General features: G+C 39.5%; 1 pseudogene; it reads left to right on the forward strand.

The window, feature by feature from the left end:
• Positions 1-19,828: 19,828 nt before the first annotated feature.
• LOC118909040 (60S ribosomal protein L34-like) lies at positions 19,829-20,194 on the forward strand (annotated as a pseudogene).
• The last annotated feature ends 51,895 nt before the right edge of the window (positions 20,195-72,089 follow it).

Consider the following 72,089-nt stretch of genomic DNA (forward strand, 5'->3'; position numbering starts at 1 on the left):
ATTTTAGAATAATTAGGACATTCATATTTTGTACACAAACAGAGTTCTGGTAACAGAGAGAGTGAGAGGTCAAATGAAATTTAGAGAACATATCTGGGTTGAAACTATGTGCACTGTGCTAGAGAAAAGAACCAGTGACACAGTGATGCTAATAATAACAATGGTCGTTATAATTTCTACTATTTATTGGACGACTGCTATGTTCTAACCACTTTACCAGCAGTTTTCCCTGTTTTACCTCCAATCTGTGAAATAGATTTGATTGTTCCTTTGGCAGATGGGGAACTAAGGCTCTGAGAGGTAAGGGACTTGCCTGAGGTCACACACTTAAGGACCAGGAACTGATTTCAAGTGTGCTGACACCCAGGGAAGTCTCTTTCCACAACCAGTTCCTTTCACTCGTGCAGTGGTTCAGTCTTCTTGTCACAAACACTTGAGGTGCAAATATGAAAATATGGATATCGTGGCGATACCTTTGGAGTAACTTAAAACAAGACTAAGAGAAATCAAGGTATGAACACTGGCTAGCCCCAACAGAGGCACAGGTCTGGTACAGAAATTTGCAAGGTCCTCCTTATGAGGATGAAAAATCAGTAAAGGAATAATTCTCCCATTTGTTCTAAACCTGACACAGCACAAAGATAAAAGTTAGAGACATAATTCGGTTTTGAGACACTTAATTACCTCCCCCACTGATGCAAAGGGAAGGAAGAAATCCAGACAGCTTTAGAGAGAAGCAGTTCCAGTAGGGAGTTGATCAGAGAGAACTGAGATGCTTTATAGCTTCATTAGTAAGTTCCCAGAACACCATACACATCCACATTTAGTTATAAGTCCGCTTTCTTCCCTTTGGCCCCATACATTCCCAAACTGAATGTAAGCACTTTTTATTCTATTTTCCTAGTATTGTCTATAATAATTATATGTAAGTTTTGAAGTCAAATGATAAGATCCTAAACTTAATGCCACTTAACAAGAACTTACTAATTAGTTAATGTGCTAGTCTCTGGAAGACACTAGGATACAGAGATGAAGTAGACATTTCTTGCCTTCCACAAACTTACCATCTTTCCATAGGCCACCTAAATCATACTGTGTGATGAAGGCTATAGGAGAAGTATGAACGGAGTATTCTGGGCACGAAGAAAAGAATGAAAATCCTAACCCCCGTAAGGCCAGTTAGAGTCTGATCGGGAGATAATGTTTGTTCTGGGCTTTGAAAGGGGAGTAAAACTTCAGAGGGGCTCGAGGACACATAGGAAAGATGGAGTATTAGAATGGGGACAGAAATGGTGGCTGGAGGAATTGACCAGACTGTAGCCAGCCCCAAAGGAGCATGCCCCACAAGCTCCTGGACCATGTATGAATGAGTCTGAAGGATGTGCACGCTCCCGTCCTGATCCTGAGCATGGTGCTATCCGCTGAGGGCGGGGACAGCAGACGCTCAGACGGCAGAGAGCGCCTGAGGTCCCAGGCTCAGCACAGTCATGGCTCTGGGCCAACTCTCTGGCCACGAGAGCCCTCTCCTGGAGAGACTTTAGCAAAGGGTCAGCCACGGACTCAAGACAGAATACAATCTCCAGAGTCAGAATGCTTAAAGATGCCGAGGTCCACGGAGAATACTATTCTGGCTGCCAATGCCTAGAATGCAGCCAGGACCACCACATACCAGGTCTGGGACAATAAGATTAATCTGAGACCCCCACCTAGCCAGCAGGAGCTAGTTCTGATATTTTTAATTATTTCCCCAAATTACTAGTATGATGATTTATAGCAGATGAGTATATAAGTATATAACATATGAGAAAACATATATTTTATGAACAGCTACCTGGATATAATTTTATGTTGCATTAAACTTGTTTTACTTCCATTTCCTGTAGGACTACAAGCTACATTACCATCACTGTAAGTCATCATCATAACCCATCTTACTAGCTACCAATTATGGTGGGTTTACATGTGCCACATCCAATGGTCTCAGAATAATCCTACAAGGAAAGTATTATTATTAGCCACCTTTTACAGATGAAGAAGGCCATTTTTACAGAGGGATTGCAGATCTTGTCCAAATTCACATGTAACTAATAAATGGCAAAAGAGTGCGACCTCAAAGCCATGTTCTATCCATATCAAAATAGCTCACCTCAGTGGTAAATAAGTCATTTTAATAAAAAGTCTGGTCAACTAAAAGAGAGAAAAAGTCACTCTGTTCAGTTGGTACTGTGAGAATGTAAAAGTTAAGTGGCTTTCTTAGATTATATATACAGGAAAGTATACAATTTGATGAATTTTCACTAGCTGACAAGACTGATTTTTCACATTTTGTTTGGATGCATTAAAGATCCATGGATATAGCACAATAATCACATTTTCTTTGTTTATCACAGCCTTCTAACAAATAAGAGGGGAAATGTAAGTTTGGTCCAGTCTACAGACTTGTATGGTCTTATTTGAAAATTTACAAACAGCCTTCTGGAACCATAGTGCAGGTGGCTTGTCTACTTTTCTACCCTTCACACGTTAAAAATTCTGATTGGTTAATACATGAAGTCAACTACATCACCAAGAACTTTTACTAACTGGAAGGCATTTTTATTCCACTATATTTAGGCTACCTTTCCCAAAGACATATCTCAATTCTCCCCACTTATCCTATGAAAACTCAACTCCCCTGAACTCAACTGTGCATACTTCAGAAGTTAGAGATCTGGTGGAACCTGAGTAGCCCCACTTATTCTTACCACACAAAATTGCAAAATGTAGCAAGGAATTTATATCTGACTAGCAAAGAACCTTGCAACATCCCATTTTGGAAGTGTTCCTGTCTATCAGGGCATATGAATTCTTATATACACCCCCGATCGCTAGGTCTGCCCCCTCTCATGGAGGTGCCAGCCGCTGCCTGTTCACTAGCAACAACTCTGTCACTTTTACTTTGCATCCTAATTAAGAAGACATCGAGAGACACGGGGAAGTGAAAGTACCAGGAGGATCGTGCTGTCTGTCACACTGTCCTCCAGATGTTCTAATGATGCCTCTGAATTTGGATGGAGGAGACACACAGAAAGAACTCTGGTGCCAAGAAACCTTTCCATGACTCCTTGTTAAAGAAGACCATTAACAACTGTACAGCGGCTAATGGGAACCTCTGGCTGGGGAACTTGTTAGGAGGAGCAGTTACCACCTCTCAAAGAAATTAGTACTGATAAACAACTTAGTTATGCTCCTTATTTCTGTTCTAAAATGCACAATTCATCCTTCTAAATCAGTTTCCTTCAATTACTAAGAGAGCTTATTAAGATTAAGATTTATCACCGCTTTTAAAGAATCATATTGTGAGCTCATGAAAACCTACAAGAGGAATAATTTCCCTGAAATGTTTTAAAAACCTCCCAAATATTTGCTAGACCTTGGTATTATATTATTATAGAAGAATCCCTAACATATAATTTTGAATAATGCAGCTAAATACTGGTACTTCTCTGTTGGACATATCACTGCATTACTTTTAAAAAGATACTGTGCTTAGAGTGCTATGACACACCTCCACACCCCTCACCAGAGATAATTAATACCACTTCTTGCTTTGGATACATGTGCCTTATGGGAGGGGCGGGGGGGAGGATACAGTCAGTAATTCATAAATATCATCTTGGCAGTGGACCTTGTCTTTGGGGTGGCAAGACTATTATAACTATGTTGTACTTATATTGTTTTTATTTGCTCTAAAGTGTAGGATGGAATTGAAAGTTCAGCTTCTTGTAAGGAAAGTGATCTTGAGCAAATTTCAATTTTGATCTCATCCCTTGAAGGGAGAGAAAGACTAATTAATAAAATGATCTTTTAAATAGAACCTCTCACAATTCTGTCCAATTTCATTATTCTAACAACCTCTTTCTTCACCCCCAAAGAGAAATGAACAATTTTTACTGATTTTCATAAATACTGTACTATGCACTCAGGAAATAATTGATTTAGAGCTCTTCATTAGTTATAGGGATGAAGTTCCTTAATGAACAGCCTCCGTTTAATTCAGTGATGAGACAATTATTACTGAAGATTTTGTTGATATGAAATTACCTCAGGGAAAGAAGAAAGAAATGATTTTCTTAAACCGTATCAAATCTTGAATAAGGTACAGCTGATTGCTTGTCCTTTTTTGGCACTGAAGTTATGAGACTCTAAAGAGTACTGGAACTTTTAAAAAATATAACTAAATAGTATTTTTGTTAAAACTAAGTCAGTCAGGTTTCTACTCATCTTCTCTGTTACAGCACTATATTAAATGATAGGGTGTGATACAAGTAAAATAAAATACTCTTCCCTTTGGAAAATTACAGCTAATTCAGATTTTCTCAACAGCTACCCTTTTGACATTTTGGTCTGGCTCGTTCTTTGCTGTGAGGGCTGTCCTGTGCACTGCAGAATGTCTAACAGTACCCCTGGTCACTGTCCAGAACACTACCACTTGCCCCAGTTATAACAACTAAAAATGTTTCAGACTTACCAATGTCCCCCGGAAAGCAAAATCACCTCCAGTTGAGAACCCACTAATTGAAGGTTCTAAAGCTCCAAAACTTTCAAGCACATAGTTTTCATAAGAGGGATACAGCGATAGATAGAATAGCTCAGCCTCAGGAGAGGTATTTAAATAGCTAGGTAACTGAGTGATTGAGTGATTCTGGGCTTTGACTGTGGAGTCAGTTGGCTTAGGTTTAAATTTTGGCTCTGTCTTTTACGTACATAGGCAAACTACATGTCCCTTCTGAGCTTTGGTCTTTTCCTCCACAAAACAGGATAATAACAGAATTTACAAATTGGGTGTTTTGCAGATGAGATTAAATAAAGCATAGAAGCACCTGGAATGATTCATATCAACTATTATTATCATGGGTGGAATTCAGATTTTTGTTGAATTGAATAAAACAGACCTATGAACATTTATCCATGATTCACATAAACATTAACAAGTGTGAGGTAGAATGAATATTTTAGTGCTAATGGAAATGTAATCTTTTGTTATGAATGGTAGAATGCTATTTACATTTTAAATAATGTTATTTAACAAATGTGATGTGTTTAATTTCATGAGTTGTTCCTTTAGAGTAAAAGGGAAAATGCTGAGCCAGGAATAATTAATCCAGAATGATCAAATTGAGACATATCCTAGACAAGTTATTGAAGTTCAAAAACAAACCCCAAATTTGGGGGACAGCCAGGCAAAAATATCAAAGAGACAGAAAAAATAAATATGAAGAGGAAAAATAAGGCTGATCTCAGATTTCTCCACAGAATTCCATGCTGAAAACCAGTAAATCAATACCTATAAGACTTTCAAAGAAAGAATTTTGAGCTGAGGAATCTATTTCCAGTCAAGTTATCCTTCCAGTTTTATTTTTTTTTAAAAAAAAAGCTCAATCAAACCACTTAAAATATGCAAAAATTCAGGAATACTGCCATGATTCTTTAATGAAATTATTGGATGACAGGTTTCATCTAACCAAATACATCTGGGAAAAGTATAGCAAGAGAATGATGGTAAATGTTGAGTGTATTTCATTATAAATCAAAGAAAGAATATTTCCACATGATACAACTAACAAAAATTAGAAGACAATTGTGAAAGAAGATGATAATAAAATTTTCTGGTTGCCTTATCTTTACTACCTGGAAATCAAAGGATCTCAAAGGTAATGAAGTCAAATGATATAAATTTAAACGTGCTTAGCAGTGCAAAGGGAAACGCTAAGAAAGCTGATAGTATTGACTGAAATAAGTTGATAAAGTAAAAGAAGAGAAGGAGAAGGAAGTGGGACGATACTGACTGCATACAACAGGAAACTAATACATACGGTAGGAAAACAGAGAAGAATAAAAGATACTATATAAAAATATATTTAAAAGGTAACCAGATCACAAATGCAACCTTCTTGATATCAGAAAAACTACAGGGGCAAACTGAATGAAAAGAGACCATAAAGTGAAAGACTCTAAAATAGAAAATATAACATAAGCCAATATGGCAGAATCCAGACCAAATATACCCATCATATCAATAAATATAAACAACCTACGCTAAAGACAAAAACCGAATGACAAATCAAACCCAATTCTACAGCTACAAAAACTGAAACAAAGTAATTCAGAAAGAGGAAAAAAAAGAGATGGGCAGCATTATAAAAATCAAAGCAAATAAAAGGAGCAGGGCTTACAATTGTTAACAGCTGGCACAATGGAATCCAGAGCAAAAAACGTTAGACAAGACAAACCTGTTTACAGTGACACAATCTAAAATTTACTATTCAGGTACAACTGTTACAAATATTGCTCCACCAAATAAAATGTCAACAGTATAGAGCAGAAATTATAGGGGATTCAAAGAAAAATTCCTAGAAACACATTAGCAGTAAGAGAATTGAAGTCACCTCTCCCAGTTTATTAACAAACTGTGTAGAGAAAAAATAAGTAATGTTATAGAAGAAAAAAATGACAATTAGTAACAGAGCTCTGACTGATAAATATAAACTGCACCCTGAAAATTGAGACTATACCTTCATTTTAAATAAATGTAAAAATTCACAAAAATTAATGTTAGACCCCAGATAACCTTATAAATTCAAAAAGCAGAAATCACAATGCCATTAAAATAGAAATTCCATCTAGAAATAATAAAACTCTCCCTTAAACAATACTTGTGTAAAATAGGAAATAAAAAGCAAAATCCCCAAATTTCTCGAAAACAGTGGTTATGATAATGCAGCATATCAAGATGGAGGATATATATATAGTTAAAACATGCTTAGAGAAAAATTCATAACCTTGAATGCCTATTTGAATAAAGAATAGAGACAAATGACACAAGCATCCAACTTTAAAAGTTATGTACAGATCAGAAATAACAGAAGGAAAACATGAAGGGAATTAATATGTACAACATAATAGCAATTAATAAGTTAGGAAAAGAAATACAGTAGGACTTACAAATAAATCCAAAACCTGTTTCTATCAAGAAAAGGGGAAGGGTGAATAATGAGCTAAGTTTATAAAAATAAAACAAACAAATAATAACATGCACAAACAAAAGATGATAAAGAGGAAATAAAACCAGGAGAAATTTTAAAATCCCAAGAGAGTAATTTGCATGGAATTTGGTGAATTCCATGAAAATAAAATTTTAAACCTGTATGAAATATATAACTTTCTAGTAAAGGTCATTTACCAAAACTGACCACAAAAGAAAGAGAAAACCTAAAATAAACAAACCCCAGTAAAAAAAAAAACAGAGAAACACATCAAAGAGCTCCAAACAACAAGCCCAGTTTATTCACAAGATAATTCCAATGAATCTGGCAAAGCACTGAACTCCAATGCTATTTAAACTGCTCAGATTATAAGTATTAGTGGAAATTTTAAAATTATTTTTATGAAGCAAGCCTAACATTCATAGCTGCACCTGACAAAACAGCATAAAAAAAGAGAATACTATAGTCAAATCTCATTGGTAAATATTAGCACAAAACTCCTAAATAAAATATTTGCAATCAAAATCTGGTAGTACAGTAGAAGAATAATACAACATAACTACATGAAATATACCATGGAGATTCATATGAAAAAAATTCAACAACCATTCTTGAAAGAATAACATCAGTAAAATCAAAAAACATGGATACCATCTTAACATGGCCCCAAACCTAACAACATGCTTAATAAGGAAACACCAGTGGCATTTTCACAAAAGTCAGGAACAAGAAATGATGCCTGCTATTAGTTTTATTATTTCACAATTTACTAGCCAACAGAATTTGTCAAGAATAAAAAGCTAGCATCATAAATGTTGGAAATGAGGTAACTTCTTTTTTTTCAGATGATATGATTTCATATCTAGAACATCCAAGCTAATCAACTGCAAACTATGAAAGAATTCAGTAAGGGAGTAGGGTTAAAAAAATTAATATAATAGTAATCAATAGTTTCATATATTTTAAAATAACAGAAGATATAATAGAATAAATGACCTCATATATCATATCACCAATGAATAAAATGAACAAGAAATGTACAAGAACATTATGAAGAGAAGTTTAACATGCTACTGAATTTAAAAAAGAAGGCATGAACAACGGAAAGATATATCATATTCTTAGATAGGATAGCTCAATATTACAAGGAGGTCAATACTCCCTAAATTAATGAGGTATTTAATAATATCTCAATAAGAATACCAATTAGATCTTAACTGAGAAAATGAATTTTAAATCTTAGCTAAACAAGTGAATTCCATATAAAAAAATTATAGTATACAAAAAACTCTGAAAGTGGAGAGCAATAAGAGGGAACTAATATCACTAGATTTTTATAAAGTTATGAAGGCTTAATAATTAAAACAGTGCTGTAGTATATGAACAGATAACAGAGCAATAAGTTCAGAAATAGACCCAAGTTTATTAGGTAATTTAGGATATTACAAAGATGACATTTTAATAGGTGAGGAGAAAGGGAAATGGTGCTAGAAAAAAATGGGTGGCCATATGGTAAAAACATGCACACCTAATCCACTAAAATCTTAAAAGTAAGAAATTAAACATAAAAATACCTGATGAAGTGCCATGGAGGAAGTATTTTTATATAACTCATGATTTTCTAATGTTGACACTAAATCCAGAAATCATAAAAGACTGATAATCTAAAATACACAAACCACAAATTTCCACATGGCAAAAGCAAAATACAAAAAAAAAAATATTTGCACACATATCCCACATGGCTAGTATTGCTAAATTAAAGGAGCCCCTACAATTCAATACATAATGACCAGCAATTCATTTTAAAAGGCTATGAAAAGTTTGCAAAAGAGAAAGTAAAAATGCCTCTTGAACATATGAAAAGATACTAAATCTCACTCTTAATATAAAAAATGTTAAACACTGAGGTTACATTTTTCACTTATATCTGCAAAGATCAAAGAGTTGGAGATCACCCTGGGCTGGCTAGGATAAAGGAGCAGGCATTCTCATACATTGTTATTTGGAGACTAAATTCACACTATCATCACACAGGAGTATTTACAATATCATAATTACAAATGCCCTTACCCTCTACCCAGCATCTCCACTTCCAAAAATGCATCCTACAGACGGACATATACTCACATATCCTACGAGGCATTTGTGCAAAGGTACTCATAGCCACAAAAACTGCGAACATTTGCAGACAACCAAAATGGACATTAACAGGGAAATTGTTAAATAAATTTTGGTACATCCATACAATAGAACCAAAAAAATAATAATGTAATGAAATGAATGTAGTTAAATGGAATGAACTCTAAGGTATATGTTAAGGGAGGAAAGAGGAAGAAAGGGAGGGAGGAAGGAAAAGTGGTACAGTATTATATACAGTGTGTATAAGGTTGAGGTTGGGTAATGTACACATGTTTGCTTGTATACACTACCTACCTCTGGAAGGATACATAAACTGGTTATAGTTTCTCAGCAGGGGGACAATGATGGAAGAGAGACTTGCCTTTCACTATATAACCAAAGGGCACCTTGAATTTTTTTTAATCTATTTTTGAGTCTATAGGTTGGGTTTGACCTGTGGTTTGCTGGTTTGAAATGCCTTCAATAATCATTAAGCCAAAGTGATCATTTTTATCATAAATTCCTTTCTGCCTAAATAGATACAACATATAATATTTATATTATGCAATCACCTTTATCCCAATATGACTATTATTATAAGTATTGTAACTCTAAATGCCCCAAATTCCAAGTCCATTAGAAAAATAATGTATTTCACTATGTCAGAGATGGGGTTATTCTACTGGAGATTAAATGGTACAGGGTTTTGCTTGACAACCCTTCTACCTCTGATAGATAACCCTATAGTGCAGGTTGATATATTCATACAGAAAAAAAAACTTCAATCTGTCCTTTCAGAAATTCAAGAAGGAGAAAAAGAAAGAGAATAGGGGTTATTTTGCTCTATTCATTTCTCAAGAGAAACATATGCTACATTTGCTCATATTTGGAGAAGTTTAAAAGCATAAAGTCTGGTAAATAGTAAGTAATCATATAAAAAGAGAGAGAAAGAAGCTAATCACATTTGACATAATCACAGGAAATAATTTTTCTTTTTTTTATCAGGTTTATAAGAAAAAAATATAACTCCATGTTGATTTGCAAATTGCACTATAGATTCAAATCTCTTTGGTCAATCCTTGAATGGTCTGAATTTCTCAGATTTGAAGGCTTCTTGATCCTCCTATAATGTTTTTATTGCCAACCCACACAATTTCCTGTATCATCCCACTCCCAATTAAATCTCTAATGGGTTCTGACCAAACTGATACCTCCTATTTCAAGTCATATTTAGAGCCACATCTAAAGAACCTAGTGCAAATGTCATCTACACAATGATTTCTCTTTGGAGTTTTTCTTCCCAAAAGGCTACTTCAACTTCTCACCATATAAACTGAAATCACCCACAGTCTTTATTGGACTGTTTGTGTATAGACTCGGGCTATTATTTCATATAAAAGGTTTTTGGTGAAGAAGCAGTACATTCTCTTTTCCTTTGCCCTTTAATTAGTATAAGCCCCTTGGAGACAGATGGTCCGACTTCATAGCCGGTAACAGAACGAATCTAGGAAATAGTGCTAAAATTAAACATTCCTTCCAAATGTTTCAGGCAATCCTAAACCATGAAATGCCTGCCAAGCCCTGAGAAGATCAATAGAGCAACTACTGGGCATATAAAGCAGAACCACCCACTGGAAAGTCCAGTTAATGAAAATCCACAATGGGCAGTCACTCTGCAATATAAGCGCATTCTTACAGAATAGATTCCCTTTATCTGTGCTGCTGACCCCAGAGGATTGGTCAGGTAAGCAATTAGGCCCACAAAAACTAACACCCGCCAGCTCCAAACTGATTAGATGGCTTCACATAAATACGATTAGATTACTATAGAGGTTTTGCCTTTAGGAATCAGAGCATTGATATTAAAAACAAGCATCCTGAGGTTATCTTGCATAATAAGGCTTTTTCTTCAAATCAGGAAACATTTAGATTGGCTTTTGCAGGAAAACAGTTTGTCTTTATCTGACCAGCACATTTATCCATGTCTTTTGGTTTGCTGCATTAAATTTAATGCACATATATTGTACATTATTTCTAAAAGGAAAAACAAATTCAAGTGTTCCAGTCTCTTCCTAATACATCAATACAGTCAATACAGTGGGGTATGCTGTATCTATTTTGCAATTCCATACTAGGTTAGAATCTCTCTTTCAACAGCAGGTTATTTGTCTCACTAACAATCTTTCAAAATAAATATCTCCTAAGGTACAATGTTATTAAATATTTTTCATAGCTGAAATTCCCAACCCCCTTAGGCAGAGTTTATAGGTCTTTGCTCAGACATATATTATGATGCTTCTCACATTTTAAACAGGTGCCATTGTTGATGGATCCTTAATTCCTACAGGACTGGGACCCCCTTGCAGGTGGAAAACAGGTCTTGTTCACCTCTGAATAAGTTTCAGTGTCTTTCCCAGAACCTCCCACATTTTAGATGAATAGATAATACAAATGTGTGGCTAGAGCTGTGCAGTCCCCTCCCTTCTGCCTGACTCCAGAGCAGCACTGGGACAGACGGGCGGGGCGGAGAGGGGCGGAGCATCGGAACACTTGGGACCGCTGCTCTCGAGGTCCTCCCGGTCCCTACCCTAGTTCTCCCGTCAGTCCTCCTGCCGTGATGGCTCCCAGATTCACAGCGTCCCTCTCTCTGAACGTGGCGGCTGCTCCACAGAACGATGATTGGGAGGATGACAGTCAGGTGCAGGAGGAGGCAGTCTGCGGCACCAAGGTCATCGAGGGGCCCCTGAGGTTCCTGCTGGTGACACACTCTCACCCTGCCCCCTGCACAGCCCTCTTCCATCCCCTTCGGCACAGCCTCTCCTCTCCCCCTGCCTCTGCTGCCCTCTTTTCTTCCCCCACCCTACTATTTCCATTTCCCTGCTTGTGCTCAGTATAGGCCCTGGACTGAAAATACTGCCGGGTAGGGGTGGAAAAGGCCCAGCAGAGTGTCATCACTCGTCCTTCACTTGCTCAGGACTAAAACCATCAATTGACTTTTAAAACTCTTACTTGCATCCTCAAAATCCTGAAACAGGGTTAGAGATAGCCACTACCAATTAATTAATAAAAGTGGGCATGGAAGATGAAATCTGCAGTCTCTAGGGAATTTTTATGCTTTTGTCAATAGAAAAGTATTAATGTTCTTAAGCCTTTGTACTAAACTGGCAAAAAAAAAATTTTTCCTTTTTTTCCTTAGCATCCTTCCCACCCCCATTCTGATTAACTGGTAGTGTTTCTTCAGGAAAACTGTGTTTAAAATCACCAAGCAGAAGCACCCTGGCCCAGCAAGGGAAGGTTCTGTAATGCATTAGCAACACCTTGCTGAGCAATCAGGAGTAGGGAGCAGTAACATACATGCTAGGTATTTGCCCCAGTTGCCTTACTGTCTCATCTGGTAAATTACTATGTCAATATTCTCCATGTAACCATGAGGGCTTGCAAAGTTTATCTGATACATTCAACAATTTACTGAGCATGAGTATGAGTTAATTAATTAGAATTGAGTATGAGCAGGCATTATGCTACATACTGGACATATAAAGATAATTAAACACAGTTCTTAATCTCAGGCAACAAGTAGAGTTTCGTTTCTACCAAGCACAATATTCCATTTGTGCTTCAGTAAAACCAACCAGTAGGCTATGCCCATGCCCTCGCAGTTTAATTAAACGGCTTGCATAGAACCATTCTTTTAATGAAATCAAAGAATCTTAACATTGGATTTTCAAAAGCCTAAACCAGTCACAAGTTTTTGAAAAGGTATCTGCAAATTTTCTGGTTACATCTGAAAGGGGCTTAGGGCCCATGATGTAAATTCAAATAATTAAATATTAATAAAGTGTTGCCACTACAAAGAGTTTGAGAATTTATACATTACACTTTTGCAGTGCATGATATTGATGACAATAGCTGATATCAGAACAACCCTATAGAAAATAATAGACCAAAGCACTGTAGTTCTGCACAGATATGAGTACATGCTATGCAAGCACTGACTCCATAATATTCAGTTCAGGGTGAGGTCTGACACAATGTAGAAACTGTGACACAGACACATCCCTGATGGGATTAACAACTAGCCATCTGTGCTAAAAAGAGTGGTTTCCTTGCAAAATGACGGACACTAGGACCTGAGAACAGAGGGGCGGGGGGTGGGGGTGAAGCAGGGTGCAGACGGCAGCTCAGTGTGGATTCGTACACGTCAGCTCTCTAAAGAGTCAAGTCACTGTCTGTCACAAGAATTTCTCCCTATCAATCACTATGGTGGTTTGAAATTCAGAATCTTCTGACCATTAGGATGCTGCTGTTTTCTAGATCTCAAAACCTTGTTTGTGACAGGACAGCTTCTGACATCTATTGTATCAGCAGATTTGGGGTTTTTGCTTTACTTGCTTGGGTTAAGTTCATACACAGGCTTCAGAAAAGTCTGCTGGCTTTTAATTAGATAAATGCAATATATTAAATATTTTTAATTAGATATATCCCAATATGAATAGGGAGATATGAAGTAGCCAAAATAGCCAAGCAGCCAAGTAAATCCAAGAATTGGTCTATTTTTAGCTGCTACTCTCTACTCAAAGGTGAGAGGGATTCTCCCTCTCCATCCTCCTCCCTTTCTTAAAATGAGAGATCCACAATATAGGTGTTTCTCAAGGGGTGGTCCATAGATGGCCCACCTCAAAAATCTACCTAAGGAACATTAAAATGCACATTCCTGGGCTCTACCCAGGAACTACCGAGGGCTCAAGAATCTGCATTTTAACAAATTCACTAGATGATTCATAAAGGGATTGAGGTGGGAGGAGTCCTAACATTCCAGGGTAAGTACTCCGCAGGAAAGGGCTTTTCCCATCTAATCTTTAAGGGCATTTAAAATGTATTAGCAAAACTGGTCACATCTGTGCAGTAGCATTAGGATAATTCAAGGTTCAGATCACTGGACATTTTTCGAACGTTGGCAAGACGCCCCCCCCACCAACAGCCCGAAGGGCCCAGAATAGTCCTATTCCCTGAGTGCACAAGGCACATGGAGCCGTGGACGTCTGTTGTGTGGGACTCTAGGGCTGTTTACAGACTGGGCACAGATCTTCAGCCCTCAGAAGGCCGAGGCAGCCAGATCCACGCCCTGCAGGAGCTGCTGTAGCTGCCCCCCAGTGCCACTGGTCGTGCGTCTTGCTCTTCGTTGACAGATATTCCTGTCTCCAGAAGGCAGTTCCCAAAGTGAATCACAGAGGGACTTGTGCCTGCATCTCTGGCTGGTGATGCTTAAAGCTGAGCACCCATAAATCCTCCTGCCCCCATCAATCAATAGCAGACACAACAAAACATGGACCATGCAAGTTTGAAGTTCACCCTGATGGCTAAAGGAAAGCACATGGCTCTCTGATTCCCCAGTTCTTTTTAAGAAAGAAGAGCTCAGAGATACAGAAAATCATTCTCTTGTTATTTTCAAATATCTAACCTTTAACTTTGTTTAACTTCAATAATTGTCTGAGCTGAGACTGCTTTCAAAACCAGGGTCAAGTTTAATAAATACTAGGTTCTGTACATGATTTCATTCAATATAGATTTCCTTCTCCAACACCTTAAAAAAGCAGTTATTTTGATTCAGGCACATCTCACATCACACTTAACACACCCAAAAAGCCCCATGCTAATTCTGGTATGGTATGACAATACTTGAATTTGTGCATTTCAAAAGGATTTGTAAACAAACCTCTGGGTACATGTGCTATGCTTCCAGCAAATAGACTTCTACCAAGTCCATTCAGAATATGATTTTTACAGATTTCTTATTTTTGTACAGGACTATACATATGTGTAAGCTCTACAGCCAATGAAAGAATTAAAAAGTTGGAGATGAAGTGACTAGAAAGTAGTCTACAACCTTCATTTTGCAATTAAAGAACTGGATGCTCTAGGGTGAACCCTGTTTCCTTCCAGCACTGAAATGGTGATTTGCCTAATATGGCAGAGGCTGCTGGGCCTAGCCTTGTCCCTTCACTAGTCAGGGTTCCTACACATGCCCACAGCTCTCTATGGCAGGCACCTGTGCCTCTCTGCCTGCCTGCGGGCGTTCTCTTGTAGGAGGGAGGTGCTGGGAGTTCGTACATCCAGACCAGCTCTCAGCCAGTGGTGCAAGGAAGTTAGATTATTGACCAGCTTCTTGCCCTCAAGTCAGACAGCTGTGGGGGAGGTGTTACCCCACCTCCCACAGCAGGACCTCTGCCTGCTGACCACGCCTTGTGTTGTCTTCCCTGCATCACTCTCTACTCCCTGCCAGTGTCCCCTGAATACTTAGTCCCACCTGCACTCACTCCTTGTCTCAAGGTGCACTTCTGGGGGAGCCCACCCTGGCACCGAAGTCCAGCAACTATGGTGGAGAGGGAAACCAAAGTGTTTTGGTTTTGTATTTTTTAAAGACAAATACATTGGATCGTGTATTGGTGACCTGGAGGAAGCAGATGTTTCTGTCTCAGTATGAGAGGCATTCATCTCATTCTTAACAAGTGCCAAGTTTTTAGAATGTTTGCCTCAATTCACACTAGGGAGTTACTAAGAACAAAATAAGAATACATATCAAGCAAGCTCAAGCTGATCTAATGAGCAATTTTGAGGTAAAACTGAAAAAGCAGGCATATTTCCTCAAAAGCTAAAAGCAGCATTTGGGACACCTGTCTTTCGAGAGCAAAGCCCAATGCCCTGCAGGTGCTTTCAGAAGGACTCTGTGGTCTGACTATGCTTGGTGTCTCTATTTGGTTTGCCATGTTTCAGATTTGCTTTAACCAAGACACTTTATCCCTGTATGTCATTAAATTTGTATTGGAATAGCCCTAGAAAATGCTTTAAACTTTATTTTTTTAATCTTTTGTTCTTATTAAACCGGTATTTGATAATACTTTAGCCTTTAAAACAGTATACAATTTTTATTAGCTAGGTTTTGCCAAAAAGTTACAGGTTTTTAAAATAAAGGCTTTTCTCTCTTTGACTGTTATACTGATGACTAAAGACATAAAAAGAGGGCACTAAATTCAAGCCACTGCTTCACTCACTCAAAGATTAACTATGGATGAAAAATACAGTAGCATGGTGCATTGGTACAACTTTCTTCCTAAGGAAAAGTATTACACATGTATTACATATCTTTAAAATAGTCATTGCTACAGCCACACTGACAGAACAAACCATCTATGTTTTCCAGAACAAACCAAAATACTAGATTGCAAGTGAGCAAGTGAACTGCCTGAGTCCACTCCATGAGCTGAAGGTCTCAGTGAAACAGGCCACAGGCCCCTAATTCCAGACCATGCTGTCTAGATCAAAATTTGGTTATTTAATCTCACTACCAGGCTGAGGTGGATTTACCCCAAATCTAGCAGAGCTCAAATGTCAGGGCCCTACACATTCATACATCATTCCCAGAGCCCTGGGTGATCTTCTCATAGAATCTCACATGGTAACATAATTTTGTAAAATTTGCAAAAAGTGGAGTTAATTTAACTGCAATTTGTTAATATCTGTCTCCTAAAGAGGACCTCACTGAATTTTGTAAGTTTCAGATCCTACAAAATTGGAATCCTTTCTTTTGCTGTGTCCATTCAGCTGAACACTTACCCTACAACTCACAAACCCATCAAGCAGTTTCTCTTCCCAAAGAGACTTTTTATTACATTAGTTCAGGCCTCACAGCACCTCCCCAAGTAACAACTTCACTAATCCATGGACTTCCAGAAAATATTTTACAAGTATTCTGAACCTTTATGAGAAACTTAGGAAGATTTAGTGCATCAGTGAGCATTTACCATCTGTGGGTTCCTACTGAGATCTGAGGTTTAAGTCAACTAGTGGTAACTCAGGCTTTTTGCAATGGGCTTTCAATAGAGAACAAGCAGATGCTGATGTTTTAAATTAAAAATGTACTCTCCTGTGGAGAATGTCCACACGGCATTTGCCTTCTTCAGCCTGTGTGATTCTGGTTATGTTTTGCATTCCAAGAGTGATTATGAGACTCATAAAAACACTGAATCCCCCCAAAATAGTTCTTTATAAGAAACTAGAAGTCTTTGAATCCCATTATTTTGTGGACTTCTAATCATGCAGCTCTTTTTGTCTTTGGTTTTTATGAGCCCCTGCAGTTCATTCTTCATTCTCCACTCCAAAACCCTAGCCAAAAAACTAGATGAAAAGAAATGAGCCCTAACATAATGGCAGGACACTCTGGGATTACCACCTTTCTAGACTTAAGCCTCTAAGTTTGTGGTAGTTTGGTATGCAGCCATAGAAAACCAATGCGATGCCTGAACGCATCCCAGAGAGGAGCTGGCAACTCACCCTTTTCTCCAACTCCTGATGTTGTAACTATCACTGCCAAGTTTGCCTGAAGTGGTTTCATTAACATTAATAATGGCTAACAATTACTGAGCTCAGACTAGATGCAGAGCTAAGCGCCTGACCTGCATTATCTCATGTAAGCCCAATAACTCAGAAAGTAGGTGTTCTTTAAAAGATGTCCCCTTATACAGATAAAGTGACTGATGCACAAGAAGGTTAAGTGATTTGCCCAGGATTACTTTTTGTTTGGCCACTTTCTTTCTTACCTAGGGCCTCTCTGCCCCAGCCTCTCCAAACACAGAGTCAGACATGTGACCCAGGCTGGCCAGTTGGACAGTCACATCCCCCTGGTCATGATGGCTTCTTCAGGGACGTTCGGGCATCGCATTGGTTTTCTATGGCTGCATACCAAACTACCACAAACTTAGAGGCTTAAAGTAACATTCATTGGTTAGCTCATGGTTCTGAAGGTCAGACATCCAGACAGCATGGCTGCCTTCTCTGCCAAGAGTATTACAAGGCTAAAAACAAGGGGTTGGCCAGGCTGAGTTCTTATCTTGAGGATCCATGGGGGAAATCCACTTATGGAATCATTCTTGTTGGCAAAATTAAATTCCTTGCCCTTGTCAGACTAAGTCCCTGGTCCCTGTTGGCTGTGAGCATGGCCACTGGAAGGTCCTAGAGTCCACACATGTTCCCTGCTGCATGACCCCTTGTATCTTCAGGTGAGCAGTGGTGTGCTGAGTATTTCTCATGCTTCAAATCTCTCACTTCACCATCTCTGAGCTCAAGACCCAGATTTAAAGGTTTATGTGATTAGATCAGGCCAACCCAGACAGTCTCCTTATCTTAAGATTGCCTGATTTGGGGACTTAGTTATATCTGTAAAATCCCTTCATAGCAGCACATAGATAAATGCTTGGTAGAATTACCTGGAAAGGGTGTTATATGCCGAGGCTGGGAATGTTCGAACCACTCTGAAACCTCTGCTTTCCACAGGTATATAAGCCAAGCTGGGCCACTTGGGATCCTATAACCAAACATTCTCTCTTCTCTGGGCTCTCTAACTATATATACAGCACATTCTAAATGCTGTGAAATGAGGAGATTGTGCCTAACAATTAAGCCAAATTAGATGAAAGAAAAGTCTAGAGAGAGAGGTTGCTGATAACAGTCTGTGAACATCTGGATACAGGTATCTGTTAGCTTGAGTTGCCAGCTGTTACTGTACAACCAAAGAGTTCAGACCAATACAACTAAATCCTTCTCAATGCAAAACCCAAACTCTTAACTATGAAATTTTGCAGAAGGAAGTAAATAATAAAGACTAGAGCAAAGTTAGCAGAAGGAAGTAAATAAAGATTAGAGCAGAAATAAGCAAAACAGAAACTAGAAAAACAATCGAAAAGTCAATAAAACTAAGAGCTGGTTATTTCAAAAGATAAACAAAATTGGCAAACTCTCAGGCAGACTTAAGAAACAGAAGACTAAAATAAATATAATCAGAAATGAATAAGGACACATTATAACTGATGCCAGAGAAATACAAAGAATCATTAAAAAAACATTATGATTTATTATGCCAACAAAGTGGATAATCTAGAAGAACTGGATAAACTCCCAGAAACATGCAACCTACCAAGACTGAATCACGAGGAAATAGAAAATTTGAACAAACCAGTTACTAGTAAGAAGATTGAATCAATAATCAAACCCACTCAACAAAGAAAACCCAAGACCACATGGTTTTGCAGATGAATTCGACCAAATATTTAAAGAATTAACACCAATCATTCTCAAACTCTTCCAAAAAATTGAAGAGGAACACTTTCAAACTCATTTTACAAAGCCAGTACTATCCAGATGTCAAAACCAGACAAGGACACTACAGGAAAATAAAAAATTACAGGCTAATATCCCTTGTGAAAATATATGCAAAAATCCTCATAAAATACGAGTAAACCAAATTCAATAGCATATTAAAAGGATCATACACCATGATCAAGTGGGATTTATGCCTGCGATGCAAGGATGGTTCAACATGCACAAATCAATAAATGTGATACATTACATTAACAGAATGAAGGATAAAAATCTATGATCATCTCAGATGCAGAAAGAGCATCTGACAAAATTCATCTTTTTATGATCAAAACTCTCAAGAAATTAGGTACAGGAGTGTACCTCAACAAAATAAAGGTCAGATGTGACCAAGCCTACAGGTAACATCATATTCAACAGTAAAAACCTGAAGCCCCTTCATCTAAGGTAAGAACAAGACAAGGATTCCCACTCTTGCCATTTCCATTCAACATAGGACTTGAACTCACTTATTTTTTCCTCTCCAAGGACAGTGTCTGGGGGCACTCAGAATGGTCCAGCATTTGACATACCATCATAAGTTGTCCTATAATACAGACTTTAACAAAACTGGACTGTCCCAAATCTCTGGTAATAGATTTGTTTATACCAAGAAGGTTGGGAAAGCACCAAAATCTGCTTGTGGCATGTGCCCAGGTCAACTTTGAGAAGTTCAAGCTGTATGACCTAAAGTTCGTACAAGGTCGTCTAAGATGGAAAAAACGTTAGTAGGACCTAGGGTGATTTCATGTGTGCTAAATGTGTGTGACAGGATTAAGCATGCTCTCCTTATTGAGGAACAGAAAATAATTGTGAAAATATTGGTGGCATAAGCACAGAGTCAGAAAGCTAAATAAGAAGATGAAGATTTTTGAGTAATAAAAAATATTTAAAGACTTTTTTTGTTAAAAAACAAAAAACATAGTACTCATAACTAATGGAAGCCCTAACCAGTGCAATTAGGAAGAAAAAGAAAAGAAGTCATCCAAAATGGAAAGTAAGAAGTAAAATTATCTCTCTTTGCAAGTGACATGATCATGTATGCAGACAACCTTAAAGTTCCCACCCTCACACACACATATGCACACATACACACACAAACACACAAATTGTTAGAATGAATAAATAAAATCAGTAGAGTTTCAGGACCCAAAATCAACATACAAAAATCAGCTGTCTTTCTGTGCACTAACAAACTTTCTGAAAAGGAAACTAACAAAACAACCCCATTAAAATTGCATCAAAAAGAATAAAATCCTTAGGAATTATCATCCAAATATGTGAAAGACTTGCACACTGAAAACTACAAAACATTGATGAAAGAAATTAAAGAAGGCACAAATGAATGGAAAGACATTTGTGTTCATGGATTGGAAGACTTATTATTATTAAAATGTTCATATTACCCAAAGTAATCTAGAGATCCAGTGCTATCCCCATCAAAATCCCAAATTCACTTTTTACAGAAAAAATATTCTAAAATTCATATGGACTCACAAAAGTCCCAGAATAGGCAAAGTGATCTTGTGAAAGAACAATACTAGAGGTATCACACAAGCATCACAATTTCAGGTTTTAATATATATCTCAAAGTTACAGTACTTAAAGCAGTATAGTATAAAGACAGACATAGAGGCAATGGAACAGAACAGAGCCCAGAAACAAAGCCATGCAAAAACAGTCAACTGATTTTTGATGAGTATTGAGAATATACAAAGGGAAAAGACAGTCTCTTCAACAGATGGTGCTGGGAAAACTGGATGTCCACATGCAGAAGAATGAAATTGGATCCTTATTTTGTACCATACACAAAATCAATTCAAAATGGATTAAAGACTTGAACATTAGACCTAAAACTGTGAAACTCCTAGAAGAAAACATAGGAAAAAAGTTCTTGGCATTGGTCTTGACAAAGTTTTCTAGAATGTGACACCAAGAACACAGGCTACAAAAACAAGCTGGTGGAATCAATCAAACCCAAAAGCTTCTGCACAGATAAGGAAACAATAGAGTGAAAATTCTGTGTACAGAATAGGAGAAAATATTTGCAAACCATATATTTAATAAGGGATTAATATACACAATACATAAGAAACTTCTGCAACTCAATGGCAGACAAAAAAAAAGAGACCTGATTTAAAAATGGACAGTGGATCTGAATAAACATTTCTCCAAAAAGACGTGCACATGGCCAATAGGAAAATGAAAATAGGAAGTACAAATCAAAACCACAGTGAGATAACACCTCACACCTGTTAGAAGGGTTGTATCAAAAAAAATGAGACAGTAAATATTAGAGAGGACATGGAGAAACTGGAACGCTCATGGGCTGTTTTGAGGAATGTAAACTAGTGCAGCTACTGTGGAAAACAGTATGGCAGTACCTCAAAAAGTTACTAATAGAACTACCACATGATCCAGCAATCCCACTTATGGGTATAAATCCAAAAGATTCTAAATAAGGATCTTGAAGAAATACCTGCCTTCCCATGTTCACTGTACCATTATTCACAGGAGTGAAGATATGAAAACAATCCAAACGCCCATTAACAGATGAATGGATAAGGAAAATGTGTATACATACAATGAGATATTACCCAACGTTTAAAAAGAAGGAAACTCCTGCCATATGCGTTGTCATGGATGAACTCAGAGGACTTGTTAAAATTAAATACAAAATGGAGATCAGATATGAAAATTCCCCAAGCGTACAAACCACAAAAATGAAACTTAATTTATTCTGTGAAACTTGAGTTGCTGTTTGTAAATGCTTCTGATAAGCATAAAAGAAATAACTTATCATCCTAAGAATGGTGAAGATAATCACTTTTAACCCATCCTCTGCCTCTGGAAATCCCCATTGTAATAAATATTCATCATAAAAGTTAAACAACTTCCTCATTTTCATTTTATAAACCTTCTTATAATGTCATGTCCCTGGGCTTCACATCAGTCTTTGAATCTGAAAGCGTCCTGTTCATGAACTGTTCTTACATGCTCAATGAACTCTCAAAAAGTACTATTTATTGATTTGATTGTTGTAATTTTGCTATTTCTGGATTTTTGACAATATTATGCTAAGTGGAATAAGCCAGTCACAGAAGGACAAATATTGCATGATTCCACTTATATAAGGTATCTAAAATAGTCAAAATAATAGACTATAATAATAGATACCACTTATATAAGGTATCTAAAATAGTCAAAATAAAAGCAGAGAATAGACTGGTTGCCAGGGTCTGGGGGGAGGGGGGAGAAAATGAGAAGTTGTTCAATGGGAATAAAGTTTCAGTTATGCCAGCTGCATAAGTTCTAGAGATCTTCTATAAAACAATGTGGATAGTTAACAATACTGTATTATGCATTTAAACGTTTGTTAAGAGGGTCAATCTTATTTTCCCACCATAAAAAAAAAACAAATAAACTGTTCCTACCACAAAAAAACAAACAAAGGGACACAAGGGACCTTTGGGAGGTGATGGATATATCTCTTACCTTGAGTGTGTAATGGTTTTGTGAGGATATGCATATTTCCAAATTCATCAAATTGTACTCATTAAATATGTGGAGTTTTTCAATATCAATTATACTTCAATGAAAGTGTTTTTTTTAATTTGCTTATGAAGAGAGTATTTTTCTTAGTGATTTCCATGATAAATCCAAAGGCACATGTATGAAAATAGATGCAGTAGAGAAGAGAGACCCTGGCAGAGCTTGAGGAGCGCTGACTCTTCTTGGGCAGCACCCTGTCCTCAGGGATTCTGACTTGATAGCTCTGTTGTATGTCCCAAGCATCAGGACTTTTTGAAGCTCCCTAGGTGACTTTGAAGCGCAGTCATGGTTGAAATCATTTGATGTATAACAGTGCTTCTCCAATATGAATAAGTATACACATCACTTGGGGATGTTGTTAAAATGCAAATTTTGATTCAGGAGGTTTAAGGTGGGGCTCAAGAGTCGGCATTTCTAAAAAGCTTCAGTAGATGCAGTACTGCTGATCCATGTATCACTTCTTGGATCAGCCAGGCTCTAGTAGATAGTAATATGTCAGGGTGGCATTTTTTGAATCGAAAGAACCAGAAGGGCAATTCTGATACAATTGGAACCTGTAGGACACATAAACAGCGCTTCTTCAGCACTGGCTGGTGTGAGATCAGCGCAGGGGAAATCCGTGAGCGGGGTTCCAGCTTCCTTGTTCCGTTTCCATAAACTCCTTAAGCAACCACATCACTGACCTGTTGTAATGATCTAAGCCAATCATTGTTGGGAAAGGGAGAGAACAGTTTCTCTTTATGAGCAGAGACAATCTGGAGTGGGAAAGATACATTCATTTATTTTTTGTATTGCAGCAGCTTAACAGACGCTGTAAACACCGGGAGGACTCATCTAGTACACTTGCCCTACAGCCATTTTTCAGGTGTCATAATTCTATTAAGAAAAGAAAGCCCTTGGGAAAGTATAATGAATGTGTCCTTTATTATTGAATTTCTAACTATACTGATATGTTCTCAGACTCTTAGCTTTTTTCTATATGGCAACATCAGTTGGTAATACCAATATCACTAAGCTTGTTGGACGCTTCTTACTTGATACACCAACACAAGGCATTTTTGTTAAAATAAAACAAGTAGAACATTTCAGGATTTCTGTTCCCCATAAATGTTTCTACCTAAAATAATGAAAAAAAAGACATACTTTTCACAGTTACAACACTATTGTGTTTTGTTTTATCATTATGGCCAGTGCATGCACCTCCAGTCACACTATATACAGACCCTTCAGTAACCCCCACGGGGAAAGAAGTAAATGTATTCTATACTAGACCGGGAAGGAACCCCCTTCCTGCTACAGTCCTATCGCAGGACCACTCTCTTGCATGCATCCTACCTGACGGACAAGATTTGCTTATGTTGGTGGCATTAAAACATGTGTCTTATCGCCCCTAAAGCCTTTGTGGATTGGGAACTTCCTCTGCCTTGAGGATTACTATAATTTTTGTTACCTGTATCAATATCTTGCTGTATCTTAATTTTTATTATCTCTAAGTTGTTTTTATCTACTCTTGCTATTGTGGAATATGGTTCCAGTGCTCCAGCTTTCTTGCACAGGGACCATTGCAGATGATTGAAAGCATGTAGGTTATAAGGCAAGAATCCTGGAGGGATGGAGTGTGGGGAAGTTGGGGTTCTTATGGCCAGGATCCTCACTGGACTTAAACCACTTTATGATGTAACTGGCCAGATGATAGGCTATGGCTTCAACAGAGAGACTGTGAAAGGAAGCTCTGAGCCCTATAGACATGTTTACACATATGGCTGCCTCCCCTATACAACTGCAAGTACAAAACAAGAAAGAATCACTGAAGCCAAAATTCAGCCACCAGAGTAACATCTTGCTGCCAGCACTAACTGCACTGAATCCCAGAGACTCCATTGAGTGCACGTGACCTTGGACCATTTGACATATGGGCCAATGATGGCTGGCTCTCCTGGCACCTTGGGGTCAAAGCCTGGAAGCTGGCCTCCTGTGTCTTCCTGGAATAACAGCAGGGTGACCGCCAAAGGTCACAGTACTCTATCCTGAAGAGTCAGAAGGTAGGAGCATCTTACTGCGGAGTTTTGTTTTATCATTATGGCCAGTGCATGCACCTCCAGTAGCACTATATATAGACCCTTCAGTAACCCCCACGGGGAAAGAAGTAAAAATATGGTATACTAGACCTGGAAGGGACCTTCTTCCTGCTACAGTCCTATCACAGGACCACTCTCTTGCATGCATCCTACCTGATGGACAAGATATGCCAATGTTGGTGATATTAAGACATGTGTCTTATCACCCCTAAAGTCATTGTTGATTGGGAACTTACTCTGCCCTGGGGATTATTACAATTTTTGTTATTAGGAACCTCCTTTGGCTCTAGGATTATTATAACTTTTGTTATCTTTATCAAAATCTTGCTGTATTTTAATTTTTATCATCTCTAAGTTGTTGTTATCTTCTGTTGCTATTGTGGAATCTGGTTACAGTGCTCCAACTTTCTCGCACAGGGACCATTGTGGAAGGTGGAAAGCATGCAGATTGGGAGGAGAGAATTCTGGAGGAGTTGGAGTATGGGGAAGTTGGGGTTCCTTGTCCAGGATCCTCACTGAACTTAAACCACTTTATGATGTAACTGGCCTGTTAGTAGGCTACAGCTTCAACATAGAGACCCCTGAGCCATATAGGCATGTTAACACATATAGCAGGCTCCCCTATACAACTGCAAGTACAAACCAAGGAAGAATCACTGAAGCCCAGGTATGTCCACCAGAATAACATCTTGCTGCGAGCACCAACTGCACTGAACCCTGGAGACTCCATTGAGTGGATGTGGCCTTGGACCTTTCGACACATGGACCAATAATGGCTGGCACCAGACAGAAAATAAGTAAGGTCACAGAGGCACTGAACAACACACTAGAGCAGATGGACCTAATAGACATCTATAGAACTCTACACCCAAAAGCAACAGGTTACACATTCTTCTCAAGTGCACATGGAACATTCTCCAGAATAGACCACATACTAGGCCACAAAAAGAGCCTCAGTAAATTCAAAAACATTGAAATCCTACCAACCAACTTTTCAGACCACAAAGGTATAAAACTAGAAATAAATTGTACCAAGAAAGCAAAATGGCTCACAAACACATGGAGGCTTAACAACACGTTTCTAAATAGTCAATGGATCAACGACCAAATTAAAATGGAGATCCAGCAATATATGGAAATAAATGACAACAATAACACAAAGCCCCAACTTCTGTGGGACACAGCAAAAGCAGTCTTAAGAGGAAAGTATATAGTAATCCAGGCATATTTAAAGAAGGAAGAACAAACTCAAATGAGTAGTCTAATGTCACAATTATCAAAATTGGAAAAAGAAGAACAAATGAGGCCTAAAGTCAGCAGAAGGAGGGACATAATAAAGATCAGAGAAGAAATAAACAAAATTGAGAAGAATAAAACAATAGAAAAAAATCAATGAAACCAAGAGCCGGTTCTTTGAGAAAATAAACAAAATAGATAAGTCTCTAGCCAGACTTATTAAGAGATAAAGAGAATCAACACACATCAACAGAATCAGAAATGAGAAAGGAAACATCACAACGGACCCCACAGAAATACAAAGAATTATTAGAGAGTACTATGAAAACCTATATGCTAAGAAGCTGGAAAACCTAGAAGAAATGGACAACTTCCTAGCAAAATAAAACCTTCCAAGACTGATCAAGGAAGAAAGAGAAAATCTAAACAGACCAAATACCAGCAACGAAATTGAAGCGGTAATCAAAAAACTACCCAAGAACAAAACCCCTGGGCCAGATGGAATTACCGCAGAATTTTATCAGACATACAGAGAAGACATAGTACCCATTCTCCTTAAAGTTTTCCAAAAAATAGAAGAGGAGGGAATACTCCCAAACTCATTCTATGAAGCCAGCATCACCCTAATACCAAAACCAGGCAAAGACACCACCAGAAAAGAAAATTACAGACCAATATACCTGATGAACATAGATGTAAAAATACTCAACAAAATATTAGCAAACCAAATTCAAAAATACATCAAGAGGATCATATGCCATGATCAAGTGGGATTCATCTCAGGGGCGCAAGGACAGTACGCCCCTTGAAAATCCATCAGCATCATCCACCACATCAACAAAAAGAAGGACAAAAACCACATGATCATCTCCATAGACGCTGAAAAAGCATTTGACAAAATTCAACATCCATTCATGATAAAAACTCTCAGCAAAATGGGTATACAGGGCAAGTACCTCAACATAATAAAGGCCATATATGAAAAACTGGCAGCCAACATCATACTGAACAGCGAGAAGCTGAAAGCATTTGCTCTAAGATTGGGAACAAGACAGGGATGCCCACTCTCCCCATTGTTATTCAACATAGTACTGGAGGTCCTAGCCACAGCAATTAGACAAAACAAAGAAATACAAGGAATTCAGGTTGGTAAAGCAGAAGTCAAACTGTCACTATTTGCAGATGACGTGATATTGTACATAAAAAACCCTAAAGACTCCACTCCAAAACTACTAGAACTGATATCAGAATACAGCAAAGTTGCAGGATACAAAATTAATACAAAGAAATCTGAGGCTTTCCTATACATTAACAATGAACTAATAGAAGGAGAAACCAGGAAAACAATTACACTCACAACTGCATCAAAAAGAATAAAATACCTAGGAATAAACCTAACCAAGGAAGTGAAAGACCTATACCCCGAAAACTACAAGACATTCTTAAGAGAAATTAAAGAGGACACTAACAAATGGAAACTCATCCCATGCTCTTGCTTAGGAAGAATTAAATTGTCAAAATGGCCATCGTGCCCAAAGCAATCTACATATTTAATGCAATCCCTATCAAATTACCAACAGCATTCTTCAACGAACTGGAACAAATAGTTCTAAAATTCATATGGAAACACCTAAGATCCCGAATAGCCAAAGCAATCCTGAGAAGGAAGAATAAAGTGGGAGGGATCTCGCTTCCCAACTTCAAGCTCTAGTACAAAGCCACAATAATCAAGACAGTTTGGTAATGGCACAAGAACAGAGCCACAGACCAGTGGAACAGAATAGAGTCTCCAGACATTAACCCAACCATATATGGTCAATTAAGCCATGGACATACAATGGGGAAATGACAGCCTCTTCAACAGATGGTGCTGGCAAAACTGGACAGCTACACGTAAGAGAATGAAACTGGATCACTGCCTAACCCCATACACAAAAGTAAATTTGAAATGGATCAAAGAACTGAACATAAGCCGTGAAACTATAAAACTCTTAGAAAAAAACATAGGCAAAAATCTCTTGGACATAAACATGAGCGACTTCTTCATGAACATATCTCCCCGGGAAAGGGAAACAAAGCAAAAATGAACAAGTGGGACTATATCAAGCTGAAAAGCTTCTGTACAGCAAAAGACACCATAAGTAGAACAAAAAGGCATCCTACAGTATGGGAGAATATATTCATAAATGACAGATCCGATAAAGGGTTGACATCCAAAATACATAAAGAGCTCACACACCTCAACAAACAAAAAGTGAACAATCCAATTAAAAAATGGGCAGAGGAGCTGAACAGACAGTTCTCCAAAGAAGAAATTCAGATGGCCAACAGACATATGAAAAGATGCTCCACATCGCTAGTTACCAGAGAAATGCAAATTAAAACCACAATGAGATATCACCTCACACCAGTAAGGATCACCACCATCCAAAAGACAAACAACAACAAATGTTGGTGAGGTTTTGGAGAAAGGGGAACCCTCCTACACTGCTGGTGGGAATGTAAATTAGTTCAACCATTGTGGAAAACAGTATGGAGGTTCCTCAAAAAGCTCAAAATAGAAATGCCATTTGACCCAGGAATCCCACTTCTAGGAATTTACCCTAAGTATGCAGCAGCCCAATTTGAAAAACACAGATGTACCCCTATGTTTATTGCAGCACTATTTACAATAGCTAAGAAATGGAAGCAACCTAAGTGTGGATCAGTAGATGAATGGATAAAGAAGATGTGGTACATATGCACAATGGAATATTATTCAACCATAAGAAGAAAACACATCCTACCATTTGCAACAACATGGATGGAGCTAGAGGGTATTATTATTATGCTCAGTGAAATAAGCCAGGCAGGGAAAGACAAGTACCAAATGGTTTCACTCATATGTGGAATATAAGAACAAAGGAAAAACTGAAGGAATAAAATAGCAGCAGCATCACAGAACCCAAGGATGGACTAACAGTTACCAAAGGGAAAGGGACTGGGGAGGATGGGTGGGAAGGGAGGGAGAAGGTGGGGGAAGAAGAAAGGGGGCCTTACGATTATTAGCATGTATAATGTGGGGCGGGGTGGGGGGGGCGCGCATAGGGAGGACTGTGCGACACAGAGCAGACGAGTAGTGATTCTACAGCATCTTACTACACTGATGGACAGTGACTAATGAGGTATGTGGGGCAGACTTGGTGAAGGGGGTAGTCTAGTAAACATAATGTTCCTCACATAATTGTAGATTAATGATACCGAAATAAATAAATATTAAAAAAAGGAAATTTTGGTAGTCCAGACAGGATAGTAGATAAGAGTGTATAGTGGGTTATACAAGAGTGATGCTGGTGGAAAGGGTGAGAACAGGAACATTTTGAGAGATATTCAGTATGGTCATCTTGACAGGATTTGGCAATATTTGATATAGATAGTGAGGTAAAAATCAGCATTAAGGATAACTCATGGGTCTTTAGTTCATACACATGGACTGATGAGAGCACCATGATATAAGAAGTACTGAAAGAAGCCAGATTTGGAGGCAGTGTATGGCAAGACTCTAAGTTCAGGGCTGGACATGTTGAATTTAAGGTATATTTGAGATACTCAAGAGCCCAGTGAGCAGTTGGACATTCGGGACTGACTTGAATAAAGAGATAAATTGTCAGTCATCAGGGCATCCCCAGTAATTGAACCATAGTTCTAGAAGAGTTTCCTTAGGAAAGGAATACAGCATGAGAGAAAATGGGGGGATGGGATTATGGAGAACAAGCCCAGGACAATGCTTTGAGGGAAATGAGTATATATAAAAAATATAAGAGGAAAACAGAAATATATAAGAGGCTGATACCAGGAGAGATGAGGGAATAAATTATTTTAAAATGAGGGTGCAGTCATCATAGGTAATGAGTTCCAAGATTATCCATTGAATTCAACTACATGGGGAACATTGGTTACCTTCACAAAAAGTATTTTTGTGGATTCTTGATGGCATAAATTAGATTGTAATGGTTTTCAAAGGAGTAAGGAATGGAGCAATGATTATAGTCAACTCAAGAAATTTGGTTTTGAATAGGAAGAGAAGAAAAAAGATAGAAATTTATGGAAACAAAACTTATTTTACCCAGGAAAGACTTCAACAAGTATAAACATGCATAGGAATGGTCAATATTCATGATGGAGGTGAAGACCGTGATCCAGGTGCCCAAATCATCAACACCCGAAAGAGACCCAGAGGCTGCCATATGACATAAACCAGAAGAAAGAGAGGGTGATGGAGGGAATGGCATGGACTTCACAGGAAAGGGCTTTTATAAGAGAGTAAGGTAGCACCAACTCAGAAGAAGCAACATGAACACCAATTACATGTCCAACCACAAAGTATGGAAAGTGAGCAGTGAAAGAATGAATGGCACCACTTTGGGAAGGCTACAAGGAATGCTCTGTCCTTGGGGTAGAGTCTTGTTTCTACTAAGGCAAGAGTGTCTTGGGAAAATTTAGAAGAGGGTAGGATGTAAGGGCATCTGTCTATTAGATTGTGATATCCTTGAGATCGAGGATTATGTCTGTATTGACAAGATAGTTTAAACTAATGCTTCTCAGAAATTAGTGTTCATCAGAATCACCTGGAGGGTCTTAAAATCCAGAGAGCTATGTCCCATTTTCAGAGTTTCTGATTTAAACAATCTCAGGTAAGCTCAAGGATGTGCATTTCTAATAAGTTCCCAGGTGACACTCATGCTGCTGGTCTATAACCACACTTTAAAAACCACTGAGATAGTCTATGTGATGATAATAAACAAATCCTAAAACCTCAACAGATTGATAAGTTTATTTTCACTTACACAAAGTCTAACGGGGTGGGGTAACTGTCTAGGGCATTCTCTTCTAAGCAGGAGCCCAGGAAGAATCCAGGTTGTTTATCCCTTACTGTGATGCCACCTCAAACTCGGGCCTCCAGTGTCACATGGGAAGGGGAGAGAGACTTGGAGAATCACATACTGTGTTTTCAGGGGTCAGGTCCGGAGGTGGTTTACATCATCTCTGCTCAGATATCACTGGGAAGATCTTAGTCACATGGCCTAAACATAACAGCAAGGGAATCTGGGACATATAAAGGAGGACCTGGATGTTGGGCATCATTAACAGTCTCTGTCACAGCATCTTCTGTCTCTAACCTCAGCAGAGGGACTAATGCCAGTCAAGAGCAGGAGCTCAGTATACACTGACTCATTTATGAATTGAATAGAACTTAAATTATTTGACTAAAACCCGGGTTTAAGTTCTTCTTTAGGCAGACAAAGCACCCTTTACAACTAACCATTGTTATCCATGTACATCATCCAACACACACACACACAACATGGCCTTCTCCGAGTGACCTTTTCTGAACTTGTCAGGTTCAACTCCACCTTGCTACACCTGGGACATTCATAGATTTAAGAGATATGAGCATGCTTAGAGGGAAAAAATAATTATACTGATTATACTGATGAAAAAAGCAAGGCTGTATCATGTTCACTCCCCTTCTCTATAAAGTCAGACGTTTGAAGTAGAGTATTTAGTTCAACAAGCAGACTCATTTTTAGGAAGGTTATGCCCTTGGGATGTTCCACTTCCTGTACTGCCTTCAAGGCCTTTATTATATTCCAGGGCTGGCGATGGCCAAGTGACAGGAATGTTGACAGCTCTATTAGCTGTAGAAGCAGGACAGGTCGATCAAGGCTTCTCACATCTCTCGGTAATGAGCTGAGTTTCCAAAGGCAGTCCAGATTCCAGCAGGATGAGCTGTGGGATCTTGTTACAAGATGAAATGGCCTCACAAGGGCTGCTTTTACCTCTAGGATCCTTGGTCACCACTTGAAATAGAAAGTGCTAGTCCTGTTGCAAACTAGCTTCCTGCCAGCCTTTAGTAGCACCCAGTGCAGAGTACAGAAATACAAACTGAGAGGCAGAGAACAAATTCTGGGCTCTAATGTGTCAGAAGAGCAAGTTTCTTCCTTGACCATTTGTGCTCTTCCAGGAAGGAAAAGATCCTGGTGATGGGTGCTTGAGGTAAGCAGACTTTTCGGTTCCAATCTCTGAAGAAACAAGACATCATCTTTTAACAATTTGCGTCTCATTTTTATCTCCAGTTGAAGCACAAGTCTCACAATGATGAAGAAATACTTTGTTTAACAAGCATGTCTATTCAGGGGAAAATGAGAAAACTTTATAAAAATAAAATGAAAAAAGTTCCAGTGAGGAGTAAAGAATGCATTATTCGATATCTCAATACACTTGGTGTAACATAGGGGTTTCCAATTAAAAAGTAGATTGGTGTTTTACTAGATTTATAATTTTCACAGCATTTCATAGTTAGAAAACATATTAGAACAGGTAATATCTAGCTGCTCCTTTGACCTTTTGCACAACACAAATCTTATTTATCTTCAAGTTCTCATAACACTGACCGCAGGGACAAAAATCAGTTTCTTAATTCTTGACCCTGGTGGGTTGCCTTTCAAAAGAAAGCAGAGACATTGTACTGATTTTCATTGAGTTCACTTTTCACAAACATGATCTGCATTCAGATCTCTACATGTGCCAGGAAGTGAATTGGCTGAGTGATATTGTATTTGTAAAATGCCAGTATGACCTAACAGCTACTTCACAGGAAGGACTTGTTCAGGAATAAATCTTATTTTCTGATATGCTGCTATAGACATCTGGGAACCAGAGCTATCCAAAGTCTCTACCAACACAGCACTCCACAAGGCAGTCTTTATTAAGGTACTGTTGATCTAAAAAACACAGAAATGGTATTGCTCTGGAATCAATTCTCAATTATCTGCATTCAATCAATGAACATTTAATGGGGGCCCATTATATTTTTACTGAGTATAAACAAAAGGGAAAGCATGAGCTAAGAATCAGGGTTCATGTTTCAATATGTGTCTGGTGAGAGCAATTATGAGAGATATGTATGTCAAATTGCATTATAACCTGTTCAGTAGCAGTGTGGTATAATGACAAGGGTTTTTAATTGATTTTTTAATTATTGAGAACTTGGCTTACCCCATTGCCCCATCATTTTCTATCCGTGAAATCATGTGAAAGTTACATAAGGCTCAACAAGGCTCAATTTCCTCATCTGTAAAAGAGACGTAATATTAGTTGCAGTATGGAGTAGCAATGAGAATTAAATGAGAGATAGATGAAGAAGTCAAGTATGTAGTTGCAGTGAACCTGGGGTTCCTATGGCCAGGATCCTCACTGAACTTAAACCACTTTATGATGTAACTGGCCTGTTGCTAGGCCACTGCTTCCACACCTTTATGCAACAAGCTATTATTGCACTATATAGAGAGCTCAGCCCAGTTCTCTGGGCAGAGGTAGAGATGCTAGTGCTCGACCTACAACCAGGTGAACAAGCTGGGTAATAAACCCTTTCACCCCAAAGAAATGTTCTACTGTCATTTCTCTGGTCACACTGAATCCACAGCAAACTTGTTGGGGCTGAAACCCATTGGCAAGATAATTGGCAAAGTCTGCAGGGTTCATTGTTGACCAAGGAAAAAGACAGGTGGCCCTTATGGGAGGGGTGCTTCAGTTAGCTGCCCCTGTGAATGGGGAGACAGTGGACTGTCCCCCAGTGGGTATGTGTCTGAGGTGGCTTGCCTCCTAGAGGACTGGGCCCCACCCCAGGACTGGAGGCAAGTGGAGGTGACACCTGAGGCAGTAGGGGTGGCCCTTGGTATAGTAAGTAGGTCTTTTGAGAAGCAGAGAGCCCATGAAACAGTGGGGACTGTGGGTTGGCTGCTTCTTGCAGTATTAAAAAAGTCTACAGAAGAGAAGGACATGCTCCTGAAAAAGACCCAAGAAATGGTGGCACAAGAATGCAAGCTGCAAACTTCGGTGGATTCACTGAAGAAGGATATGGCATTGATGTGAGAGGAGGCAGCACAAGAACGCCAGCAGCAAGGTGCCATTGAAGAGGTAAAAAATTACTTACAGAACAAGATGGCAATGCTGCCAGGTGCTCTGAAGGAGGAAGAGGCCATAAAGGAAAAAGACAAACTCCTGAGGGAAGCACAGGTGGAGGTGGCACGAGAATGTCAGCTGTGAAGCATTGAGGTGAAGGTCAGAGAGCTGCTGAAGACTGAGCTGGCATTGCTGCGAGGCACTGTAGAAAAGGTAAAGGTTGTAGCAGAGGAGGCACTTGGGAGAGGGGAGATAAAGAGCCATCAACTCCAGAAATGGAGTAGCTGGGGAAGGATGAAGGGGTGGTGCTGGGGGCACTGACCCCTCCTCTATTGAAAGCACACCCAGTAGTTGTAAAGAAAATAAAGACACAGAGCTGAGGGTATCCCCTTTGGGAATAGCAGCCCCCTCCCAGGTCGTGGAGCACTCTATGGTCCACCACTATACTCAGGCTGAGCTGGTGGATTTGGGCTCCCGGTTTAGGCAGAAGCCCCAGAGTCAGTATCAGCTTGGCTTCTGCATCTGTGGAACTTAGGAGTGGATGGAATTGTTCTGTCTGGGTCAGAGATGGGAAAGCTGGTTTCCCTGATGGTTCAGCCTGCCTTGAGGCAGTGATTACAAAGTGCACATCAGACCCCAGGGAGTCACTCCCTTCTCCACTGGCTTATGGCTGCACTTTGTGCTGTGTGGCCCAATCAGGGTGATCTACCATCATCCCTTGCTAGATGGCAGACGTATGCTGAGCTCCAACAGGTGTTATGAGAGCTAGGCATAAGAAATGCCACCTATAGTCCAGAGAATCATGGCCCAGAGGAAGAGCCTTTCACTACTGGGATGAGAAATACTGTGCTTCAAACAGTTCCCACATCACTGTTTGGGTCTCTAGTGGCCATTCTTGCCCCTCACTTAGGGCAGAACATAAGTGAGGTGACACGTACAGTAGCAGACTTAGGAGAGGGTGAAGCAATGACAACACAGAAAGAAATAAGGTCTGCTGCTCTCAAGAAGAATTTAAAAGGCCCCATGATGGTTATGAGGATGCAGATGTGGATTGATTTAATAGGGGCAGGAGCAGACACAAGGAAATTAGATGGGAAGTCAAATAGGATCTTACTAGAGCTATGGCAACAACTGAAACCAGAGCAGCAGTTCCAGCCATTAACCAAAGAGGCAGAGGCCAGAGACAGAGCCATGAGTCTGGCCTGTGTGTTTGCAAGACTTCCTGCTGGAGAGTGAGCCAACCTCAGTTGAACCCACACAGGAAGATCATTGGGGAACATGGTTCGAATGAGGGGAAGGTTGAGGTACCTGTCCTGAGGGACCAGAGGCCACATGTTGAAACAGCTATCCTTTGGTCCCCAGTGAACATGCAAGGTGTCCTGGCTCTGGTGGACACATGGGCTGAGTTTTCACTGATTCATGGTAACCCTGAGTGGTTCCCCGGGACCCCCAATATCATAGATGGGTACAGGGGAAGGACTATCAGAGTGAAACAAGCCCAAATCCCTTTGGGAATAGTGCTCTACCCCCCAAAAAATATACTTTGTATATCACTCCCATCCTGGAGTATATTTTGGGGATTGATATACTGCAGGGCCTATGGTTGCAGACCTCTGCAGGTGAGTTCAGACTGAGAGTACGTGTGGTGAAGGCACTTCTGAGGGGCCATGCTAGGCACCCGCCCATAGCTTTGCCTGTGCCTCGGCAGGTGACTAATACCAAACAATACAAACTGCCTGGAGGGCACAAAGAGATTGAAGAAACTCTCCAGGAGCTGGAAAAGGTGGGTATTATAAAGCCCACCCATAGTCCTTTCAGTTCCCCAGTGTGGCCAGTAAAAAAGTCAGATGGCTCTCGGCATATGATTGTGAATTACAGAGATTTGAATAAAGTCATACCCCCTATGCATGCTGATATTCCCTCTATTGCAGGCCTCATGAATACCCTCAGCCATGAACTAGGAACATACCATTATGTGGTAGATCTTGCTAATGCCTTCTTTTCCATTGACATTGAGCAGGAAAGTCAGGAACAGTTTGCCCTCATGTGGGAAGGATGGCAACGGACATTCACCGTCCTCCCACAGGAATGCCTCCACAGCCCCACCATCTGTCATGGACTTGTAGCCCAGGAATTGGCTACATGGGAGACACCGCCAGTGGTGCAGCTGTACCATTATATTGTTGATGTCATGCTCACCTCTGATTCTCTTTGAGATCTAGAAGGTGCAGCTCCTAGACTGCTGCAACATTTACAGGAGAGAGATGGGCTGTGAACTGTACTAAGGTTCAGGGACCTGGTTTGTCTGTTAAATTCTTGGAGGGTCTCTGGTTGGGTAAGACCAAAGTTAAATCAGAAGCAGTCATAGATGAAGTCCAGGCCTTTCCTAACCCTACAACTGTAGCATTGTTACAGGAGTTTTTGGGTCTTTTGGGCTACTGGAATATGTTTATCCCGCACTTGGCACAAAATCTGAAGCCTTTATACTGTGCATCTGCCTTTACTACAGCAAAATGGGCAGTCAAGGCCATGCAGGCCCTGAGTGTGATAGACCCATCAAGGCCCTGTGAGCTGGAAGTTCATGTGACTGAAGATGGTTATGGCTGGGGTCTCTGGCAACGGCTTAAATAAACTCGCCAACCCCTTGGATTCTGGTCACAACTCTGGAAAGGGGCAGAGGTACGATACAGTTTGATAGAAAAACAACTGGCTGCTGTGTATCACACCTTGATGGCTACAGAACCCATCACTGGAATGGCTCTGGTAAAGGTAATAACCACCTATCCCATCTTGGGGTGGGTATAAGACTGGAAACAAAAGGCGAGGAGTGGTGTGGCACAAACACCCACACTAGCCAAGTGGGGTGCTTACCTACAGGAATGTAGTGCCCTCTCTAGTAGCCTCTTGAGTGAACAGCTCCAGTGCTTATTGGGGCCAGTGACATATACTGGTAAAAAGCAGGAAGAATTTGCTTTCGAACCATTAGTAGCGTTGAGTCCCTATCAGGAGGGAAGAGCCCCTATACCCGAAGATGCATGGTACACAGACGGCTTCACCCATGGGCAGCCCCAAAATGGAGGGCCATAGGTTTCCATCCTAAGACTGAGACAATATGGATGGAAGATGGTGAGGGGAAGAGCAGCCAATGGGCAGAATTGCGGGCTGTGTGGCTTGTGATCAGCCAGGAGCCTCCCCTATAGTTGTCTGCACTAACAGATGGGCTATCAGGACTTGACCCTGTGGCTACTGACATGGTACCATGCCAACTGGCTAGTTGGTCACCGACCCTTTTGGGGGCAAGAATTGTGGCAAGACTTATGGGCCTGTGGTCAGACTAAAATAATTACAGTATACCATGTGACAGGTCATTTGCCACTGGCATCCCCAAAAAATGATGAGGCAGATAAATTGGCCCAGATACGTTGGTTAGAAGGAAAGCCTGCCTCTGATGTGGCCCAGTGGTTACATCAGCATTTGTTGCATGCAGTGTAAAAGACAATGCTTGCCTTTGACCTTGAAGAAGTTAGTAGAGCCCAGCAGGAGTGTGTGTATGCTCCAAAAGGGACTTACACTGAGTTCCAAAGCAGCATGGGACAATAGCTAAGGGGCCTATATCCCTCATTAGGTGGCAGACAGACTATATTGGGCCTCTGCCTGTGTCAGAAGGATACTGGTATGCCATGACTCATGTGGACACAGCTACTGGACTTCTGGTTCCTTTTGCTATCCATTGTGCAGACCAGCAGATGACCAAGAGGCCTGGAGTGTCTCTTTGCTGCTTATGGCTGACCACAGGTAATTGATCAGGGCACCCATTTTACTGGACATACACTGCAGGAATGGGTGTGACAGCTGGGAATCAAGTGGAAGTTTCATGTGCCATACAATCCTACTGCAGCAGGCATGATAGGCACAATGGCTTGTTAAAATCCAGACTAAAGTCAGATACCAATTGTCTACAGGTATGGTCAGTCCGCTTATGGACTGTGCTACAGCATTTGAACGAGAGACCCTGAAAGGGAGCCCTGAGCCCTGTAGACATATTAACACATACGGCTGCCTCCCTTATACAACTGCAAGTACAAACCAAGGAAGAATCATTGAAGCCAAGATTCGACGACCAGAATAATATCTTGCTGCCAGCACCAACTGCACTGAACCCCGGAGACTCCATTGAGTGGGACGTGGCCTTGGACCTTTCAACACATGGACCAGCGATGGCTGGCTCTCCTGGCACCTTGAGGACAAGGCCTGGAAGCTGGCCTCCTGTGTCTTCCTGGAATAACAGCAGAGTGGGCGCCAAAGATCACAGTAGTATATTCTGAATGGCCAGAAGGTAGGAGCATCTTACCGGGGAGTTTTGTTTTATCAATATGGCCAGTGCATGTACCTCCAGTAGCACTATATATAGACACTTCAGTAACCCCCATGGGGAAGAAGTAAAAGTATAGATTAATAGACCTGGAAGGACCCCCTTCCTGCTACACTCCTATCACAGGGCCACTCTCTTGGATGCATCCTACCTGATAGACAAGATTTGCCTCTGTTGGTGGCATTAAAACATGTGTCTTATTGCCCCTAAGGTCTTTGTGGATTGGGAACCTACTCTGACTTCAGGATTGTTATAATTTTTGTTCAAAATTGTATTTTGATTTTTGTTACTATTCTAAGTTGTTCATTATTGCCCCTAAGGTCTTTGTGGATTAGGAATCTCCTCTGGCTTGAGAATTATTATAATTTTTGTTACCTGTATCAAAATCTTGTTGTATCTTAGTTTTTATTAATATCTCTAAGTTGTTGTTATCCTCTGTTGTGGTGGTGGAATCTGGTTACAGTGGTCCAGCTTTCTTGCACAGGGACCATTGCAGAAGATTGGAGAATGTAGATTGTAAGGTGAGAGTACTGGAGGGGTGGAGTGTGGGGAAGTTGGGGTTCCTATGGCCAGGATCCTCACTGAACTTAAACCACCTGATGATCTAACGGACCTGTTGCTAGGCTACCACTTCCACACCTTTAGGCAATAAGCTATAATTGCACTATATAGAGAGCTCGGCCCAGTGCTCTGGGCGGAGGCAGAGACACTAGTGCTTGACCTACCCCCGGGAGAGCAAGCAGGGTATTAAACCCTTTCACCCCAAAGAAACGTTCTACCGTCATTTCTTTGGTCACACTGAATCCATAGTGAACTTTCCGGGGGCTGAAACCCATTGGCAAGACAGTAGTATATGTTCAATGAATAGTGCCAAAACTGAACTATAGTAGGTATTATCCAGCCTTCTGGAAACAGGCTGTATTAGATGTATTAAATGTTATTTATCAAAAAGGATATGATTTCTAAATAAAAAACATTTCTAAATAATGTTTCCCGCCAAAATTTATTTCAAACCTAATTTTCATGTTTGGTATTTTGAGGCTTGGCCTTTGGGAGGCAATTTGGTCATGAGAGTGGAGTCCTTGTGAATGGGATTAGTGCCCTTATACAGGAGACACTGGAAAATTCCCTGGCCCCTTGCATCACATGCGGGCACATTGAGAGGTGGCCATCTGTGAACACTGAACCTGCTGATGTCTTGAACTTGGACTTTCCATCCTCCAAAACTGTGAAATATAAATTTCAGTTGTTCATGAACCAGTCTATGGAATTCTGTTACAGCACCTGAGTTGATGTAGACAAAAAACTTTCTTTGTTGAAATTTAAAAAGTATCTTAATGTATGATAATAGGTTTGTATATTTTCTAACCTCAAGCACACATTAGCTTGTAAATGTCTGCTAACCTAAGGACCTGGTTTATATTCAATATAAGTAAAAATGAAGAATAAGAGGAAATAAATTCCGACTTGCTATTTAATTATACATTCTATTGTGTATTTGGATGCTTTAATTTCCATTGACTTTTAAATTAAGCTGTTTCTGTATCATACAGTATATTTTGAGCATTCTTTTAGACACATCCATAGACAATTTAAAAGAACCAGACTAATGTTGGATATCAACTACAGTATAAACACTGAAGTTCATCATATACTATATAAGAGAAAGATGATTCCTGAGTCAGAGTCCAAAGAAGTGTACAAGTGGAAAGTTATTTGACAGTCTGTTCCTTTTTAATGCATTCTTATAACAACATTTATCAAAAACTATGAGAAAACTATTTGTAAGCATTAGGATTTGAAGGTAATTTTTAGATAATGTAGCTGCTAGGCTTTCCCTAACTATCCATTTGTCCAGAAATAGGTCATTTTTCACATGGACAAGACACATATTTTTATAGTTCTCAAAAAAATCCATTTCTAAGAGGTCCTGGTCACAGTTCCCTAAGGAAAATATTTAAAAAACATGTATTGTAAAGAAAGTAATGTCTTTTCGTCAATATGAAGTTCCTGGGCCTCATCTTCCACATTATTTGACAGCGTTAGACCTCAGAAATCAGTAACAAAGCTTAAATATTCCATGCCATTTCTGACAAGACTGTAAATTAAAAGAATGTCAAGCTGCTTAGTTTTTAAAATGAAGGTAGGCTTCCTGGCAGTCACCCTTTTCCCACCACTGACAACTCCAGCCGTGTCCAGGGAGGGTCTGAGCTAACCCCCGAAGGCGTGTGAGGGAGGACCCTCGGAAGTGGGATGCATAGTGGAGGACAGGGAAAGACAAAAAGAGCAGTTACAAAACCAAGAATAGAAATAAGTAAGTCATTTTTCCAACTGCTTCAATACAAAGAGAATTCAAGAAAATTAGAAATACTTTCTCAATAAGATGGTAAATATACTAAAAGAGGCACCTCTTCAGAATCAAGTGTTTTTAACTTAGATGCAGTTGCGCTTGTGTGAGGAGAGGCACTCCAGGGCAATGTGTTCAAACTGCATTCGAAACACAGATCACATTTCCTATTATAGCTTGAGGAGTGGCCGTACAAACCTGCGTGACGTTTGGCCTCCTCCTAAATCCGAGCAGTGGGCTCAGGGAGAAGCAAGGCGGCATCTCTTGTGAGCTGATTCCAGGGAAGAGAGCAGGATTCGGGAAACTGATCGGATCTCTTGTCTAATTTGCCCTGTTGGAAAGACATGAATCTCATTTCTTTCCTGGGAATAAAATTCTAGATCTAGGGCTCATCTGTGTTAATTTCTATATAGATATCTGATTATGTTCTTTCCTTTATACACATTATTATATCTGTATATTCTCCTGTAAAAATACTAAAATGAACAATCACACAAAAAGATTAGTGTTAATCAATTCAAATCACAAATTCCTATAGAGGCCAAGGATGAATAAATAATGGTATTTATATTGTTACAGTAGGATACCATTAATACAGATCAGTTTAAACATACTATTGTCAAAACATATCTAAACGCCATTCCTCACTGAGAAGAACCAAGGCCCCCTAGTAAGATGGTCAATCCCAGGGATGGAAGAGAAAACGTGAGATCAGCCTGGAGCATCTTGGGCCAGGAAACACTCACAGAATCAATGAGACGTTTCATAAAGGCCTGGGAAATCATTTTGAAGAGGCTTCTACTGGTCATATCTGAGACAATTAGACCCTTGATATAAATTATAGTAATAAGGGATTTTAATCCACTGAGCTAGGAAAATCTGAGGCACTACAGTTATAAATACACAAGGAGATTGAACATCTGGTGAAGAACTGGTATTTACATAGTCTCACAGCACATCCCCACAAAATATTTGGTAATTACAAAAGGAAAAAGAACAAGAGTATGAGGATGCCTGGCAGACACTAACATAATTGGGCAATGGGCATGAACATCGCCGGTGATGGGACAGACGTGGACTGGGGCACTTGATAGGCCACCATTAGGAGAAGCCAGCATCCCTCCTGGTTATTCCTAATGCAGATGTATGATCTGCATCAAATCATGAAGAAATACCAGACAACTCCAGGGACATTCTACAAAAATACTGACCTGTAACTTCAAAAGTACTAAGGCCATAAGAGTCAAGGAAAAACTAAGAAACTGTTGCAGATGGAATAAGACTAAAGAGATATGACAACTAAATGTTACCCAGATTCTGAACAGGATTCTTTTGCTATAAAGGACATTATTGGGACACTTGACACATGGGGCCTGAAAGTTAGGTGGTAGAGTCTTACTCATGTGAATTTCCTTACTTTAATGGCTATCATAGGCTGGATTATGTGCTCCTCAAATTCACAGGTGGAAGTCCTAACCGTCAGCACCTCAGAGTTTATTTGGAAGTAGGGCCTTAAAGAGGTGCTTAAGTTAAAATGAGGTTGTGGGGTGGGCCCGCGTCAGGCTGACCAGCGCCCTCACAGGAAGGGGAGCTGTGGGCGGGCAGAGCAGGCAGGGAGGTGTGCATGCAGAGAAGGCCGCGGACGCAGGGCTGAGGTGGCCAGCTGCCAGCCGGGAGAAAGGCCCCAGAGGAAACCAGACCTGCCAGCACCTGGACCTCCAGACTTGAGCAGAATTAGCTCCCAGCGTCTGGCAATTCAGTCTGTGGTGTTTTGTTATGGCAGCATTTCCTTTTACTATTCATGCCACTTCCAGACCATTGGTTTTCACTACTGAATGATAATCCCTGCTCACATTTGGACCTCTCATGTGACTAAACCACTTTTACCTTTCCTCACCTCTGTGACATCTGCTTTCTAGTCACTCCACCCTATTCTGAACAGTTTACAGACCTGGCTCAAATTCTTCCCCAGCACTGCAAATACAGCCCCAATGCCCAGTGCCTTCAGGTGGCCGACCACCCAGGGCCCCGGCATCTCGGCTCCTCAGAGCTCCACTGACTGCAGCCTCAGACCCTCCACCTGCCCCTTCCCATGGTCACACTGGGGACACTGTGATCACCCAGAGCTTCTGAATTCACACTCGACTTTCCGTAACCTACTAGCCTTCCTTTCTTTACCCTCACAGCCACAGTCCAGCAATCTCAGCCAGATTTTCCTTCCCCTCACCCCTCCTCTGCTGACCTTTCGGTTTCTAGTGTGTCCGTTATCTCTCCTGTCTTGAGTCCCCAGAACCAGAGTCTATCACTTACCCCTTTAACCTCCCTTGACTCCTTCTTCATTATGATGATTATATTCAGAAATCCTATTATTTATTATTTTATAACTCTTCCACTAGCACAGAGCCTCCTTAAGAGCAGGGACTCCAGTTCACTGAGGCATCCTTAAGTCTAAAAGAGTGAGCCTCCAATGAACCTCACCCTATCTTAGATTCATTGAATATTTGTGGAAGGACTAGAGGAGAGAAAAAGGAAAACACACTTTCTTCAATCCAGAAAGTAAGAGCTCCTTATTTAGTCTAACAAGTTTAAACCTGAAACAACTTTTCAGAAATGTGTATATTATAATATTTTAGTAAATCTAAAAATATACTATTTTCAACATTAAAGAATTAATTTAATGTTTACTGGTATATCTCTATAAGAGAATAATGAGCAGTCAATGCAAGGATGCTTTAGAAGAACAAATATTCATGAAAAAATTCACATATATTAAGTATGAAAAGTAATTACAGAACAGTATAATCTTATGTTGATAAAACACATAGTCATAAGAAATGACTGAAGAGAAAGTCTATGCGGTCTTGGATTTTGGAGACGACTTTTAGATACAATACCAAAATCAGGATCCATAAAAGAAGAAAGCTTGACTTCATTAAAAGCAAAAAATTCTGCTCTGCCAAAGGCCCTGCTAAGAAAATTAAAAGACAAGCCACAGAGGGGGAGAAAATATTTGCAAAACACCTATCTTATAAAGGACTTGTATTCAAAATATGCAAAGATCTCTTAAAACTCAACAAGAAGAAAACACACAACCCAATAAAAAAACAGGCAAAAAATCTGAACAGCCACCCCCACCAAACAAGATGTACAAATGGGAAATAAGCATATGTAAAGATGTTCAACATCAGTTTTTCATGAAGGAATTGCAAATTGAAACAACAATTAGATACCACCCCACAGCTGTTATAATGGCTAGAATCCAAAAAACTAACCATCTCAACTAGTGTTGAGGATGTGGAACAGCAAGAACTGTCATTCATGCTGGTGAGAATGCAAAATGGTATAGCCACTGGGAAGAGTTTCTTACAAGACTAACAATTGCTCTCCTGGATGCATATCCAAAAGATTTGAAAATGTACATACTGCATGGGAAATGTTTATAGCATCTTTAACACAAAAACCTGTATGTGAATGTTTATAGAAACTTTAAAGTGAAAATTGACAGCAATTAACTTGCCTTTCAGTAGATAAGTAGATAAACAAATTTTGGTACAAATATTCAGTGACAAAATGTGGATTATTTGGTGATGAAATGAGCTATCAAGACATAAAATATTAATGAATCTTAAATGTATTTGGCTCAGTGAAAAAAACAACAGTCTGAACAAGCTATATACTATATGATTCCAACTATGACCTTCTGAAAAAGACAAAACAATTCTAAAAAGATCAGTCATTGGCAGAGGTTTGAGGAGAGGGTAGGAGGGTTGAAAGTGGAACACAGGGTATTTTTAGGACAGTGAATCTATTCTATATGAAACTGTAATGGTGGACACACAGCACACTTGTCAAAGCCCATGGAACTTGGCAGCACAAAGAGTCAACCTTAACTCATGCAAACTTAAAAAATCACTTACAGTGTCTTGGAGATCCCAACAGGGGATGCAGAATGTGACAAAAGAATCCAGTGGTTTTACAAATGTCTGAAACTACTTCATGAAAAGAGTGGGAGGGAAGGTGTTTATTAAGTAACTTAAGAAATGAGTGAAAACAGTAAGATAAAGGCAAATAAAGGCAAAAGAAATTACATATAAATTCTGTAGTCTAGTTAATGAAGTTGTTTCCCATAGGAGTAGCTATTAGCAGTTCTGATTCTACTATACATGTATACTAGAACTGGACCATTATGTCCTCCCTCTGAAAGGGTCTAAAATCAATGACACTTCAGTATCAAGGAGGACACCTAACACCCAGATCTCGCTGTCTAATACCATTTCTAATAAAAAGACCATGGTTCCTTGGAAAAATGGCTAACTAGGACTGAGGCCAGGAAGATGAGTCTAGAACCATCTTGCAGTAGCAGAAAGTAAGAAAGTACTAAAAAAAAAAAAAAACAACTTATGATTTGGGGATATGTCAAAGGTCAAAGACACAAGAACCCAACTGTAAGAGCTTCCAATGGCCAAAACCAGAAAGTTTTGAGCAAAAAAGTTAATGTAGAATTGGATTACAACCCAAAGTATAAAGTTCATACTGAAATGAATGAATGAGAGAAGGGACAAATCTCCCATGCAGAAGAATCCCAGATAATTCACACAGATACTCCACCATCAGAGAGGTGGAACATAAGTCCCCGCTCCATACTCTGGGTTGCTCATAGAGATGTCTTTCCAAAGAGTACAGTGTGGGGAGGAGGAGAGGACAGTCACTTTACAGTGAAGAGACCTGGCAAACATTACTTCCTCCAGACAATCTAGGTCAACTTGAACAGTAATAAGTCATGTGCATAGTATGTGTCCTTGATATGGTGGGGTCAGAATGGCATTTTACCTCCGTGGTCTTCCTTCCAAAAACCCATGATTCTAGTCTAATCACGAGGAAAACATCATTCAAGTTCCCAGTTAAGGGAGAGTCTACAAAATGACCCACCAGAACTCAAAAATGCCAAGGTCATCAAAACCTACAAAAGTATGAGAAACCATCACCACCAAGAAGGACCTAAGAAGACATGATGACTAAATATAATGTGGTGTCCTGGGTGAGATCCTGAAACAGGGAAAGGACATTAGGTTAAAACTAAGGAAATTTGAATAAAGAACATTATTTAATTAATAATAATGCATTAATATTGGTTCATTAGTTATAACAAATATACCATACTAATGCAAGAGATTAATAATAGGAGAGACTGGGAATGGGGTATATGGAAATCTCTACACTATCCTTGCAACTTTTCTGTAAACTTAAAACTTTTTTAAAAAGTATATTTAAAAAGGAAGAAACAAAACTGGAAAGGTAAACCCCCAAAACTTATCAGTGGTTGTGTTTTAGTGATGGGATTTCAGGTGATTTTTCTTTTTGCTCATCTACATTTTTAAAATAATACTATTGGGTTTTGCTTTTCAGCTCTTGAAGGCTGGACATTAAGCCTAATACTCTCCAGCTTTCCGTCTCTTGCTGCTTTAGGTAGGCAGGGCTTTTAGCCCTTGTTCAGCAGGTCACACCTGTGTCCACCTCCAGGGATGGAGCCCCATGCACTGAGGATCCCACCACTGGGATGGCAGTCCTGGAAGGTCAGTCCACTGTGTGGTTTGCAGGAGTTAGAGTCGCCAAGAAAGACATGGTTCCCACAGACACTGGATGGAGCAACACTTTATTCACACAGACACGAGACAGAACAAGATCAGCCTCAATAGAAAACAATGGTCCTGCACAAACAGTGCCTCTTGCCCCACAGCTAACACAGGTCTGCATGCACCCTTCTTGTGCCACAGGTAAAGAGCCTCCTCTCCCCACCAGGACAAAATACAGCCATAAGGATAGCCACGTGCACATGCTTTGAGCACAACAAGGAAGACCTCATCACACACAGAACAGAGAAAGATTCCCAAACAAGGGGGTATGGCCAATGCAGGCTGCGACGGTTTCTTATCTCTGGGGAAGAACAAGTTCCAACCCAAGGCACACTCTTAAGCAGCCCTGCAAGCATCAGCGGGCTGTGCATGACTGCCTTTCCCCAAATCATTCAGAGGGATACACACCTGACAGGGTAACCTCTTTTTGATAAAATGTAAAGGAAATATAAATATCTCATAGTGATAGAGATAAGTCATTTTAAATATCAGAGGGAATACAGTGAGCTGTTATTATTAGAGAAAGAATAACTTCTGCAAATTAGATTTTAGGAATCATACCAAAAAGAAAACAGCAAAACTAATACAGTTGGCCCTTGAACACAGTTTCCCCTGCTCAGGTCCACTTGTACATGGATTTTTTCAATAAAAATATTGGAAAATTTTTTGGAGGTTTGTGACAAAAAAATTATTTTCTCTAACTTACTTTATTGCAAGAATACTGTACATAATACATATAATGTACAAAATATATGTTCGACTCTGGTTGACTCAGGCTTCTGGTCAACAGTAAGTTTTCAGTAGTTCTGTTTAAAAGTTACATCAATTTGCAACTGCACAGGGTTTGGAGCCCTGGTCCCTGCATTGTCCAAGGGTCAATTGTAATGCCTGGTAGAAGTAAAATCTTGAGCTCTCCAGAAAGACAATCCTCTTCATGTTATGTAAGTCAGAGGGAGACAAACAGATTAGAATTTCTTTCACCAAGGATGGCAGTGTCTCAGAGGGGATATGAGAAGACATCCATCCTGTTGGCTGATACAGGGATTCCTCTAAAACTTGCCATCCACATTGGCCTGAAATGCCAAACTCCAGTGACAGCACATTTATTTGCCACCAAGATGGTTGGCTTCATTTTCAGATACAAGTTACATGCATCAAGACCAACATACTCTGTGAGAATTTGTTTGTTGTTTGTAAAACAAACAGCTAATGAATAATGATTGTGAATTGAAACAAATATTACTTTAAAATGACTAGTATCTGTTATCTAGAAAAGCTGTATGAATATCGAAGTTAAGAATGGAAGTTCTACCTTGGGCAATTATTCAACTTCTCAGAGCCTCAGTTTCAGATACTCTCTATTGGTATAATGGAGATATCTGTAGTCCTTACCTCGTATATTTACTAGTTATTTTAAAGTAATATACCTCATAGTTGTTCTCGGGGTTAAGTTGAATTAATACATATTCAGTGCTTAGAATGGTATCTGGCAAGTTGCAAGTTCTATATAAATGAGCTGTTATTTAAGTAAGGGTACTCAGTGACTTTTAACCATCTCTCTTACTTTCACATTCCACTCAGATCTCCAAACCCAGCATCATATTATTGCCCAATCTCCCTACCCCAAGCCCTACCAGCTTCTCACTCACTGCTCCATACATATCCATTCTCCGAGTTACCCAGAGGCAAAGCCTGCAGATTCCTCCCTTTTTCACTCCTCTTGCCAGAGTGGCCACATCCTTTAAGTCAACCTTTGGTTATGGTTCTTGCATTTTCTCCCCATTGCCATCACTAATCCTGAACTTAAGAAAGAGTCCATCAATAATCTATGAACTTGTTACTCTACCTCCTTCAAACACCCCAGTCCACTCATACCTGATACCATGTTAAATTTTCTTTTTATCTTTAAAGCAACTTTGTTGAGTTATAATTCACTTCCATAAAGTTCACATTTTTAAAGTGTACCATTCAATGGCTGTTAGTATACTCACAGATTTGTGCAACTATCACCATTATCTAATTTCAAAAGGTTTTCACCATCACCCAAAGAAACCTCATGCCCATTAGCAGTCATTCCTATTTTCCTCCACCTTCAGCCAGACAATCCCTAATATTTTCTGTCTCTATGGATTTGCCTAATGTCACATCCTCATCAGTAACTTATTATTATCCAATCTTTTTTATTATAGCCATCCTAATGACTATAAAGTATTATCTCATATTTTTTATTTGTATTCCCCTGATGACTAATTTAATGTGCTTTATTGATCATTTGGTTATTCTCTGGAGAAATGTCTATTCAAATAATTTCCTCTTTTTAATTGGGTTATTTGTCTTTTTATTTTTGAGATGTGAGAGTTTATTATATATTATGGGTATAAGTCCTTTCCCAGATAAATGTTTTGCAAACATTTTCTCCCATCCTTTGGGTTGTGCTTTCAATTTCTTGATGTTCTTTGAAACACAAAAGTTTAATTTCTATGCATTCCAATTTATCTGATTTTTCTTTTGTTGCTGATGCTTTTGGTGTCATGTCCAAGAAACCATTGACTATCCAAGGTCATAAAGATATAGTCCTATGTCTGCTTCTAAGGGTTTAATAGCTTTACCTTGTACATTTGGGTCTATGGCCCATTTTGAGCAACTTTTGTGTACAATGTAAGGTAAGTGCCCAGCCTCATTCTTTTGCATGTAGTTATCCAGTTATCCCAGACCCATTTGTTGAAAAAACTATTGATTTCCCATTGAATTGTCTTGGTACCCTTGTTGAAAATCAGTTGACCATAAAGGTAAGTGTTTACTTCTTAATTGTCAATTGTTTTCCATTGATCTAGATGTCTATCTTTATGCCGGTACCATAGTTTTGACTACTATAGCTGTGTGGTAAGTTTTGAAGTCAGGAAGTATGAAGTCTTCTGATTTTCTTCTTTTTAATATTTTGGCTACTGCGGGTCCTTTGAATTCCCATATAAATTTTAGAATCAGCTTGTGAATCTCTGCAGAAAAATTTGACTTTTGAGAGCTTTACGACTGAGAGCTATTACACTGAATCTATAGGTCAGTTTCAGGAGAATTGTCATCTTAATATGAAGTCCTCTAATCCATGAATGCCTTTACATTATCTAGGTCTTCTTTAATTTCTTCCAACAATGTTTTATAGTTTACAGAGTACAAGTTTTACACTTTTGCTAAATTCATTCTTAGGTATTTTATTCTTTTGAGGCTATATAAATGGGATTGTTTTCTTAATTTCAATTTTGAATTGCTCACCACTAGAGTATAGACATAGAATTAAATTTTATATATTGATCTTGTCTCCTGCAGCCTTATTGAACTCATTTATTATCTCTAATAATTTCAGTGGATTCCTCAGGGTTTTCTACATACAAAATCATGTTATCTGCAAATACAGTTTTACTTCATCCTTTCCAATCTGGGTGCCTTTTTTTTCCCTTTTCTTGCATAACTGCCCCCTCTAGACCTCCAGTACAATGTTGAATAGAAGTGGTCAGCATAGGCATCTTTATTTTGTTTCTGATTTTAGGGAGAAGGCCCCCAGACTTTCATAATTTAGTGTTATGGTTGCTGTTAGTTTTTCATAAATGGGTTTCATCAAGTTGAGGAAGTTCTATTCCTACTTGCTTGACTGTTTTTTTTTCTTATCATGAAATAGTGTCAGATTTTGTGTGAAATATAAGCTTTTGGCATAGGTTAACTTTCTAAAAAATAATTCTTATTGTATCACTTCAGTTCTCAAAAGCCTTCAATGCCTCCACACTATCCACTATGTCAGTAGATTCTTCAATTCTTGAGTTGATGCTGTAATGAGATGTGATCCTTGGGAAACTTGAAATGGAATGGATGTATTTTGCATTTGAGAGGAATGTGAACTTTGGGAGAAGAGAAGGTAGATTGTAGTAGGCAGAATTTTTAGTAGGCCATATAGCAGAATTTTTCTGCTATAATCCCCAGAACCTATGAATTCCTGTGATTATGTTATGTTACATAGCATAGTTGACCTTAAATAGGAAGATAGTCCAGGTGGGCCTTAATTAATTACATGAGCCCTTAAAATCAGAGAGCTTTCTCCAAACAACAGCACAAGAAGTAGTCAGAGAAATTTAGGGCATGGGAAAACAATGTGCCATTGCTGGTTAGAAGATGGAGATGATCCCATGAGAAGGAATGCAAGCTGACTTTGGAGCAGAGAGCATCGCCTTCTGACAGCTAGCAAGGAAACAGGGACATTTGATTTACAGCCTCAAGGAAATAAATTCTGATAATATGAATGATTTTGGAAGTAGATTATTTTCCAGAGCCTCCAGATAAGAACCCAGCCCAACTAACAACCTGATTTCAGCCTTGTGAGACATTGGACCCAGTTGAACCCACACAGACATTTGATCTAAAGAACTGTGCACTCATAAATGTGTTGTAAGTTTCTAAATTTGTAGTAATTTGTTATGCAACAATAGCAAACTAATTAAAGGACTGATAAGATTTATTCACTGCAGCAGAGGAGGTCAGCACTTACTTCAAGAATGTAGTATAGTTAGTAATGTATTATGCTAGGAGACATATAAATACAAAAAGCAAGCATTGCCAACTAGGAGACTTCTCAACCACGTGAAATCTTTCATTTGGAAAATCGCGAGTTTGCTCAACTGTCATCAGCATTCCTCAAAGTTATGCACCTCAAAGGCATGACTAGTTAATCTTATTCCCCACAAATAATTTATAAACATTCAACAAGAGAAGGAAATGGAAGTATGAAAGTGTTCTAACTTGCTTTTCGGGTCAGAGGATTTAGGCTTGCTTGCTAACTTTATTGTTTGCCCACTAGAAATAAAGGAAAATCATTTGTATATGTATCAAATAAGCAGTAGAAGATTGTAATTTGATATTATGACTGTCCATTATTCATCTTATTAAAAAGGGATTCAATTATTCATGAGTCAAAGGTAGAAGCAACACAAATTCCCATCAACAAATGGATAAACTAAATATGGTATGTACATACAATGGAATATTATTCATGAAAGAAATTCTGACACACTCTACAACACAGATAACATTATGCTAAGTGAAATAAGCCAATCACAAAAGGACAATATTTTCTAATTCCACTTATATGAGCTATCTAGGATAGTCAAATTCCTTGTTGCATCTCAGACCTTCCTTCGAGAATAATCTTTTTTCTTAAATACTTTCTTTTGAAATTCCCAAGTATAAATCTGTTCATAATGTCTCTCCATTTTTTATTATCTGAAAATGCCTTTACTTTGCCTTTATTCTTAAAACGCAGTTTTGGTAGATACAAATGAGTTATTTTTTGACACTTTAAAGACACTTTTCCATGGTCTTTTGCTTCTATTGTTGCTGTTGAAGTCACTGCTGAAGTCAGTAGTCTAACTGTCTTTTCTATGCAGGAAATTTGGGAATTCTTTTTGGGTCTTGGTGTTCTACAGTTTCATTACAATCTTTCTAGGTGTAAATTTGTTTTGATTTATTCTTCTTGGTATAAATAGATTCATGTCATCCATCAGTTCTGGAAAGTGTATAATCATTATCTCCTTGAACATCACTTCTTCTCCATTCTCTTTATCTCTCCAGGATTCTGATTATACATTTGTTTACTCCATGCTTTTCAAACATTTGGGTGCATATGAATCACCTGGGGAGTTTTTATTGACCAACGCAGGTTATGATTCAAAAGGTCAGTAGCGAGGCTGAGTACCAGTTGCTACCAATCTCCCAAGTGAGGTTCCTGCTACTGCTCCGTACATCATACTTCAAATAACATGGCATTAGACCTTCTCTTTCCATTCTCCATATATTTTAACACTTATTTCATGTTTTATACCTCCTTATTTCTCTGTGTTGCATTCTAGTTAATTACTTTCAGGTCTATCTCCAAGTTAACTTATTTCTCTTCCCTTCTATCTAATCTGCTCTTTAACCCATCAGTCCATTTTCAACAACTGAATTTTTCATTTCTAAAAATTGTATTTTGTACTTCTTTATATACATCCAGACATCTCAAATAATGCCTTGTAGCTTGCATGTTTTGGTTATTCCATCTCCTCTTTCTTTAGCTATGATCATGCCAACAAAAGCTGCTATTGCAGATGTAATCTTTTTGATTTTGTATCTAAATGGCACCTAATAACCAGCTATTGATCCAGCAATTTTTTTTTCAATCTTAACAAACATAAAACACTAGAAACCATTAGATTCCCTTGGAAAAAAAAGATAGTACACCTTTGTTATCCTGCCTCCGGAAACATCACCTCCCCAGTATTGTGCCACAATTTGGTTCTCAGGGATCCTGACTTTTTCTCAATGCACAAGGTATCTCACTCATTCACCTTATTGATGATAACAATAATATAATCTGAAGAGCAGAAAGTAGCAAGTGCCTAGAGGCCCAAGTTAGACAAAGGCTCATCAGAAGATGGGAGGTATGCTCCACAAAACTAGAGGGATCTGGCAGTTCAGTGAAGTTTTTGGCAGAGCAGCAGACTGGCACAAGACAAGATATTCCCTTCAAAATTAAAAATAAATTGTATTATCTTGTACATATAATTCTTGGTGGGATCTTTGAATTTTAGAAGCTATATATATTATATTTACAAGGTAACTTGTTTATTTGATGATCTGATACACTATTTGGTTTAAATAAGGCCCAGAGCAAAAGAATCTTCATCTTGTCCAAGCAATACTGCAAACAGCTCTTCCCTTTGATACCCATGACTCACCAACTCAATTCAATGGCAGATTAAATACCTTGGGCTGATTAAGATAATACATTAAGCCTGGGGCAAATCCCAGTCAAAAAGTCACTGTGAAGGCTCCCAAGAATCTGGAAGAAAGCCATATCCTCATTGGTGTGTAACTATTACTCTTTTGGAAAATGGCAGCTTGCTGGCCACTGAGTCCTGCTAAGCATAGAACACCTGATGATTAGGATCCTCAGCTGATGATGGTAAACTTGAACTTTTCAGATCTACCTAGCATTAAAACTGGCTAAAAGCATAACACCCCGCAATCAAGAAGAAGTTGATATATTAGAGACCTGCCTTAAAAGATCCTCAAGGAAAAAATTGAAAAAAGAATATTGTCCACTTTTCTAGCAGGGCTATATGTCCCATGCTGCCATCTCTCCTCAGCTTGTTTCATGAGATTGCACTGATTCTTAGTTTCCCTGTGACTCAGTGATATGGAAGAGAAATCAGTGCCTGACAAGAAGCAGAGGTGGATCACCTTGATATTTGAGCCCACCCTGGGGTGGCCCTGAAGAGACATGAAGGAGAGAGACCTTCCCAGTTAGCAGACCCTCAAGTACATTTTTTTGTCCACATTGCCCAAGAGAAAATCTTGATTGGTTGGCGTAAATGGGTTGCCAAGCTCTTAGAAGAGACAGGATCAGAAGATCGATGACAAGAATATTTGGGTTTCACTTTCACCCTAATTATAACACCTTCATTGAAGAGAAGGTTCTTAGTAAGAGTAGCTCAACTAACCTGTGTTAACAATTAGGCACTGTCTCCAGTCAGCCCATTGTTGTTCAATGGGCTTTTGAACAATTGACTGCAGTGGCAGGGACAGAGATAACGCACTGACTCATCAGCAAGGACCTGCTCTCACTACAATCATCTTGGCTACTGTCCCAGTCAGCTGGCTAATTTATCATCAGTGATGGAGCCTGAAAGCTCCAATATGGTAGTATACCTAATTGGACCAGTTTCAAGCAACACCAACCACGGACGTACTGGTTGGCTTTTTCATCTACAAGGAATGCCACCCAACATTGCTTTTGGCCAAGAAAGTCCTTTTTGTGTACTATAAAAGGGAATAAGTCAATGCAAAAAATATTCACTGGTCATGTCTGTTTCCCCAACACCCAGATATAGCAGGAAGTGCCTATTAAGTATTCAGTTACCATGTCAACCAGTACATAGTATTTTGCAAGCTTAAAATGCTATTTTACAGGATACAGTAAATGTTGTGAAGAAGAATCAGTTTATGTCTGTAAGACATGGTTCCCACCACCAAGGGTGGTTGGGTTGACACTTCTTATGGTCATACCCAATGACTCATCAACAAAATATTTGCTCCCAATCCTCATGACTTTTTACTCTGCTGACAGACTTTTCAATATTCAAAGGAGAAATGTTTCCATCAAAGGATTTAACAATAATCCCACTAAATTGGAGCAACTACCATCTTGTCCACTTAATCCTGGGGACTATGAAGTGACAAAAAGGTGGTATTTAGTCCTGTCTCCCTAGAGGAAATAGAGTGGCTGCTACAAATGGAGGCCTGAAGGAGTATGGTTAGAACCCAGTTGATCCCAAGGGTGCCTCTATTAAGTCAAGAAGTGAAGATGAACTAAGGGGACTGCAATGTAAGATTGGACATCAAGAGTTCAGATTCCTCCAGAGTGAAAGCTTCAGTGAGAAACCCAGCAACCTGAGGTGCTTGGCTATGTCCACCATGGCTCATGCCAGCTGCACATTTTCTCCTTGATGTGTTGTATACATACCCAGATATGTACACAAATGTCATTCTCTGTTCTTTCCTTTTCCTTCAGGATAGTTAACTTTACTGTTTTGTACTTGTATTGCAGAATTAGAGATGGTACCCTGATTGAGATCCTAAATAAATTTTAGTTTCCTCCCTTTGAGAGTTTCTGAACAATCAAGGATGACTGTAAAATATAAAGCAATTTTTTAGAAGTATAAATGTGGGATCATATTTTAATTTCTGTGTACACACCACATAACACAATACAAAAGGTAAAGCATATATTTAAATAATTGTGTGTTGAGTGGATATATGGCAGAGAAGAATTAAATAAAAGGAGGATGAATGAATGAATGAATGTGTGGTAATAGCAAAGAAATGTATGTGGTCTTTTAAAGGGAATTCTACTACATTGCTTCCTTTTGGAAATTGTATTAGACATATGTTAGAGCCTCTCAGTCTATTCTTTATGTTTATCTCTAGTTCATGTCATCCATAATTTTATCTGAGTTACATTGCTAATAGTTTTCTTCAGCTCTATCTTACAGTTCATTAATTCACTTTCAGCAATATAATAAACTGAGTTCTTATTTAATTTGCATTTTAAACTTCTAGATATTCTGTATGTCTCTTTGGTACTCCGTATCTTATTTTTTTATACTTTTTAATCATTTTAATATATTTGTTTATCTGACAGATAAACATAACAAACATTTGGATTTCTTCAGGTTATGAACCTCATGGTTGTCTTTGCTGACTCTGGCTCAAAGTGAATTTTTCCTTACAAATTTTGTAATTTTAGACTGTGAGGTCATCCTTAGAGTGTCTGTTTCTGCATGAAATCTCTGTGTCCTGGCCAGCTATTTGCTTTTCCCAGGTACCTGCATTTCACTGACCCATAGCTACTTCTCATGTTGACTCCCAGCTCAGGGGCTCATGAATCATATGGAGAGTATGTACTGAGCCACAAGTCCATGCAATGACAAGCCTTGGATTGTGAAATTCTCCAGGAGAGATTTCATCCCTCAGCAACAAGACTTAATTTTAAAAGCCTTACCTGGTCTCTGTGTGGGTGGGCAGATTTATTTTCTAGTTCACTTTATGGTGAATTTGCCCTTCAAGAGTCCCACTTTTTACATGGGTCCAATTCTGGTTCTTACAGGCCCCAAGACCTGTCATCCATTCCTCCAGGGTGTTACTATCTAAATCTCTAGGTTATCTTGACTATTGGCACCCATACTCCTACATGCAGGTATGTGAGTGCATGTGTATGCATGCAGACACACACATACACACACACAGAGCAGTAGCTGGTACAGTGTCAAATATGACTTTTTATTCACTTGCTCACTAGATACTGTGTTTTGTGAACTCATCCATGCATTTAAAGGGGAGGCTTAAAAAAATGTTCATTCAGAATTTCCAGGTGTGTTTTGTCATAAGGAATGTGCTGGTTATTTCATATAAATATAGTCTGAAAAGAAAGTTTTGGTAGAAAGAAAATTGCAAAGGTCTGTGAGATCATGAATCTTAAAGAAGGATTTAATTTGCTGAGAAAGAGAAAGAGAACATGCATGGAAGGAAGGAAAAAATGGCACTCCAGGCAGGAGAGTAACACTTGTAAAGAATCCACCCACATATCTGAAACAAATAAAAGATTGTGTACCAATGATATGTCAATTTAAAAAAAACTCCTACTCCACTATTCAAAACCAAAAGAACTGACACAATTTGCATTGAGAAAGTAAATGGCTAATAAATCCACATAAATATTCAGCATCATAGGTAATGAAATAATTGCAAAATAAAGCTGGTGAGGGTGCCCCTTTCCAAATATTAAAATTGTTTCACATAAAAAGAAAAAAGAATCCACAACAGGAAAAGGTAAAGCTGTTGGCTTTCACAACTGAAGGGAAAATCATTGATACAGGCAGGAAGGACTTGTAAAAGGAGCACAGAAGGGATGGGGTGTGCTGGATTTTGTGTTTTCTGGAAGGAGACTGGAATTTTATATCAAAGATCAGCTCACTGCAAAAAGAAGTAAATAGTACATGTGGCTTTTGAGAATCAGACCACATTCCCAATTCTATGAGAAAAGACACATACAAAAAAGCCTGACAGTTTTTAAATGAAAGTTCATTTGACCAAAGGGGATATTATAGAGCTAGCAGGCAAGTGTTGAAGTCCAAAAGGAGACTGAACCCTCTGATACAATTTGACATGGAACACGTGTTGACAGATTAGCATCCTCTAGCATTTCTGACAAGATGTAGTTCCCTCAGGCTGTGGACATACCTGGAAGTGGGCAACTGACAGCCTGCGATACACGCACTGCTTCATACCAGCTTTACCGCATTTTATGATTACGAATCATTTTTCTTTGACATGCCCCATTTTTCACTGCAGCGTCTTCGCCTCAGTGCCTTCATCAGTTACAACTTCATCAGAGCATTTGAGTCCACCATTTACAGAGTGCTTTTTCACTGAAAGTGAGAAAGTACAAAGCAATCCACTCTGCAGAACAAAGAAGAAAAAAGTGCTGCCCAGATACCAAGACACAGATGGCCTTCATTTCTCTTACAAAACACCCTGTGAGGTGTTTTGCCAAAAAATATCTCGATGTGTTACAGGACAATTAAATTACCGTTGAGTTGATAATGTATGCAGGTTTCCTCCATAGGTGGATGAGAGAAGAAGTAAAGGCTTTCAGTGTAACGTATGCACAGTGAAGCATTTGAGTGTGCAGATTATCCATATGCAAGCTTCTCTCTCAAGTCTTCTAGCTCATAATAGTCAGTTATTTCTGTTGCAAATGAGAAATCAACTGACTTTACAGGCAGCTTTATTTTATGCTCATCCCTGTGTTCTCAGGCTTCCCTAATGTACGACAAAGCCTACAGTAGACGACTGGCAAATCCTCTAGTTTCCAGAAGCTGTCTGTGCTGTCTGTTCAGCTTTGGCATCCTCTTCTATTGACATAATTTGCTCATATTTATTTGGTCATCTCATGTATTAATATAATGTTAATCATCACAGCATGATCAGCTCCAATGGTTTCATTCACAATTATAACCCATGAATCACCTATAACCCATGAATAAATAACCTGGTAAATATTGTTTATGAAAGCAACATCATATCTTAAAGTCACAGATTTCTCCAGGTATCAGTCATGGCAAATCGGGGTTGGCATTTGCAATGTAGCTTCTGCTATGCCTCAAAGACCAGATCCCTGGGACCAGTTCAGCTTCCCTGTATTCTAATCCTAACCATGCCACTAACATCACTGGTCCAGAGCTGATAATTTACCCTCTTTCTCTCTGTTTTTTAATCAGCAGAGTGAGAGGGGGACACTATTTGCAACCAGGCTAACGGAGTTCAATAAATGTCACAGAGCTGAAGACTATAAATTTTCTGGAAATATGCCTGCAAAAGTACCAGATGTTATTGTCCTAACTGCTAATTACTTCAAATTGCATATATTTGCTTTAAAAGTTGAGTCAAGTCCATTTTCATATTCCAAGGCCACTTCATATAACAAATTATCCGAGCTTAACACAAAATAAAAAACTGTCACACTTGGGGATCCACCAAATCCCATCTTCACTACAAATATGAGCCTTGTAATTTATTCAGCAAAAAACTAAAACATAAAAACAACGAAAAACCTCCAGCTGCTCTCATGGAAAAATACTGCCCAGATCAGTGTTAACTCCCCAGAGTCTAAGCTTGGGTGGGCAGCTAGCCCTTTCTTGAATCTGTTTTGCATCCAGTCCAGTGAACAGAAAATGGCTAACGATTATTGAATTCCTACAGCCCTGCAAATACCAGCAGCAGCTTAGTGCCCATCTCTGCCCAGGGGGTCAAGTGGTTCACAAACAAGGCTGGTGCAGATCTGTAGTTAGTTTTTTCTCCTCTCCTTTCCATTGTTTGGTTATCCAGCACGTGGACCAATCAAAGCTCCAGAAGGGAGCGTGGTGCCCCTGAAGGGAGAGCCCTGTTAGACCCACTGTGAGCATCAATCTCTTCTTCACTGAGGCTCATTTTTCAGTAGCAAATGGGTTGAGCAGGCTGGTTATTAGGTGTCAGCCGTTCTTTGGCTTTGACCACTGAGGGTATCGGCACACGCTGTGACTTGTTCCATCTTCAGATTGCTTTTCCCTGTACTTCTTCCATTCTCATCACCTTCAGGTTCAATGTTAACATTTTCACGGAAGCGTCCACAGTAAATGTTCCACAGGTGGCCTCGCTTCTCACCTCTCCCCCATCACTTGTATTTCACCCCTAAGCAATGTTCTCATTACGCAAGGCCGCTTGGGGGTATAGGGAGCTGATGGCTCTCACGCACGGGTATATTCCGGTGATATGCTTACTGTATCTTTGCCTGGTTAAAAGAGAAAAATACTGTTGAATAGTCAAGGCCTTTGCATATTATAGATAAAATGTATGCCTTACTTTTATGATGTATCTTGGAGTTTCTCCTAAGTTAATTCCTGTTTTTTCCACCATACCAGCTGGATCTCACATCCCATGCTCTCTGTATTTTCAGATATTTATCTTTGAAGCACAATTTTTGTGAAAATCTAGACAATTGATCTTAGTTTAACTAGTACCCATCAACACAAAATCACCTTTGGTCTTTAAAACAGTATCACTGTAAATGGTTCTGCTCTGCCATCTCGGCCGTTCACCACTCTTTTACATGCCACTTAGAAAGCCGCTAAAGGTTTGTGTGGCCAGCTCACAAGTTTTATGGTGGTTACGGGGCCTGGGGCACTTGTGGCCTAGGCTGTTTTAACCCAGCCTGTACAATCTCAGAGGCATGTTTATAATAGTCCACCCAATGCCTAGCCCAAACTGTCCTTGGGTGTCTTCATCCTCGGGGCCAGTTCGTTCTACCCCAGTGGCATCTCGTGGCCATAACCAATAGCCCCTGTGCCCCTCCCCTGGACCAGGCAGGAATTTATCGACTCCAGTTCACATGAGGACCCAGGTTCTCGCTGGAACTCAGGCCTGTCTTCCCGTCTGCGGGGACTTCAATCAAATGCACCTCTGTGGGCTAGTCCACTGGGCCTTCGTACATTAACGGTAAATGAAAGAATCAGAAAATTTCCTTGTCTCAAAAAGTTTCTCTTTTAAGAGTTGTATCTTCTTGGAAAACCCTACTTTAGATTCCAGGAGCTAATTTAAAACAATACTTTTGCTTTTCGCTTCTCTTTTCATCTCGCTCCTCCCCCACTCTCGCCCGGCCCTCACCACCACCTCAGCACACCACCCTCCACAGGCACACCAGCCTTGTATTCCTACTAAAACAATCTTCATCTGCCGCCCCCCAACTCAAGGCAAAGAACGCCCTCCAGACAGTGGGGGGAGGTGCAAAAGAGAAAGTGTATACACAGTGTACAAGATCATCACCCTCACAGCCCCCATCCCATCTGCGCCTGACATCTACAGCTCACGGCTCCATCCCCCCAGACCCCCGCACCAGCCTCAGCTCCATGCTCTTGTCCTGCACTTCCTCCGCCTCTAGCCGCTCCTAGTGCCATCCTCACCTCCCCTTCCTCTCACTAAATCACCACCTTCTCTTCTCCGTCCCTGCTACGCTATGGGGACGGGGTCTTTACTATCTGAACTTCTCGTTCTTTGCATGTCCTTGACTTTATCCAAACTTCTCCCATCTACTTTAATTTTTGCTATTTTTGACTTAAATTTCATCACCTCCATTTACCCCACCCCTCATTGCCATAAATGCTTCTGCAGCTGAGAATAAACATTTTAAATTTTAAAGTGTTCTTATTTATTTCTCCCCCCACTTAATGCTGTGATCAGGAAGTCTTAGAGTCTGTGTAGTGGACATCCATTTTTATCTCAAACCTCAAGGAAGAAAAATTCCTTAGCAAGAATAAAACCCTATATCAATAAGAAAGACCCAAGACTTGTTCTAGTTCCCAGCCAAAGAAGGATACCCAGGTTGGAGAGAGGGCTTCCATAGGGTCTAACAGCAAGAGGCAATTTTTCAAGTTACAGTTTTCCAGTAAGGGAGGCAGTTAGCAGTTGCAGAGCTTGGTGAAGGAAACCTCTATAAAGACCGCACATAAAGTGAGTAGTTCTCATTTGCATACTCATTGACCAGGCAATTTGCAACCAATAATAAGAGTCCTGAAAGGAGAGAAAAAACAAATCCCACCCCTGTTTATTGAGTGTTTACCATGTGTTGGGCAGAATGCAAAGTACTTTACAGCATTATATTAATTAATTTCACAGCAACCCCATGAAAGCAAGTAATCATTTTAGCAGGTTCACAGAAGAGGAAACTGAGGTTCAGTGAGATTAAGTAAATTGCCCCAATCACACAGTATATATGTGACAGAATCCAGGTGGTTTTAACAAAAAGCCTACACTTTTGGTCCACAATCAAGTGAGACAGAGAATAGTAATAGGACACAGGGAGGATCTGGACAGCACAAGGAGAGGCGCGATCCAGAGCACAGCCCTCCTCTTGGAGGCCTGGGTAAGGAGGTTATCGAGCATTCCATGAAAACACATGATACTGGCATCAGAACCCCACTCAAAAGTGTATACTGTCAATGTATAGACCTAAATTTTTTAAAGTGTATGAAAAATATGTCTCTCTCCTTACAGAAGGTGCACCAGACATTCTGAATGATTTTTATATCTTCATAAAATGGTATGTTAAGGAACCCCTCTAACTGTCTTCAGCAAGAGACACATAAATACTTCCATCAATACTCTGGCACCAAGAATGGAAAACCAGAGAATAGTTCCCTTGTTACAAAATTATATCTCAAATAGTGTTTTAATTTTGTGTGCCAATTAATACTTCTTATTGTTATATAACATCTTTCTATGCTATCTTGAAAAGAGATGAGATTTTTGCCTTTAATAATTTTAAATCATATGCTAACAGTTTCTCATGTTCAAACAAGATTTTTTATCCTCTATATATTCTTGGAAAAGTATTCCAGTGCCTGAGATATTATTTCAGTTATTGCCAAAGCAAGATCAGAGACAGCAATCATTTCATGTTATATTTCATAGCCACAGTTCTTTTTCACTCATAATCCTATTTAGTCTTTCGGTCTACTTCCTTTTTTGTAAATATTTATGCTCCAAACTATTAGACATATACCTAAATAAATAACTTTCATTTCTCCCTTCTTGAAGTCTGATTAGAAATGTGATGGGAGAGGCAGAGCAAACATGGCGGCGTGAGTAGGACAGTGGGAATCTCCTCCCAAAAACATATATATTTTTGAAAATGCAACAAATACAACTAATCCTAAAAGAGACACCAGAAGACACAGGACAACAGCCTGACTACATTCACACGTGCGAGAGCCCAGCGCCTGGTGAAAGGGGTAAGATACAAGCCCCGGCCCGGCGGGAACTGAGCACACCTCCCACCAGCTGACGGCGGGAGAAGAATAGGCAGAGCGGGAGGGAGACGGAGCCCAGGACTGCCAAACACCCAGCCCCAGCCATCTGGGCCAGAGTGCAGACACAGTGCATGCGTGGAGGGCTGGAAACTAGGGAAATAGGGCAGCAAGACCACCAAGCGGGTGCCGAAGCTGATGCCCCTGTGACAAAGAAAAGCGGGGGCTTTTTGAAAGTCTTAACAGGACAGGACTTAACAGCTAGACGGAAACAACAGAGGTCACAGCCCAGTGGCTGGAAATTACAGGGAAAACCGGGCGCACTAACACCCTGGGCAACAGCTCTGAGACCCCTCACAGAGGTAAACAGCCAAACAACCAGCCCCCCGTCCATTACCCCTCCAGGCGCTGCAAAAGCAGAGAAACAACATAAAGCAAACCACACCCACAGAAAGGGAGATCCCTCCATATCGGCCGGGCAAGACACAAAGACCCAGCCTACACGCAATTACCCAACACAAGCCACTAGGGGTCGCAGTTGTCCCAGTAAAGAAAGGCCAGTAGCAAGTGAAAAGTTTGGCCCTCCCAGCTGACAGTAAATAGCACCTGTCAACATGAAAAGGCAAAAAAATATGATCCAGACAAGACTAACCCAGACAGCTTCGGCATCTGCTACATCTTCCCCTGAGAAGGAACCTGGGGAGATAGATTTAGCCAGCCTTCCTGAAAAAGAATTCAAAACAAAAGTCATAACCATGCTGATGGACTTGCAGAGAAATATGCAAGAACTAAGGAAGGAGAATACAGAAATAAAACAAGCTCTGGAAGGACTTCAAAACAGAATGGACGAGATGCAAGAGACCATTAATGGACTAGAAAACAGAGAACAGGAATGCAGAGAAGCTGATACAGAGAGAGATAAAAGGATCTCCAGGAATGAAAGAATTTTAAGAGGGCTAAGTGACCAATCAAAAGGAATAATATACGCATCATCGGAATAGCAGAAGGAGAAGAGACAGAAAAGGGGATAGAAAATGTCTTTGAAGAAATAATTGCTGAAAATTTCCCCAAACTACGGGAAGAAATGGCCTCTCAGACCACAGAGGTACACAGAACTCCCATGACAAGGGATCCAAGGAGGGCAACACCAAGACACATAATAATTAAAATGGCAAAGATCAAAGACAAGGACAAAGTATTAAAGGCAGCCAGAGAGAAAAAAAGGTTACCTACAAAGGAAAACCCATCAGGCTATCAGACTTCTCAACAGAAACCGTACAGGCCAGAAGAGAATGGCATGATTACACTTAATGCAATGAAACAGAAGGGCCTCGAACCAAGACTACTGTATCCAGCACGAATATCATTTAAATATGAAGGAGGGATTAAACAACTCCCAGACAAGCAAAAGTTGAGGTAATTTGGCTCCCACAAACCACCTCTTCAGGGCATCCTACAGGGACTGCTCTAGATGGGAGCACTCCTAAAGAGAGCACAGAACAAAAAACCCAACATATGAAGAAGGGAGGAGGAGGAATAAGAAGGGAGAGAAATAAAGAATCATCAGACCACGTTTATAATAGCTCAACAAGAGAGTTAAGTTAGACAGTAGGATAGTAAAGAAGCTAACCCTGAACCTTTGGTAACCACAAACTTAAAGCCTGCAATGGCAATAAATTCATACCTTTCAATAATCACCCTAAATGTAAATGGACTGAATGCACCAATCAAAAGACACAGAGTAATAGAATGGATAAAAAAGCAAGATCCATCCATATGCTGCTTACAAGAGACTCACCTCAAACCCAAAGACATGCACAGACTTAAAGTCAAGGGATGGAAAAAGACATTTCATGCAAACAACAAAGAGAAGAAAGCAGGTGTTGCAATTCTGGTATCAGACAAAACAGACTTCAAAATAAAGAAAGTAATAAAAGACAAAGAAGAACATTACATAATGATAAAGGGCTCAGTCCATCAAGAGGATATAACCATTATAAATATATATGCACCCAACACAGGAGCACCAACATATGTGAAACAAATACTAACAGAACTAAAGGAGGAAATAGAATGCAATGCATTCATTCTAGGAAACTTCAACACACCACTCACGCCAAAGGACAAATCCATGAGACAGAAAATAAGTAAGGACACAGAGGCACTGAACAACACACTAGAACAGATGGACCTAAAAGACATCTACAGAACTCTACATCCAAAAGCAACAGGATACACATTCTTCTCAAGTGCACATGGAACATTCTCCAGAATAGACCACATACTAGGCCACAAAAAGAGCCTCAGTCCAAAAGATTAAAATCATACCAACCTACTTTTCAGACCACAAAGGCATAAAACTAGAAATAAACTATACAAAGAAAGCAAAAAGGCTCACAAACACATGGAGGCTTAACAACACGCTCCTAAATAATCGATGGATCAATGACCAAATCAAAATGGAGATCCAGCAACATATGGAAACAAACTACACAACAACACTAAGCCCCAACTTCTGTGGGACACAGCAAAAGCAGTCTTAAGAGGAAAGTATATAGCAATCCAAGCATATTTAAAAAAGGAAGAACAATCCCAAATGAGTGGTCAAATGTCACAATTATCGAAATTGGAAAAAGAAGAACAAATGAGGCCTAAGGTCAGCAGAAGGAGGGACATAATAATGATCAGAGAAGAAATAAATAAAATTGAGAATAAAAAATAGCAAAAATCAATGAAACCAAGAGCTGGTTCTTCGAGAAAATAAACAAAATAGATAACCCTCTAGCCAGACTGATTAGGAGGAAAAGAGAGTCAACACAAATCAACAGTATCAGAAACGAGAAAGGAAAAATCACGACGGACCCCACAGAAATACAAAAAATTATTAGAGAATACTATGAAAACCTATATGCTAACAAGCTGGGAAACCTAGGAGAAATGGACAACTTCCTAGAAAAATACAACCTTCCAAGACTGACCCAGAAAGAAACAGAAAATCTAAACAGACCAATTACCAGCAACGAAATTGAAGCGGTAATCAAAAAACTACCAAAGAACAAAACCCCTGGGCCAGATGGATTTACCTCGGAATTTTATCAGACATACAGGGAAGACATAATACCCATTCTCCTTAAAGTTTTCCAAAAAATAGAAGAGGAGGGGATACTCCCAAACTCATTCTATGAAGCTAACATCACCCTAATACCAAAACCAGGCAAAGACCCCACCAAAAAACAAAACTACAGACCAATATCCCTGATGAACGTAGATGCAAAAATACTCAACAAAATATTAGCAAACCGAATTCAAAAAGACATCAAAAGGATCATACACCATGACCAAGTGGGATTCATCCCAGGGATGCAAGGATGGCACAACATTCGAAAGTCCATCAACATCACCCACCACATCAACAAAAAAAAAGACAAAAACCATATGATCATCTCCATAGATGCTGAAAAAGCATTTGAGAAAGTTCAACAACCATTCATGATAAAAACTCTCAGCAAAATGGGAATAGAGGGCAAGTACCTCAACATAATAAAGGCCATCTATGAAAAACCCACAGCCAACATTATATTGCACAGCGAGAAACTGAAAGCTTTTCCTCTGAGATTGGGAACTGGACAGAGATGCCCACTCTCCCCACTGTTATTTAACATAGTACTGGAGGTCCTAGCCACGGCAATCAGAAAAAACAAAGAAATACAAGGAATCCAGATTGGTAAAGAAGAAGTTAAACTGTCACTATTTGCAGATGACATGATACTGTACATAAAAAACCCTAAAGACTCCACCCCAAAACTACTAGAACTGATATTGGAATACAGCAAAGTTGCAGGATACAAAATTAATACACACAAATCTGTGGCTTTCCTATACACTAACAATGAACCAACAGAAAGAGAAGTCAGGAAACAACTCCATTCACAATTGCATGAAAAAAAATAAAATACCTAGGAATAAACCTAACCAAAGAAGTGAAAGACTTATACTCTGAAAACTACAAGTCACTCTTAAGAGAAATTAAAGGGGACACTAACAGATGGAAACGCATCCCATGCTCATGGCTAGGAAGAATTAATATCGTCAAAATGGCCATCCTGCCCAAAGCAATATACAGATTTGATGCAATCCCTATGAAACTACCAGCAACATTCTTCAATGAAATGGAACAAATAATTCAAAAATTCATATGGAAACACCAAAGACCCCGAATAGCCAAAGCAATCCTGAGAAACAAGAATAAAGTAGGGGGATCTCACTCCCCAACTTCAAGCTCTATTATTAAGCCATAGTAATCAAGACAATTTGGTACTGGCACAAGAACAGAGCCACAGACCAATGGAACAGACTAGAGAATCCAGACATTAACTCAGACATATATGGTCAATTAATATTTGATAAAGGAGCCATGGACATACAATGGTGAAATGACAGTCTCTTCAACAGATGGTGCTGGCAAAACTGGACAACTACATGTAGGAGAATGAAACTGGACCATTGTCTAACCCCATATACAAAAGTTAACTCAAAATGGAACAAAGACCTGAATGTAAGTCATGAAACCATTAAACTCTTTGAAAAAAACATAGGCAAAAACATCTTAGACATAAACATGAGTGACCTCTTCTTGAACATATCTCCCTGGGCAAGGAAAACAACAGCAAAAATGAACAAGTGGGACTATATTAAGCTGAAAAGCTTCTGTACAGCAAAAGACATCATCAATAGACAAAAAGGAACCCTACAGTATGGGAGAATATATTTGAAAAAGACACATCCGATAAAGGCTTGACGTGCAGAATATATAAAGAGCTTACACGCCTCAACAAACAAAAAACAAATAACCCAATTAAAAAATGGGCAGAGGAACTGAACAGATGGTTCTCCAAAACAGAAATACAGATGGCCAACAGACACATGAAACGATGCTCCACATCGCTAATTATCAGAGAAATGCAAATTAAAACTACAATGAGGTATCACCTCACACCAGTATGGATGGCTGCCATCCAAAAGACAAACAACAACAAATGTTGGCGAGGCTGTGGAGAAAGGGGAACCCTCCTACACTGCTGGTGGGAATGTAAATTAGTTCAACCACTGTGGAAAGCAGTACGGAGGTACATCAAAATGCTCAAAACAGACCTACCATTTGACCCAGGAATTGCACTCCTAGGAATTTACCCTAAGAATGCAGCAATCAAGTATGAGAAAGACCAGTGCACCCCTATGTTTATCACAGCACTATTTACAATAGCCAAGAATTGGAAGCAACCTAAATGTCCATCGATAGATGAATGGATAAAGAAGATGTGGTACATATACACAATGGAATACTACTCAGCCATAAGAAAAGGGCAAATCATACCATTTGCAGCAACATGGATGGAGCTGGAGGGTATTATGCTCAGTGAAACAAGCCAAGCAGAGAAAGAGAAATACCAAATGATTTCACTCATCTGTAGAGTATAAGAATAAAGGAAAAACTGAAGGAACAAAACAGCAGCAGAACCACAGAACTCAAGAATGGACTAACAGGTACCAAAGGGAAAGGGTCTGGGGAGGATGGGTGGGTAGGGAGGGATAAGGGGGGGGAGAAAAAGGGGGGCATTAAGATTAGCATGCATGGGTGGGTGAGAGAAAGGGGAGGGCTGTACAATACAGAGAAGACAAGTAGTGATTCTACAACATTTTGCTACGCTGATGGACAGTGACTGTAAAGGGGTATATAGGGGGGACCCGGTATAGGGGAGAGCCTAGTAAACAAAATATTCATCATGTAAGTATAGATTAATGATAAAAAAAAAAAGAAAAGCAGTTCTTGTGTGGTGACCTCCAATGAGTTCTACACAATGCTATAAAGGGCATATAAAAGTGTAGGCAAAGGGCCTGTTTGTGTTTATACAGAGGATCAAAGCCTAATTGGGCTACCCCGAAAATGAACTAAGATACGATATGAGAAAGAACTTCCAACATCAGCACTCTCGGGAAGACTCAGGCCAGAAGATGATCATCAAAAAACCCCAACAAAGATCCACGTGCTGCTACAGCTGTAGGTGCACTCATCCCACCAGTTCCTGGACTTGCCATGGGAATGAAGAAGGAGATATCTAAGCTGGCCTGTGCATACAGTAAAACAACAAATTTGACTGGATCTATACTGTTGGAACTCAACCAGGAATTAGGAGAAGTGCAAATTGTAGCACTCCAAAATCTTACAACTACAAACTATTCACTGTTAAAAGAACATATGGGATGTGAACAGTCCCCAGGAATGGGTTGTTTTAATTTGTCTGATTTCTCTCAGACTGTTCAAGTTCAGTTGGACAATATCCACCATATCATAGATAAGTTTTCACAAATGCCTAAGGTGCCTAACTGGTTTTCTTGGCTTCACTGGAGATGGCTGGTAATTACAGGTATGCTTTGGTTACGTAACTGTACTCGTATTATGTTAATGTGTGTGCACAATTTAATTAGTAGTTTAAAACCTATACATGCTGAAGTTACTCTACAAGAAGATATGTCAAAGAAATAATCAATCTTCCCATGTTTTCTTCTGCCTGCTACTTCTATAGCTTTTCTTCTTCCTTCCTAACTACAACCCTTAAATAGAATTCGTGCCTCATATCGAATTTACCGAGTGTCATAATTCTTCCAAGTGGTAAAGATACCTCAAGACAAATGCTGGGCATAGAAGCCACAGGGCATAAATATGCAAAGAAGTAAAAAGCTAACCTTTTCAAACAGTAAGGCTTCTCTCTCACTTACCAACTTTACATTTCCCTGTATGGCCCCGGAAGATGACTGGTTAGCTAGAGACGGGTAAGATTCCTCAAGGGAGGAACAACCTAAGACAGGCACAGTGGCAGGGGGGCCATCAGGTGAGAAGTTGGGGAATAACAGAGGTGAGGCTTAGAAACTCACCCCCCCTGTTCTGAGAGAAAGCTTCTGCATATGTGGATGTTTTATTGCCCTTGTCTAGCTTGGATTAACACATAGTCTACAGGCACACACCTGATCATCTACATTTGCTCTCTTACAACACTAAACTATGTTTTCTACCTTTATCTCGTATCTACCTACCACTTCAGCATTTTATAAAAATAATAATAATAAAGAGAGAAATGTGGTATCCACATATAAACCAAGTATAAAAATCAAATGAGTATTCACATTTGAACTGACTGTTTATAGTTCATAATGCATGAGCAAAACCGAAAGTTTCTGTGATGACTGCCCTTGTACTGTTCACTATGTAACTTATTCACTATGTAAGAATTTGTTCTCCATTTAAGAACTTGTTTGTTATGCTTCAGAAGATTGGAGACTGATGAAAATTAGGCTTGGGGTTGATTAATGATTGTGCATTGAGCTTTGACCCCCCTATACAGAATTTTATTGTTGTTAACAACCATTTGATCAATAAATATGAGAGATGCCCTCACAAACATATATATATATATATACACACTTCCAATTGTAAAATAAATAAGTAACCGGGATGTAATGTATAGCATAAGGAATATAGTCAAAATATTGTAACAACTTGGTATGGTGATAGCTGGTACCTAGTATTATCATGTATATAAATGTTGAATCACTGTGTTGTACACCTGAAACTAATGTAATACTGTGTGTCAACTACCTTTCAATAAAAAATAATTATCTAAAAAAAAAAAAAAGATAATGTGATGGCATCATTGAGACAGGGACCATGGGTGTAGTCAGAGTAGGTTGAGGGCCTGCAGAAAAAACAAGACAGGATATTTACAGTCAAAGCAGTGTAACAATGTAAAGTCCCTATTGAAACTCTGTGTTCAGCATTATGCAAAGTCAAGGTCACACTAATTCTCTTGGGTAAAGATACCAGAGTAGGAATATAGACATCTTCAGTGAGATCAGTTTAAAGTCAAAAGGCCAGGAGCAACTTGGCCTGGAACGTTTGAGTGTTCTGCAAGTGTATCTCAGCATAACCCGTGACTTCACTGTAAACAGCCCTAGCAAACAGACAACATCCCAGTCCACCTTGAGGGCAGGGCAGGTGGTACAAGTCCACTCCCTAAGCCCTCAGTTCCCCCAAATCCTCAACTGCCTATAAATCCCCTGCACAACGCACCACCCCGGGCTCTCTTGTCCCCTCCTGGCGTGAGCCAGGAGCTCTTTCCTCTCACTTTATTTCTATATAAAAGCCTCTGCCCTGGCTCTCCTACCTTGGGTGTTTGCTAAGTTCATTCTTCGACTCCACAAACAAGAACCCTGGCATCATCATTACTTTGTGAGCTCCTTGGCTTCACATGACTTGTCAACGTAACCCTGGCAGAGTGCTGGATGCAATAAAAGGTGCTCAGCAAATATTTATTTATAGGATTTTGGCTACCCCTAGACTTCATACCAATAATAATAGTAATAACAATTAATATTTCCTATGGGAAAATAATAATTTACTATGTTGTTTACACTGTGCTAGGTTTTAAATTACTTCTCTCATGTGAGTCTCACAACACCATTCTTGTAGGGTTCTCTAGACCAATTCCATTACTGGGGGGGTTTCCCCACACATAACACCAAGCAATTTTCTAACACCTGTATGGTGTCTGAGGATTTAACTCGATTCTAACACTGTCTACTCAGAGATAGCATCAGATTCCACAGGTTTGGAGTTCAGTCCTAAAAGATTGCCCCCAAGCCCGCCATTCTGATGCCACTCAGAAGTGCCCCTGACCAGCCAGCTACAGATCGGAGCTCCAGTGGACCTCCTCCTTAGGCTCAAATAACTTGTAAAGTGGCTCACAGAGCTCAGGGAGACACTCAGGGTTACCAGTTTGCTAAAGGAGATGATGGGTATGAATTAACAGCCAGATGAGGAGATACACAGGGAGAGGTCCCAAACACGTGAGTCTTTGTCCTCGTGGAGTCTGGGGCCTGCCTTTCTCCACAGCCTCGCCAACATTTGTTGTTGTTTGTCTTTTGGATGGCAGCCATCCATACTGGTGTGAGGTGATACCTCATTGTAGTTTTAATTTGCATTTCTCTGATAATTAGCGATGTGGAGCATCGTTTCATGTGTCTGTTGGCCATCTGTATTTCTGTTTTGGAGAACCATCTGTTCAGTTCCTCTGCCCATTTTTTAATTGGGTTATTTGTTTTTTGTTTGTTGAGGCGTGTAAGCTCTTTATATATTCTGCACGTCAAGCCTTTATCGGATGTGTCTTTTTCAAATATATTCTCCCATACTGTAGGGTTCCTTTTTGTCTATTGATGATGTCTTTTGCTGTACAGAAGCTTTTCAGCTTAATATAGTCCCACTTGTTCATTTTTGCTGGATTTCCTCTCTCCAGACTTACAGGGCCCTTCCCAAGATCACACATCCAATAAGTGAGAGAGCCAGAATCTGTCCCAGGTGTGTCATACTATAAAGCCCATCACTAAAATAGTCTACTGTACTGTTATCCCACTAGCTTCGCAACCTTTCTGAGAAGCTGCTAACTAACCTTTTAACCTCACCATTTCCTTTCACATTTCTCTGGAAGACATGTATATTGACTAATTTCATTCCCTAAAGCTCCTCCAATTCCCATCCATGCTCCTGCAAGGAAATGTCAGATCTTATCATGTATGCTCATTACTTACAATTCTTCCCAGTGGTAGGCTGGTAAACATT

Source organism: Manis pentadactyla, chromosome 12, assembly GCF_030020395.1.
Source record: "Manis pentadactyla isolate mManPen7 chromosome 12, mManPen7.hap1, whole genome shotgun sequence".
Lineage (NCBI taxonomy): Eukaryota > Metazoa > Chordata > Mammalia > Pholidota > Manidae > Manis > Manis pentadactyla.